Source organism: Nyctereutes procyonoides, unplaced genomic scaffold, assembly GCF_905146905.1.
Source record: "Nyctereutes procyonoides isolate TBG_1078 unplaced genomic scaffold, NYPRO_anot_genome, whole genome shotgun sequence".
NCBI classification, from domain to species: domain Eukaryota; kingdom Metazoa; phylum Chordata; class Mammalia; order Carnivora; family Canidae; genus Nyctereutes; species Nyctereutes procyonoides.
This window is the reverse complement of record NW_026575155.1, coordinates 4,806,327-4,878,103: the sequence shown is the minus strand read 5'-3', so window position 1 is coordinate 4,878,103 and position 71,777 is coordinate 4,806,327. Positions and strand designations below refer to the sequence as shown.

The 71,777-nt window shown below is 37.3% G+C and overlaps 8 protein-coding genes and 1 pseudogene across 8 annotated transcripts; all 9 read left to right on the top strand.

Annotated features, from left to right (window-relative positions):
• The first annotated feature begins 6,454 nt into the window (after nt 1-6,454).
• Nucleotides 6,455-7,198, top strand: LOC129502212 (60S ribosomal protein L7-like; annotated as a pseudogene).
• Nucleotides 7,199-28,779: 21,581 nt separating this feature from the next.
• LOC129502250 (keratin-associated protein 21-1-like) lies at nt 28,780-29,547 on the top strand. Its single transcript, XM_055313798.1, has one exon. It carries the CDS (start codon nt 28,847-28,849, stop codon nt 29,234-29,236), a length of 390 nt encoding a protein of 129 aa, XP_055169773.1. The 5' UTR covers nt 28,780-28,846; the 3' UTR covers nt 29,237-29,547.
• A 3,117-nt stretch (nt 29,548-32,664) lies between these two features.
• Nucleotides 32,665-33,272, top strand: LOC129502252 (keratin-associated protein 21-1-like). The gene has a single exon (XM_055313801.1). It carries the CDS (start codon nt 32,727-32,729, stop codon nt 32,958-32,960), a length of 234 nt encoding a protein of 77 aa, XP_055169776.1. The 5' UTR covers nt 32,665-32,726; the 3' UTR covers nt 32,961-33,272.
• Nucleotides 33,273-40,645: 7,373 nt separating this feature from the next.
• LOC129502251 (keratin-associated protein 6-2-like) lies at nt 40,646-41,305 on the top strand. The gene has a single exon (XM_055313800.1). It carries the CDS (start codon nt 40,690-40,692, stop codon nt 40,987-40,989), a length of 300 nt encoding a protein of 99 aa, XP_055169775.1. The 5' UTR covers nt 40,646-40,689; the 3' UTR covers nt 40,990-41,305.
• A 3,270-nt stretch (nt 41,306-44,575) lies between these two features.
• LOC129502135 (keratin-associated protein 21-1-like) lies at nt 44,576-45,306 on the top strand. The gene has a single exon (XM_055313594.1). It carries the CDS (start codon nt 44,630-44,632, stop codon nt 44,999-45,001), a length of 372 nt encoding a protein of 123 aa, XP_055169569.1. The 5' UTR covers nt 44,576-44,629; the 3' UTR covers nt 45,002-45,306.
• Nucleotides 45,307-49,151: 3,845 nt separating this feature from the next.
• On the top strand, nt 49,152-49,796 carry LOC129502111 (keratin-associated protein 6-2-like). The gene has a single exon (XM_055313550.1). The coding sequence runs from the start codon at nt 49,219-49,221 to the stop codon at nt 49,498-49,500; it is 282 nt and encodes a 93-aa protein (XP_055169525.1). The 5' UTR covers nt 49,152-49,218; the 3' UTR covers nt 49,501-49,796.
• Nucleotides 49,797-53,344: 3,548 nt separating this feature from the next.
• Nucleotides 53,345-54,000, top strand: LOC129502150 (keratin-associated protein 21-2-like). Its single transcript, XM_055313629.1, has one exon. The coding sequence runs from the start codon at nt 53,413-53,415 to the stop codon at nt 53,692-53,694; it is 282 nt and encodes a 93-aa protein (XP_055169604.1). The 5' UTR covers nt 53,345-53,412; the 3' UTR covers nt 53,695-54,000.
• Nucleotides 54,001-57,635: 3,635 nt separating this feature from the next.
• LOC129502159 (keratin-associated protein 21-1-like) lies at nt 57,636-58,347 on the top strand. Its single transcript, XM_055313640.1, has one exon. It carries the CDS (start codon nt 57,682-57,684, stop codon nt 58,033-58,035), a length of 354 nt encoding a protein of 117 aa, XP_055169615.1. The 5' UTR covers nt 57,636-57,681; the 3' UTR covers nt 58,036-58,347.
• Nucleotides 58,348-60,891: 2,544 nt separating this feature from the next.
• On the top strand, nt 60,892-61,519 carry LOC129502158 (keratin-associated protein 6-2-like). The gene has a single exon (XM_055313639.1). The coding sequence runs from the start codon at nt 60,952-60,954 to the stop codon at nt 61,201-61,203; it is 252 nt and encodes an 83-aa protein (XP_055169614.1). The 5' UTR covers nt 60,892-60,951; the 3' UTR covers nt 61,204-61,519.
• The last annotated feature ends 10,258 nt before the right edge of the window (nt 61,520-71,777 follow it).

The following is a 71,777-nucleotide window of genomic DNA, read 5'->3' as shown; positions in this document are numbered from 1 at the left end:
TTGAGAGATAAATTCATGTATGAATTCTTTATTATAATGATGCAAATTGTATTGTCTTCAATTTTTAATACAAAACACATTTGCAAAACACATTTCATTTTTTTCCTCATAATAATCTAATGACATAGGCAAGATTGGCCTTAACATCTCACATTTTAATTCCCCCACAATATGCTGTCCCCTTCCCCTCACTCATTTTAAAAATGGAGAGACTACATCTCAGTGAACTTGAATGACTTATTTAATGTCATATAAAAATGACTTTAGCTTCAGTGTGACTTTCTGATTTCCAAAGCCATGGTCACTTCACTATATGACTAATTATTATGGAATTCCAGGACATTATTTCATGTGTCTTAAAAATATTAAAATAATAATTTTTTGTGTGCTGATTCCCCCTGTACATTTTAATCTTAAAAATTTGTATGTTTTAACTTTAGTCCTCTGCATAAAATTGAGTATTAGTTGAATAAAAGAGAATGATTGAATAAATTAAAATAGTATCCTTAGATACTATAGAATCCTTATAAAACATGTTGCTATAAGTTGCATATTTTGTGACTGTCAGTATATCCTTTTCATAGTTATAAAAGAATACTTTATTCGACAAAGAATGCCAGAACAACTGGATGATCCTAGAACTAAAATATAGCAGTAAATAGAAGAAAATATAGCAGTAAATCTTTATGATATTTAGGCAAAACCTTAGTTAAGATCCTGAAAACACAAGTGACAAAAGAAACAAATAGATAAATTGGATTTTATCAAATTAAAAATTTCTCTTTTCAATGGACATGATCAAGATAACTCACAGAATGGGAGAAAATACTTCAGATCATAGATCTTATGAAGGAATTAATCTAGAATATATAAGGAACTTATAACTCAATAATAAAAGACAAATAACCCAATTAAAATATGGGCATAACATCTGATTACAAATAGCATCTGTTTATACAAATGACTAATAAACACATGAAAAGATGCTCAACATCATTAGTCATCATAGACCGGCAAACCAAAATCCCAATGAAACATTTATTTCATAGCCAGTAGGCTGACTATAATAAAAAAGTCAGGTAATAAGCTTTGGTGAGGATGTACAGAAATTGGAACCCTCATACAATGCTGGTGGGAATATAAAATGGTGCTGGTGTTTTGGAAAATATTCTAGAAGTTTCTTAAAAGTTTTAAACAGAAAGATACCACATGACCCAGCCAATTAACTCCTAGGTATATATTCAAGAGAAATGAAAACATATGTCCACACAACACATTTGTATACTTGAACAACATAGCCTTATTCATATTAGCCAAAAATTAGACAAAACAAAATGTCTTCCAACTTATGAATGGATAAATAGATGTGATATATCCATACAATGGAATATTATTTAGCAATAAAAAATGAAGTACTGATTGAAGAAAATATTGTGCCCCTACCCGCCATAGGAAGCGTTGTGTATATACCTGAGCATTAAGGGCTGTAAGACTCACAATAAGCTATTCTTCATAAGATAGGTAGAAAGAGGATTCATGATGGTTCTCTCTGCACTGTGATACTTGACACTGCATTGTGACACTTGATAAATAAGCCCTATTTTTTCTTTTTTAAGGTTAAATTAGCCTTGCTGCTAATACTAAAATCTCTATTTTATAGGAGTTATTTCTTCCTACATCTAAGGGAGAGATGCCCCACATCTCCATAAGTCCTTGGTATATCCTCCCCTTTTTTCTTTTGTCTATGTTCAAGTGTTTCTTGGGTCTCTGGCAATTCTTGCAGAAGTTTGTGTTATTCATCCACAAGGTGATATTGAAGAAATCAGAAAAGACTATTAAATAATATGGTGATTCCTAAGATAGCAAGAGAGATCTCATTTCATTAGTTATTGTTGGCACTATTATCATTTGATTTCCAAAGGAATTTATTGGGAAGCAGTTGACTTAACAGGCTGATGTTTCAGATCTTGTGTTTTTGTGGAAAATTTTCCCTTTCTGTATTCATTTTATGTATGCCTATATTTCAGTATGTCTGTCTCCATAGATCACCCTGTACTTAGTGTGGACTGAATACCAAACGAAGTTTTCCCTTCTGGAAAAAAAAAAGATATGAGATTTAATACTATTTTATTCCTCCTCAGCTTTAAGCTGGAGTTCTTAAATTGCCAATAAAATCAGGGAGTGCTTAATCAGATGTAATGGTGTGGTACTCAATTGATTGCTTTAATCAATGGCTGGAGGGGTTCCTTGGAAGTGGTATGTTACAGTACTCCATCACATGGTCTCACTGATTTTTTTGTGTGTGTGTGTGTGTTGGGGGGGTGGTGGGAAGCATGACAAATATTTGAAAATTAGAAATTTTAGCAAGTGTAGAAAGAAGTAAACATTCAGATGTTTGAAATAGCTATAATACTGTCTAACACATTTTTTTTGGATCTCAGATAAGAATTTGATCATGTAAAGACAGGGTCTGGGTATTTTCCTAGTTTGTTTGCTTATTTATTTATTTGAGAGAGAGAGAGAGAGGGATAGAAAGAGAGAGAGAACATGTACAAGCAGGGGGATGGGCAGAAGGGCAGAAGGAAAGGGAAAGAGAGAGAATTTCAAGCAGGCTCCATGTGCAGCACAGAACCCCATGCAAGGCTTGATCCCACCACTCTGAGATCATGACCTGAGCTGAAATCAAGAGTTGGATGTTCAATCCACTGAGCCCTGGTATTTTCCTAGTTTAAGTTGATGAAAGGCTCAAACCTTTCAATGAGTTGGATTATCTGAGCTGCTGATAATTATTTCAATTTATCTTATATTTAATCAAGCATTTATTTTGTAATATATATTACCTGAAGTAATAGTTCACAACTTAAAACCTAGGTAAGAAGATAAAATCTTGCTAGTGTCACAGGGAAGGAAACAAAGGTACTTACTGGTATTAAAAAATTCATCTGCCAAATTGTATCACATTCAGAAACTATTTTCCCTTTGGACAATGTTTATACTATTTTTCATCTAAAATAAATAAAACAAAAAAAAACAATAATCTCCACCTATCTCTGCTCCTTTTGTCTCACTCAACGATTCTCTCTTTTTTGACTTTCTAGTTTCTTTCTAACTATTTCTGTTTAACCATAGTGACTTTCTAACTATTTCTAATGATTCTTGATAGGAAGACATTTATAACATAATATAGAAAGGGCATCGTGCAAATTGATTTGTTGCTTTCTGCATGCAATTTTTAAATAGAAGGTAAATCAATTTGGTTCTTGTTAAGATGAAAGTTTAGGAAGAGTCAAATAAATTAAAGGTAGTCTTGCAATTTCTTCATGTGTTTCTGAATTCTGTGGACTTGCAAAAACAAAATTTGGTTTTGGGTGTAATTATTCCAATTACCTGTTAAAATATTAACAAAATACCCATAGACTTAAACAATAGGAATTTATTTTTCATAGTTCTGGAGGCTGAGAAGTCAAAGATCAAGTGTCTTTTTGGCTTGCTAGATGGCCTGCTTCTTCCCATGTCTTTTACATGGTAGGGAGAGAGAAAGTGAACTCTCTAGTATCTGTTCTTATAAGGACACTAATCTTTTCACAAGGGCCCTCCTCATGATGTTATCTAAACTTAATTAGCTCCCCCAAGCCCCATCTCTAAATACTATCACATGGGGGGGGTTAGGGTTTCAACATATGCACTTGGGGGTGGAAGAGACACAATTCAATTCATAGCAATAACCTTATGTTAAATGAAAAATCAGGCTAGTTTACCAAGTGTCATAGATAGTATAGAGAATCATGATCACTCTTACAGCCTGTTCTTTTTTTTTTTTTTTTTTTGTATTTTTTGACTATTTTGCAGCATTCCTAATTGGTGTGAAAAAAGGAAGAGAATCCTTTTATTTTTCTGAGTAATCTAAATTTTAGCATTTTATCATGGACATTGTAAAACATGGATAAACCCCGCTTTTGACCATTCCTCCTCCCTTCCCCATCAGCAGGGTTGGGTGCAGATTTGGGAATGTTCCACCTATCAGTGCCCTCTGGGGTGGAGGGGAGACCCAGGGGTAACTTCATGGCTTTAGAAAGCTCTGGAAGCCAGGCCTGAAATTGCCCCCTTCCCTCCACATTGGCCCTGAAAATGGCAGCTCCTGAAGGGTCATGTTTCCACGGTGTCAGTGGTTGCTGACAGCGTTACAGTGGCCTCAGTGGGTAAGCTAGGAACAAACTTGTCATCTGCCTTCCTCTCCAGACAGTGGAGATCTTTACGAATTTTCCATTTCTTACTTTGGATCATGTTTTCTAGGCATAATATTCCTACTGACTTCCTTATAGATTTTTGCTTATTTGTTTAAATTCAAGGTAATTAAATATAGTGTAGTATTGATTTCAAGAGTAGAATTCAGTTATTCATCACTTGCATATAACACCCAGTGCTTGTCACAACACGTGCCTTCCTTAATGCCCATCACCCAGATACCCTATACCTTATCCCTCCACCCATGTCCCTCTAGCAACCCTCAGTTTATTTCCTACAGTTAAGAGTCTCTTATGGTTTGCCTCCCCTTCTTTTTTTGTTTTTTAAATTCCACATATGAGTGAAATTGTGATACTTGCTTTTCTTTAACTGACTTATTTCACTTAGTATCATATCCTCTACTTCCGTCTACATCATTGCAACTGGCAAGATTTCATTCTTTTTTGATCACCAGGTAATATTCACACCACATCTTCTCTATCCATTAATCAGTCGATGGACATTTGGGCTCTTTCTATAATTTAGCTGTTGTTTATAGTGCTTACAGTCCGTTTTAAAGTCTAGTTTATTGTGAGTCTTTTCATGGATTTCAATTCTTGGCTATATACAGAACATTTCCTAGGATTATAAGGGCACAGTTGTATCTTCTTTGAGATAATTTGTTTTTCTTTCAGTATCACGTACAGTGTGTTGCCATAGTTTCCTCTTGAAAAAGCCAGCAAAATTATTTAATTGATAAAAAATATATTCTGGCTATAAAATTTCACATAGTTTGCCATTCAGTCCTAATTTTGGAGAGTTGTTGGTTGCAAACACAATGTTGGAGCTTGTGAAAAAAACATTTCTTGCTTTTCTGACATCAGTATCAGCACCATTTAGGCCACGAGACATGCCCTTCCTTGCATTTCTGTTCTGCACAATTTAGGAGCACGGTGCAACTGGCTTCCCTGGACTCTCCTATAATTTTTTTTAAAAGAAGTAATGACAAGTTATTGAAATTTATGGTCTTCCAGACATTTAACCAATTACAGTTTGTTGGTGATCTGAAGCTTCTGAGAAATAAATTGTCTGATATAAAACTGGTAGTGTCATTCCTAACAGGAATACTTAGAGAAGCCTAAATTATACTTTGTCATGATTACTCCACTTGCTGTTATACTAAAATGACAAAATAAATGATATAATGACTATAACTGTGTTTATAATAAGGAATTGTGGTGATTACAACAATAGCCAGAGGTGTAAAGTTAATAACTAGATCATTCTTTTTATGAGCATTTCCTGGGTGTGGAATACCTAGCGGAGATGAATTATCAGAGCTTTCATTACTCATTTTAATTATTGTTATTGCCAAGTAATATAATGTCTAGGCCATTTTCTCACCATGCTTTGTGGGAATCTTTCCTTGATACCAAAGAGCTTACACATAGAGTTGAAATTGTCTTTACTGTAAAGAAAAGTAAAAGAATAAATATTAAAATTGTTATCATTGCTAAGTTGCAAAGTTCTGAAAATTTAACACTGTCATTTATTTCTCCTTTTTCTTCACTACCAGGACCAATCTTTTGCCAAATTTGGTTTGTATTTTTTATAACTTCCTCTTCTTTGGAATGCCAGTTCAACTGTTCTTCACTAGAAATTTCTTGCCTTTTATTTTGTGCAATAACCTCATAAAGTTTCTCTGTGACTTCAGGTTTTCACCAATTTATACTAGACATTATGGCAAGAAATAATTTTTTTTTGTATCCAACCCAATTCCATTCTATTCCACAAATAATTAATGAACACACACACACATATACACACACAACCAATTGCTGCATTTGATAGGCAATGGGAGAATATTAGATAAACAGAAAAAAAACCACATTGTATCCATGGTATTCACAGACTTTGTAGGAAAAGAAACATAAAAATCAGTAAGATGAAGATTTTAACAAAGTTAAACACAGAATGCTATGTGGTTGTTTTATTTTTATTTTTTTACATTAAAAATTCATTTATGGGGGGGGCAGAGGAAGAGAGAAGAGTCTTAAGCAGACTCTATACTGAGTGTGGGCCCCATGTGGGGCTTGATCTCATTACTCTGGGATTGTGGCCTGAGCCCAAACCAAGAGTTGGATGCTTAACCTACTCAGCCACCCAGGTGCCCCAATGTAGTTGTTTTTAATTAAGACTACTCTATGGTTCCTCTTTTCTGGCTGGAACCATGGAGGATACAGAAGAGAAGAAAAAGAAGTTTCCTGCTGTGCCAGAAACCCTTAAGAAAAAGCGAAAGAATTTCACAGAGTTGAAGATCAAGTGTCTGAGAAAAATGCCCAAAAGATGCTTCGAAAGGCAGGGAGGAAGCTTATCTATGAAAAAGCTAAGCATTACCACAAGGAATACAGGCAGATGTACAGAACTGAGATTCGAATGGCGAGGATGGTGAGAAAAGCTGGCAACTTCTATGTGCCTGCAGAACCCAAATTGGCATTTGTCATCAGGATCAGAGGTATCAGTGGTGTGAGGCCAAAGGTTCGAAAGGTGTTGCAGCTACTTCGCCTTCGCCAGATCTTCAATGGCACCTTTGTTAAGCTCAACAAGGCTTCAGTTAACATACTAAGGATTGTGGAACCCTATATAGCATGGGGGTACCCAAACCTGAAACCAGTGAATGAATTGATCTACAAGCGTGGTTATGGCAAGATCAATAAGAAATGAAATGCCCTGACAGATAACACATTGATTGCCCAATCTCTTGGTAAATATGGCATCATCTGCATTGAGGATCTGATTCACAAGATCTATACCATTGGAAAACGTTTCAAAGAAGCAAACAGCTTTTTTATGGCCCTTCAAATTATCTTCTCCACGCAGTGGAATGAAGAAAACGATCACTCATTTTGTAGAAAGTGGAGATGCTGGCAACAGGGAAGACCAGATCAATAGGCTTATAAAAAGGATGAACTAAGGTATGTACCATGATTATTTTTGTAATCTGGTCAGTTAATAAATGACTGCTTTCAGGTGGAAAAAAAAAAAGACTTCTCTACTTCTCTATGAATCTTCACTCTGTATATTAGATTCAAAATGTAATAAAACAACAGATAAAAGTAATTCCTCTTCTTAATCCATGGGTTTACTCTTCTGAAAGTCATTAATATAATGTTGCAGGTGGACACTGCCTGGTATGAAAAAAGGAGGTCCTAAAAACTTCACCAAAGAGGTGAAGCCTGGGTTTGCCAGACAGCCACCTGATGGTGACATTCTAGGCAGGCAAAGTAGCTGGTGAAAAGGTATGCAAGTGTGGAAAAACTGGGGTTCTTCCTCCAACCAAGGTCAATGGTAATTTATTAAACTCCTGCAGTCTATGATTCACATCATTGTCCTGTGAGAAGTTTGGTAAGGTTAAGAATATACAGAGTATGTCATTTTAAGTTCAGAATTTGTGTTTCACTCTTACAGTGATGGGGAGTATTGAATTCATGAAAACACACCACCAAATTTATAGTTTGGAAAAATTATGGTGGTGGTTTATAGGATGGATTGGTGCCAGAATGATCAAATAATTTGTTTCAATAATGTGGGAAAGATGGGGCACTTAGGTGGCTCAGTCCTTTAAGCAGACAACTCTGGATTTCAGCTCAGATCATGATCTTGGGGTTGAGATCAAGCCCTGTTTAGGGCTCACACTGGGCATAGGGCCTGTTTGAGATTCTCTCTCTCTCTCTCTCTCTCTCTCTCCTTTTCTCTCTTCACCTCTCTCCACTCTGTCTCTCAAGTAAATAAATAGATCTTTAAAAAATAATGTAGAAAAGATGATAATGATGATATGTAAATAGACGATTGCCTGAGAAGGTGGTACAGATTTTAGAGATAAATGTAGGAGGTAGAGTCAGGGTTTGATGACTGCCTACTTGTTGGTAGTTGGTGGAAATATTGTGAAGCATGACTTGGAGGTTTGTGGCTTGAGTGACTGAGTGTTACTTTAACTCACACATAGTGATAAGCTTGTAGAGAATGAGAAATAACTGGAGAAGGCCGAGTTAAGGCAGCCCTTAATTAAATAGTTAAAGAGCAGAAGGTACATTAAAGTGAGACAATGAAAAATAATTTTTCAGATTAGTAAGATTGGAGCTAGAAAAGCCTGTTATCATGAAACCAAGGATTGCAAGTGTTTAAGACAAATCAGACAGATAAAAGAGGTACTGAAGATTGGAACATGGGTCATAATTAGCATTTTTACCAAGAGCAGTTGCAATGGATGATAGGATTGGAGTACAATTCTGGTGTGGAGACAATATGAGAAAGAAGCACCGCTGGGTCACAGATAGGTGGTGCGCAGGGTCAAAGGAGAGTTCCTGAAATACAAATTTAAACCTAGCAGCAGAGACACATACTTTTAAAATTCAAATCCTGATGCCTCTTATATTGTACGTGTTTAATACATGCTTACCAGTTGTCTGATGACCATAGGAAAGCAAGTAAGAAAATTAATGCAAATAAAGATTATTGTAATAAAATCTACTTTGTGGTAATGATAATGGAAAAATACATTTATATTAAATCCTGGAGTCTAGAAGGATTGATATTTCAGAAGATTATAGGAAAGAATAATCATAGCACCTATAATAATTAAACAAAGATGAGGAAGCTTTGAATAAAAGGTGTGTCTTTCAGAGGAAGGTTGTGGATTTATGACACTTTATATGTTTCAAAGTCAAAACTTCTAAAAACGTCAATGTTCTTTCTCCCTAACTCTTTGTTACACACCTCCTTGTCATAAAAATGGGCCCCCTTGCCTGCAGCCCAGGGCGTGATCCTAGAGACCCTGGATAGAGTCCCACGTCAGGCTCTCTGTATGATGCCTGCTTCTCCCTCTGCCTGTGTCTCTGCCTCTCTCTCTCTCTCTCTCTCTGTCTCTATGAATAAATAAAATCTTAAAGAAAAAAAAATGGGGCCCCTTCCTCCAAAACTAGAGAATAGCATAGTGTTACCACAAACACAGAATACCTTGAGTTTGAAGCGTTCACTTCGTAGCAAGTGTAAGAGTTAGTCAAGGTGGTCCAGATATGAAGTGTTAATGGTTCAACTATAGTGGTGAAGATCAAAAAAAGAGCTTAAAAAAAAAAGATTTGGGATATAAATGAAAAAAGTCATCAGTGTTTGTTACTTGTCAGTGACAGCGTTTGTGATCTTGTCAGTGACTTAATCTCTGAAACCAGTTTCTTCCTTTTTTTAAAAAAAAAATTCTTTACTTTTTAAAGATTTTATTTATTTATCTGAGAGAGTGCCCATGAGTGGAGGGAGGGGGAGAGGGACAGAGAGAAGCAGATTCCCTGCTGGGCAGGGAACCTATGACTCAGGCTGGATCCCAGGACGCTGAGATTATGAACTGAGCTGAAGGCAGGCACTTAACCGACAGAGCTACTCAGTCACCTTGTCAGTCTGTTCATTTATAAAATGAGAAGAACAAATTAGAAAACATTTCATACAGAACTCTGAAAATAACATGGGCTAACATGTATGGGAGTGTTTACTGATCAAATAAAATTGTTCATATTTGTGGTTATTTTAACTATTACTGTTGAAATTTGTGTTTTTGTCTCTATATTAAAATAACAAAATGGAATATTAGAATTGAAAGGATCTTCAATATTATCAAATCTAATGATTCCTGTCTTTCATTCATCAACTAATTCATTTTCTCACTCATTCTTTCATTTAAAACTTCATTGCTCAGTGCCTTCTTTGAATCACACATTGGGTTAGGTCTTAGGGATAAATAAAATAAAAGGTATTTCTGGTAAGCAAATGATATTTGGTAAGAAAAATTGATAAAGCAAAAATCATAATGTAATATGCAGGGATCATCATAGAGATAGTATTAGGCTATAACCTCAGAGAAGGGGTATGTGGATCGAATTGTGGGAATCAGAGAGGGCCTCCTGGAGAAGGTGAAGTCTGTTGAGACTCAAATGATGTTGGAATCTGCTAGAAATTACTCTGGTGGAAGAATGTCTTAGGCATTTGGAGCATCGTATAGGCATGTAGGAAATGCTGAAGTCAGTCTTTGGCATTCCTTAAAGTGCTGAGGAGGCTAATGAATGTTGATGTTTAAAACCAAGATTGTTGAATATGTTTTAATAGCACAGACATGGGTGATGTCGATGACCTTCAAGGCTGGTGACTGGCTTGACATACTTTTTCAATAACAGCATATTAAACTGAAACTTTACAACGAATTTGGAGTCTCCAAAATAATGAGATCATTTTATGCAAATTACTGTGGTGATGAAAAGCAGAGTCCTACTGAAGTAAGTCCCACCCATTTCTCATAGTATGGAAAGGTCCCAGGTGTGTGGGTGACATCCAGGTGTTAAGAAGTTCCTACTACAATTTACTAATCCTGAAACTGTGGGCTGTTACTGTTGTGGAAACTACTATAGAGGCTGTGGTTATGTACCTAGCTGGGGCCGTGGACGGAGCTACAGAGGAATGATTGTGGATATAGTTCAAGATATGGCCATGGATTTGGATCCAGATATGCCTGTGGATATGGTTCTGGCCATTTTGCTGCAGAAGATGGTATTTTTCTTGCTCTTAGATCAAGCACATCCTTTGCTTTTGAAGTGATTCTTCCAAATCAAATCTATATCAAGGTCCTTATCTGACAAAGCTATGTCCAGCTTAGAACTAGGTCACCACCTACTTGAACCCGCTTGGGCTTAAATAGTTGTCCTCATGAATAGAGTCTAAGTCACAGACTTTGAAGTCAGTGAAGACTGGAGATCTCAGTTGGATTATTTTTATTATTATTATAATAAATATAAACATAATGCTATTATTTTTCATTTTCCATTATGACAAAAATGACTCTGCATGTGATTTAAGGATTATTTTTTTAATAAATTATACTGGTCATTGAATATCCACATTTTTTAAAAAGAAACTAACACCTGTCATAAGCCATACACAAAAGTCCCTTAAAAAGAAGCATAGCACTGAGTACACTGAATATTGTATGTAAATGATGAATCACTAAATTCTATACCTGAAACTAATACAGTATATACTAATACTGTATATTAACTGGAATTTAAATAAAAATTTGGAGAAAAGGGAAGAAAGGATAGATTTTATTTATTTATTTATTTATTTGAAAGATAGAGAGAACATAAATGGGGGGAGGGGCAGACAAGAAGGGAGAGGGAAAAAATCCCTAGTAGATTGTGCACTGAGTGCAAAGCCCTATGGGGGCTCAATCTCATGACCCCAAGATCATGACCTGAACTGAAACCAAGAGTTGTATGCTTAGCCCATGGAGCCACTTAAGTGCCCCAGGAAGCATAGATTTAAAGTGCAAAAGGTAAAACGAGAGATTTTGATGAAAACATTGGAGAATATCTTCAGGATCTTGGAGTAGGCAAAGATTTCTTATAGATGCAAGAAGTGTAAAACATCAAGGAAAAGTAGATATATGGGACTATATTAGAATTGAGAATTTTTGTTTAATTAAAAACATCCATTAAAAGAATAAAAGGAAAGCCATAGGCTGGAAGAATGTATTTGCAATAATTTTTTATATTTGTGAAGGACGTGTCCAAAACACATAAAGAATTATAAATTTATCAGGAGAAAACACAATCTAGTAGAAAAATTAATGCAGAACTTATATACTTCATCAAAAAAGGATATCAAATAGCCAATATATGTTGTAAAATGTGTTTATCTTCACTAGTCATTAAGGGTATGCAAACTAAAACTACAGTGTGATACTATTACATATCAATCAGAATGGCAAAAGTGTAACAGACAATATCAAGTCTTATTGAAGATACGGATAAATGACCCTTCCACTTAACTACTAGAAGGCTCTATAGTGATCCAACAATTTTGGCAGTATCTTTTAAAATGAGTTTATCCCTATCTTATGATCAAATAATTCTATCCTTGATTATCCTGGAAAGAAATACATATTATGCTTATCAAAGGATGTACACAGGGATGCTCTTGGTGGCCTTATTTTTAGTAGCTAACACCTGAAGCCACTCACATGTTCATCAACAGTAAAATGCACAAATGAAATATGGTATTTTCATAAAGTGGTTCTGTGAGGAAAGGAGAACAAACTCATGGCTTTTATGTATGCAAAGTGGGAAAGAATTACACAAATATATAATGATGAACAAAGGAAGTCAGTCATAAAATAATGGATGGGTGTCATTCCATTTGTGTAATATTTAAAAACAGGCAAAACTAATTGATGGTATGAAGAGTTGGGATATTGGCTGTACTTTTGCTCTCTTTTTTGAGAAGAGAATTGGAGCATGTATGAGGGGGCTTTTGTGAAATTAATGTTGTTAATTTCTAGATCTGGGTAATGGTTACTCAACTGCGCTCACTTTGTGAGAGGTTATTGAGCAGTACACTTTGATTTTGTATCTTCTGCATGCATGTTATGCTGCAATGGAAGGTCTATAAATATTCTGTCATCTGTGTCACAGGGGATTTATCTCCAGCCATCTATCAACTCATTAACGACAATTCATTATGCCATTTCTGTCCTCTATTTCTAAACTTTCTCCCTTTCTCTGACCCTTTTAATACTCAGGGTAATTTAGTTCTCATTGTAGCCATCACCCAGGATGCTTTTAGGCTCTTACTTTTCTCCACTAAAAATAAAAATAGTCCACAAAATTGCACTTCTAAATTCAGAAATATTTATTTCCTGGAGATGAATTCTCTCCACTCCATCATCTCCTAGAGAGGTGGAATTAATTAATTATACCACCTTTTAAATTGTAGATCCCTTTGAGAAGTAGCATTCAGGATGGGCCTAGGGGAGATTTTCATTTTTACTTAGTAAGATTCACGATTGAATTAATTAAACTAAATAAGTATCGACATGGATTAAAACAAGATGCCATGGAGAGCAGTGAGGAGGGTATAAGGGAATGATATATTTATAATCATGTGATATTTGTAATACTCTAATTCATAAGGAACATTGATTACTACTAAAATCTCCTGTTACAAGAAATGATTTCAGTTTGTTAAAATGGGACATTTCTGAGCCTAAACTTAATGACATATAATGATTAAAATTCCAGAATCTATCTGGAATAAACATTCCTGATTTCAATGTTCAAATCTTCTATCGTTTACTTGATTTGTAATCTTGGAAAATTTATTTTCTTCTCTAAACTTATTTGAGGAAATAAATTACAGGGAATAATAATGGTTGTTTATGAGAATGTTGTGAAGATTAAGCATAGCTTTATAGAGTAGAGTTTATTATAGTCTAAGAGCTAATTATCAAAATGTCATCAAAATCATTTGATGGTAATAGAATTTCAAGGCAGAATTGTAACTACTCCCAATCAAACATATAGAAATATCTCCAAATAGAATGTTATATTAGAATAAAAGTCATTCATCCCTTAGTTACTGAACTCCAAAGTATCATATGATACCAGATTGCTTTCCTTATATTTTAAATCATAAATAATTATTAAAAGGTTTTCAGGAGAAAAAAGGCCACTAAATTAAGAGATTATATTTCCGTGGTTTGATCCTTTTCATTTTCTGCTTCTTCATAAAATAATATAGTAATTATTTCAAAATGTCCATTACAGAGCAGCCTGGGTGGCTCAGTGGTTTAGCGCTGCATTCAGTCCAGGGCATGATCCTGGAGACCTGGATCCAGTCCCATGCTGGGCTCCCTTCATGGAGCCTGCTTCTCCCTCTACCAGTGTCTCTGCCCCTCTCTCTCTCTCTCTCTCTCTCTCTCTCTCTCTGTGTGTGTGTGTGTGTGTGTCTCTCATGAATAAATAAATAAAATCTTAAAAAAAAGTTGATTGCATTTGGCAATTAGTTCAATTATGGTGATATTAATGAGAATGTTGAATACTTAAGCAGAGTGGTGAAATTGAATATGCTTCACCTAATTTGTGAGATAATGAATAGTAAAGAAGTGAACAAAATGAGTATAGGCTACTGTTTTAAGAAGCTTCATGGTTAAGAGAGAGAGTGACTAGTGGTCATTAATCATTTGGGTAAAGAGGAACTTCCAAAACATATCTGGAAACAGAAGACTAAAATACATATTCTTCAATGTTGCGACTCCCCAGGACTTTGCACGTGTACTAATAATCTATTGCTATATAGCAAATTACTACAGATTTAGTTGATTAAAACAATATATATTCACCAGCTGCCAGTTGGTCAGAAGTTTCAGAACAACTTGACTGGAATTATGATCAGGGTCTTACAAGGCTAAGAACAAGTTTTTGGTTAAGTTGTTTTGGTCAAGTTTTTGGTCTAGTTGTTTTGGTTCTCAACTAGAGGCTGAACTAGAAGGATCTACTTCAAGTTTCCTTGGGTTTGGGGCAAAATTCATTTTATTCATGCTGTAGAATTCATTCATGTAATTTGGTTCTTCAAAGCCAGGAATGGAGAGATGGAGAGAGAGGTGAAAGACAGAGAGATAGAGAGATAATAGAGAGATAGAGAGAGAGAGAGAGAAGAGAAAGAGAAAGAGAAAGAAAAAGAGAAAGAGAAAGAGAAAGAGAAAGAGAAAGAGAAAGAGAGAATGAATACTGCTTTAGATTAGTGAGGAATATTCAGTATGACCTCCCTTTTGATTAACTAAAAGTCAACTATTCAGAGATCTTAATTACTTCAGCAAAATCCCTTCACTTTTGCTATATGAGGTAACTCAACCCTGGGAATGATATTCCATCACTTTTATAATAATCTACTGGTTACAAGAATGTTACAGGTCCTGCCTATATTCAAGGTAGGAAGTTTATAAAAAAGCATAGATATTATCCGATGAGAATCATGAAGGCCATCTTAGAGTTTTGTCGGCCATGGGCTGCCACCTTATGTGTTATCTATGTTTAACAAGAGCTTGTTGCTTCTTGAGACATCCAACAAAATTAATTAAAAATACTGACATTGTAAAACTTTGGGAGAAAAGAAATGTGATAAACAAATGCAGAAAAATACTTGGGTTCAGGAAGAATGGAGGGAAGATGGCTACTTTGTAATGGTTAGAAATTATCAAAGTCTACCAATCATGATTCAATAATAAAGACTTTTGTTTACCAATCATGATTGAATAAAGAATTTTTACAAATATTTGAAAACTGGAAGCTTTGTCTTTTGCTTGAGTATTTTTGATCTTTGGTACTATACTATAAACAAACAACCAAAAAAGAAAAGAAAAGAAAAAACTCTTAGAGTGATCCCCCTTTTTCTCTCTATATATTCTACTTTAGTTTAATGTTTATAAGAGAACAAAATGATAATGTTCTTCTGTACCTCAGAGAAGATGTACAACAGGTTTATGAGCTAGTCATAGTGACCAACTTACAAAACAAACTATGATTAAATCCTTAAAAATAAAAATAGAAGACCATAATGTGGGAAATACAAGAAAAGAATTTAGTATTAAATTATCAGATATGTTGAGTATTGGCATTTGAAAATGAAAGCATGGACAATTGCTCAAGATTCTAGAATTTAAAAAGGCCTGTTTCATAGTATTTAAAATGGTTGGAATGAGGGGCCCCTGGGTGACTTAGTTGGTTAAGTGTCCGGCTCTTGATCTCAGTTCAGGTCTTGATCTCAAGGTTGTGAGTTCAAGCCCTAAGCTGGGCTCCATGTCCAGTGTGGAGCCTACTTAAAAAATAAAATAAAATAGAAATTAAAAAAAAAAGTAGGAATAGAAGCAGGAAACAGTGTCTGTGGTGATATATATCTGAAGACTATTAGGTACTGCATTTCATTTGCTTTATCTAACTCAAGAGACTATAATCATAATGAATATATGGATGATTCAAGGGACTGGACTTCTTGACATAAGGAATTCCTCTAAAAATTAGTTCTGTCTACAGAGTAGATTGGCAGCATGCCTGGTTCATGTTCCTGAAGGTATTAAAGCAGTCCACGGCACCAATCTTTAGACATGTTGTGAATGGAATTCCAGTGTCCAGGAGAGAGTCAGGACTCATTGCTCTCTTAAATGTCTTCTTACTAGAGCACTCTGGAATTCTGTATGCAAAGAGTGGCATTGAAATATAAAACCTTGAGAAGAATGATGATGCTGAATCTAGAAACAGAAAAAAATTAACACGATTTTGTACAAGTTTGTGTAATGGAGGGAGAGGTCAAATAGTTGTAGTTGGTTTTAGAAACCTTATCACATTGTGGAGAGATACCTTCTAGAATTGAATAATTTGAGATCCAAAGTAGGGAGCAGATGATGTGTGTGTGTGTGTGTGTGTGTGTGTGTGTGTGTGTGTGTCTGCTTTGAGGAAATCCAAAAATTCACCTTCAATGGGCCAATCTCTATTCCAGTTTCTGAACTATAAATATTCTTTTATCAATATTTATGAGGTATATATTGAACTTTAGGAGGGGCTGTGGATTTAATGGTAAAAGATAAAGTTTTAGACTCTGATGAGTTCTCAGTTTGGTGCCCTGTATAGGGGAGATAACAAGACCATACCTTTAATCTTATATCAAAAATAAAATCTCTTAAATAGCACTTACTAGAGTCTGGGTTTATAGATACTAACTCAAGTTCTCTTCCACAACCTTAAGAGGTAGATACTACCATTATAGTCCTTTCATAGATGAGAAAACTGAAGCACAGAGAGTAAATAGAATTGCCTAAGACACTAGCACTATTAAGTGCCAGAGCCAGAGTTTGAACAAGGATCCATCTTTTTTAAGTGCCACACCAAGAGACCTCTCTTTCAGAGGTGTGCCATGGCCAGCTTACACCAGCTCATGAGTAACTATGTGTGCCTCTTCCCAAACTCACACCAGGGACATCATGTTGATAGTTTGAAATTGGCTAGGATGGAAACATTTATTAAAATTTTTTTCCAGCTAGTCAGTTTGGCAGCACTCTATTGGCAGTTTATGGTACAAATGACATGATTGCTCTAAATGTTACACATGCAGTGTTTGAGGGGGGGAATCAAAAGATAGGCGTTGAAATCAGACATGATGGGGGATGAGAAGTTCAGGATACTTGAGTTCATTCATTTCTTTTCCCAAATTTTTATTAAAATTCCAGTTAGTGAACATACAGTGTGATATTAATTTTGGATATAGAATTTAGTAATTCATTCTTGAAGAATGAATGGGAGGCAGACTATCAGATGACTGGGGAAATGACCTCATAGACCAAAGAAAGGAAATAGAATCAGTAAGTTGTCACCTTATTGACAGATGTCTGGTCTCTCCTGGAAGGGCCAGATTAGGAGAGACAGTCCTAGGTTTCTCTACAAATATTCTCAGGGTCTGGGTATCTTGGAAGGCCTGGCCTACAAGATGTCACCTCAGCTGATCTGCGGCAGTCAGCAGGACCTGCCTTGTCAATATGCAAGTGGGAACAGAGAAAGATCACATTAGGCAAGAGTGTTGCATCAAAATCCATAAAAATAACTCTGAGAGGAACCTAGTAGACAATATTTCCATCAAGAATCTTAAGTACAGGGGCAGCTCTGGTGACCCAGCAGTTTAGCACCACCTTCAGCCTGGGGCCTGATCCTGAGGACCCAGGATCGAGTCCCATGTCGGGCTCCCTGCATGGAGCCCGCTTCTCCCTCTGCCTCTCTCTCCCCCTGTGTATCTCATGAATAAATAAATAAAATCTTTAAAAAAATCCTAAGTACACTGGGGACTATTCATTGTTGAATACTGAGAGACTCTGGGGAAGTTGGAACTGTTTCTCAATAAATGAATGGATATGCTTGGGAACTAATTATCTCTTTGTTATAACAAGTCTTTGGTAAGAGACTGGGAAATCATTTTGTAAGACATGGATCAAGAGAATGAGCTCTCGATCTGGAAACTATTGTGTAGCTACTTTTGAGCTGGGAAACTTTGGGAAAAATCCATTTTCCTTCAGTTTCCTTTTTATCATCTTTGTAAAACCGGGATCCAAGTAACTGCTGTATCTTTTACAATATATATATATTTTTTTACTGGGGTCATATAATTTTGTTTTTTATTTGTAAAGTTACTGCATGATTTAAGCATACACAGATATTTCTGTTGGAGGATATTTCTTTGTGTAAGATAATGACTCAATAGTTTCTTGACTTAACATTGATGGCATTTGGTGAGTTGCCATGAGGTAAAGAGTATAGTTAGTATCAATGCAGTACTTTGCTTCCTGTGTACTATATATAGTAATGTTCCTAAGTCAGAAGTATTTAGCAGGCAACAACTATTCACATCAAGGTTAATGAACTCTGAATTATGTTATGATGCCAAGCCTAGTAACATATTCTTTAGCATTTATTTTTGGTAATAAATTATTGTACAAAATGCTCATGCAATGTGTTATAAAACTTCTAAGGCTAGTTTATTACCTGAATGTTTGGTCTCATTCATTCTCAAAATATTAAGTAAGATACTTTTATAATAAAATGACAAGGCTTTAACATATCAATTTGAAAATATATTTAAGAATATATTAGGGTGTGAGGTGCCTGGGTGGCTCAGTAGGTTAAACATCTGACTCTTGTCAGCTCAGGTTATGATCTCACGGGTTGTAGGATCAGAGTCTGCCTCCTCCCCCACCCCTATGCACACCTCTCTCATTCTAAAAATAAATAAATCATAAAGAGAATATATTATGGTGAGATCAGTAGAGCTATTACCAGCAAATATCGGTTAGTTGTATTTTGGGGGGCTGAAAGTATTTTGAGGTGAAAATTGTTAAGTAAGGAATCAAAATGCAATAAGTAGGTGAAGGTTTATGTTAAATGCTCCAGGGAGGTTAAATAATATGGCCATCCTTGGTGACTTGCTGAGAGTAGTAGCTTTGGAGCTTCAATGGGTTGGAATGCAAATTGCAATGAATTGAAAAATTAATGGGTAATAGAAAGGCCACACACAGGGCACAGCCAACTCTTTGAAGAAGTTTCATTTTGAAGGAAAGCAGTGAGGTAGAGTGACCCTGGACCAGATTCAGGGTCAAGGACTAATTCCTAAAATATTTATGGAAACTTGAGAACACGTTTTTCCTACTTACATCCTTGTGGTCCTTAACTTTGTGTCTAGGGCCAGCTACATGAAACTCAGTGTAAACTGAACATGCAATACCCCTTGTTAAAAAAGCTGAAGGAAAATCTTTTTTCTGTATTCTGTGGTCTCTTTTGACATGTCATGATGATTTTTTGTTCACTCTTTAGTGTCATTTGCTCTTGGGCAGAGGGATGTCTCTTGAGTGAGCCTAGATTCTCACAGAACCTAGACCCCAACCTCTCCCATGCCTGTGCCCATGAGGGGCAGCAGGTGGCAGTAGTCACTGGTGGGGATGGGGCAGTGGACCCATTTGGGGAGGTAGTAGGTTGTGGGAGGTGGCACTGCCTATGAGAAGATACCTGAAGTCCCTAATACATGTCCCATGGTACCGAAGACTTCACTTACAAGCTGCAAATTCAAAGATAGAAGTATTAAGAACTTGTGCTTCATGTATAGTGCGCACCCAGTACATGTTTGAGAAACTGAATTGATTTGTCTACTGATTATCTAGGGAAGAATGTGATTACACTTGTGCAAGTTGACATCATTCGAGACTTGTCTGGGGAGAGGGCAGGCAAGACCTTTTGATCTGATGGCATCAGAAAATTTTAAAGGATTGTTGTGTGTATTGAGGATTTGGAGGTAGGGTGGGAATGACCACTGATAATCATGGTGGAAGTCTAAGCTTCAAGATGGTTTTTATCTTCTGGCTTAATTTTAGATGAACAGGATTAAAGTTAATGTATTTTTACACAGGCTTAGATTCAGAATTAAAGTGCTTGTAAAAAGCCATATTCATTCTCTCTTAAACCTAAGTTGTTTTTTTGTTTGTTTGTTTGTTTGTTTGTTTTTCCAGGTGAAGAAGAGTAATTCTGATTAGAATTACTGAAAATCAGAATTAAGCAATTCTGATTTCAAGATACAAAACCTGGAGGAATAGGTAATAATGGTAACTTGGTCATTTAGGGATACTTGGAATTCACAGAAGCATAGTTAAAAACAACTCACATTTGGTTTACATAAACCTGTGAAGGTCAAAACACAATGTATGAAATGGATCCATTAATATAAAAAAGCAAGTCATAGAGGCTGACAATTTATGAAATATAAATATTGGCATTTTGCTTTTTAATGAAAACTAATTTATTGGATTCTGCTTGTCTTTTGAGGTCAAACATAAAGAGTATTGAATTTGAAATCAAAAGACTAAGTTATATCTTATACAGGTGTGTGATTCTGGCCAAGTCCATCCCCCCCCTTTTAAAAAATATTTTATTTATTTATTTATTCATGAGAAATATATATAGAGAGAAGCAGAAACACAGGCAGAGGGAGAAGCAGGCTCCATGCAGGGAGCCCGACATGGGACTCGATACCGGGACTCCAGGATCACATCCTGGGCCGAAGGCAGGTGCCAAACCGCTGAGCCACCCAGGGATCCCCACATCCCCCCTTTAATGCTAGTACTGTAATATTGTTTGTATAAAATGAAACTAATGATGATAATACTAATATTGCCCAATAAGGATAAATGCACATACACGACATACATGAGCATATATATACATGCAGATGCAATTTCAAAGCCACTGAATTTTTTTTAAATCTTTTTTTTTTATTATTTCTTATTTATGATAGTCACACAGAGAGAGAGAGAGAGAGGCAGAGACACAGGCAGAGGGAGAAGCAGGCTCCATGCACCGGGAGCCCAACGTGGGATTCGATCCCGGGTCTCCAGGATCGCGCCCTGGGCCAAAGGCAGGCGCTAAATCGCTGCGCCACCCAGGGATCCCAAGCCACTGAATTTTGTTAGAGGATGAAACAACACATATTTTTGTCTATGTAAGGTCATGAGTTACATGAGAGATAGGTTTTTAGTAGAATTGGGGAGATGAAAAAGAAGTTATTTTTTTCCAGGCTCATTATTAACTAGAGATAAACCCTGGTTAAGAGCAAATTCATGACTTCCCAACAAAATTGGAATGCCTAGGAATATGAACTCATTTGAAACAAATTATTATGTGACTAAGTAGTCAGACTTTGTATTTCCAACCCAGCCCTGACAGTATGTAAAGGTCTGAGACTAACATTCAGACTTGCAGAACTATACTGCACCTGCTCCTCCTCCATATATTTACACCTCAATGACATTTTCACCCCCTAAACACCATGAGCTGCTACTGCTCTGGAGGTTCCTATAGAGGCTGTAGATGTAGCTCTGACTAGGGGCATGTCTGGGAGTGTGAGCACTCCCAAGAATTGGGATATGGATCTGGCTATGGCTGTGGTCAAATGGGTCAAGCTCTGGTTCTGACTACCGTTGCCATGACTACCATTCATTTTGCTATAGGAGATGCTTTTTCTCTTGCTGTTAGAAAATCACTACCAGAACATCCTTTGCTGCTGAAGTGGCAATAGGAAATCTGTTCCAAGGAGTAGTCCAATAACTAAAAATAGTTATTTCTTTTAACAGTTTTTGCCCCAGATGGGCTTTAAGGTCAATGGAAGAAAGAAGATAAAAATTCTAATTGTTTTCTGAAATTTAACCCTTCTGCCTCATGATTTTTTTCCATGCCGTAGCCTTAGCCATAAGCATTAATGCTCTACACTGGAGCAAATCAGCTACCCAGAGAAATGCTTCTTTGAATCTGTTAAGTCTGTCACTTTAAATCATCTCACTTTAAATCATCAGGGAGTACAGGTTTTGTAATTTCCCTATCTTTTTATCTTCCCCATGACTTTAGGAGGTTTTTCAAACATTTCTCAAAGTTTTTTTTTCAATAATTTACTGTTTAGTGACTAATCACACCTAAAATAACAAAGATCCCCCACACTTATATATACATATGCACAGAAATCAGTGTTGTGTTTATGGGAAATGAAACTGATAATGTCTTATAGAATAGAATGGACTGGAAGAGGGAATTATATGAGTCGGGAGAATGCAGGGAAGATGTCATGTGGGCCTGAATGGAGTATTGGCACCAATAAAGGGGAACCCCTTCTGAACCTCTCTGGAGGTCAAATCTCTGAATTCTGGGTATAATGAGGGGGAAGATAGAAGAGAAGAGAAACTTAGTGGAATTGTACACTTAGAATATTTAGACTCATGAGGAAAGAAGTGACATGGGTTACTTTAAATCATCTATTATATCTAAAGTCTTATGTAGCAAGAGGGTTTTATTTGCTTCTTGTACCCCAGAGATCACAATTAGAACCAAAAGATAATAGTTATAGGAAGAATAACTTCAAAATTTAAGACATCTTTCCAGTAACTGTAGATGTAAGAGTCAAATTATCTACTCTCTGGGAATTCACGTGATGGCAGCTGCCCAACTACAGGTATTGCAAGCAAGACTACCACAGCAAGAATTCCAGTTATGTGGTGGCCTAAGAGCCTGAGAACTGTTCATCAAGAATGACATGGAAAAAAAAAAAAAAGAATGACATGGAAATATAGAGCCTGGCTGGCAGAGAAAATGATGTTGGCACTTACAGAGACAAAAAAAAAAAAAAAAAAAAAAAAAAAGGAGGAATATTCTCTCTTTCTCTTTTTGATTTGCTGTCTCCTGTATTTGTAGTAGGGAGTATGTACAAATTGGGGAGTCAGCTCTTTACACTGCAAAGTATTGTAGAAAAATAGGAAGATTATCATGGCTGGTGTGAATTACAGTCATTTTTTCTTCAAATGAAATCAAGTCTTCTGGATACTCAGCAGTGTAAAAAGGAGTTGTTCTCCAATTTAGACACTTAGGAAAAAGAAGAAAAAGCTTGTATTATGGTAGATGTTGTGGATAATCTATCTATTTATCATGTATTATCTATCTAAATGGACCCAGTGTTCAATGAATTTGTAATCTCATCTAAGTAATATACTAAGATTGGCAGTAGAATGAAGTAATTATTTTTATAGTGGTATACTATCAGGGTTATACAATATAGGGTAGTTGTTCAGTAGTGTAAGAGTGAGAAGAGTTCCAAGCCAAGAGGACATGTGAGGCCTGAAGGATGAATAGGACTTGGCCAGTCAGACAGGAAAGCAGGATAATCAGTCTTCATGTGCATTTATGATCACTGCTCAGAGAACTATAATCACTAAGCAGATCTGGAGAGGAATTCCCAGGCTTTCCCTTCTCTCCTGAGTATCTAGAGAGGCAGCACATACTCTTCCGTGAATAGGAGAGGGCAGGCCAAGAAGCATAGGCTGATGAGCCCATCAGCAGAAGACTAAGACAATTTGGCTCTGACACTCATCTGCTGTGTGACTTCAGGCTAGTGACATAAGCACTATGCCTTAGCGTCCTTCTGTGAACACTTTTTGTCAAGTACCTGTTCTTTTCATTTCAGATGGTATGAGAATGAATTGAGATAACACGTGTAAAAACACTTTACAAACTGTAATATGGAAGCATTGTTTAGCGAGAATTTTCCATTGTTTAATGACTTTAGATAAGAACATTTTGGGGAGTTAGAAGCTAGAAAAAATTATACCATAAGAAGAAAATTAATGTACATCACAGATTATGGGGATCTGTAGAATATATTTCACACGGATATTAAGGATTTGCTGTTTAATAAATCTTTAATCTTGACAAAAATCTCTTATTATAAAATGATTCTTAATCAAGCTTACTAAAGAGACATAGTCCTAAAAATTAAGTGCATTTCTACTATGGACTGATCTTTTGACCTTTCTGGAATTTCAGAAAACCCACATCTACTTTTTATATGATGTGTACAGAAACATGTTCTCAAAGGATGTATTTTGTAAATACAACATAAAATCATTCTCTAATTGTTGAACTTGAAAATATGCAGGATACTATATCTAATGTCATTATGTTGACACTGTATTTTTAGTAACAAATTACTCTACGGGATGGCTATGTCAGGGTATAAACATGCCAATAGGAGAGTAATTTATTTTCTGAGGGATTTTGCTTCTTCATCATATAGATGTTTTTAATTAGAGTGTGTGTATATACATACATATATATATATATATATGCTCCAAACTACAAGTTATTACATTAAGTGCTGACAAAAATCAGTCTTTCAGTACAGATAAATATAGATATTTGAAAAAAAATTATTAGGTGAGAATTTAAAACTATGGTGTGAGAAAAATAACATGAAGGAAATAATATTGAGTACAATTCCTGCCCCCAAACACTGACTAGGCACAAAAAATATAGAAAACAATTGTGTAATATGCTTAGAACCAATTTTATAAAGAAGATACAGTGTTCAGAGGATTTAAGCATATATCCAAATTTTGTATAGCTTATAAGTTGCACATCAGTATTTGACCATGTGTTTGAATTAATCCATCTATTCATTCCCCCCCCAAAGATTTTATTATTAATTTATTTGAGAAAGAGTAAGAGAGAGCGATGAAGAGCACAAAGCGGGGGGAGAGGGAGAAGCACTTAAAATTTTTTCTTATTGGAGTTCAATTTGCCAACATATAGCATAACACCCAGTGCTCATCCCTCTAAGTGCCCCCCTCAGTGCCCATCACCCAGTCACCCCAACCCCCGCCCACCTCCCCTTCCACTACCTTTGTTCATTTTCCAGAGTTAGATGTCTCTCATGTTTTGTCACCCTCACTGATATTTTCACTCATTTTCTCTCTTTTCCCTTTATTCCCATTCACTAATTTTTATTTTCCCCAAATGAATGAGACCATATAATGTTTGTCCTTCTCTGATTGACTTATTTCACTCAGCATAATACCCTCCAGATCCATCCACATCGAAGCAAATGGTGGGTATTTGTCGTTTCTAATGGCTGAGGAATATTCCATTGTGTACATAGACCCCAGCTTCTTTATCCATTCATCTTTCGATGGACACCGAGGCTCCTTCCAGTTTGGCTATTATGGACATTGTTCCTATTAACATCGGGGTGCAGGTGTCCTGGCGTTTCTCTCCATCTGTATCTTTGGGGTAAATCCCCAGCAGTGCAATTGCTGGGTCGCAGGGCAGGTCTATTTTTAACTCTTTGGGGAACTTCCACACAGTTTTCCAGAGTGACTGTACCAGTTCACATTCCCACCAACAGTGCAAGAGGGTTCCCCTTTGGGAAAAGCACTTTTCCAACTTGGATTTCAGAGTTGTTACATTAAATTTAAATTTTGGATCGTGCTGGATTCTGAAAATGTTGATCCAAGTAAAACCTAGAGAAGTAAGATAAGCCAAAAAAATCTTCCGCAAACAAACAAACAAAACCCCACTTTTTTTTTTTATAACTGCATATTGTTGATGGAAAGGTCAGGTATTTGCTATAGACTGAGAAGGAAGGGTATATTTGGATTTATACTCTTGTAGGTATAGAAGCTTATTAGATGACTAGCTAGAAACTAGAGTTTCTAGATCTCAGCGCTATTGACATTTTGGACCAGATATTTCTTTGTTGTTGAGGGCTGTTCTGTGTCCTAAAAAATTAGCAGCATCCCTAGTTTCTACCCTACCACGACCAAGTCTTGACAGTTGACAGTATCTCCAGATATTGTCAATTGTTTCCAAGAGTCCAGGTGGCAAAATCACTCCAGGTTGAGAACTATTGATACAGATATGTTAATAGCATCATTGTTTCTGTTTCTCTTGTAGTGGGGAAAGCAGATGAGCACTAAGGTAAAGGTAGAGTGGCCCAGAGAGAAACACTGAATCTTCTTTGGAAGAGTCTCTTTATGTGTGCAGATGCTTAATCCTGGGACAAGAACAATGTGTGACCATCTTTGCAAATTTCTATTTCCCAAGACAGCGCCTCCGCTGTGGTGTGTGTTACTGAGTGTCCGTGGAATTCAGCTAAGTTGCTGACGGAATGCCTAGCAAGCAAAGCAATCAACCAAATTTGCAAGTTATCATTTAAAAACTATTATCATTTTAGAACTATGTGTGGAAATGAGAAAAACTCAATCAGGAAAATAATGGGATTCTGGGTAGGTCGAGTGAAAATTTAATATATTTCCCTTGGAAGAGGGGAAGCAGGTGAATAGATTTGTAGCCCTGTTCTTTGGATTAAATGCACTATTGGGATTTTAGGGCTACAGGCTTTTTGGGACTGAAAATCTCAGAGGCACTACATATTGCAGAGACCAAAGCACTGGGGGTCCTGATATTGTTTCTTTACTGCTCCACATCCAACAAGTAGAGTGTGTGGTCTTCCTAAGTTTGCTTCAAGAACCAGTTGTCTTTAGAGTTTATATTCAATTAAATGGAAGTTCATAGAGATTAAGTGTGAGTTCTTCTGAGATGGTGATTAAAGACAAGTGCAGAAGGAAGCAACAGGAGAGGACTTTTCCATTTACTTGATTTCCAACAGGACCTTATTGCATGAAAAGTGTCATTGACAGTAAAGTACCCTATGGAAAAAATAAGGTAAGAGGGAAAGGGCAAGGCAAGACACGATGCTGAGTTCTGCAGAGCACCTCATTTTCTACTAAGTTCTAAATCTTTCCTGAAATATCAAGAACTTGGAGCAGGTGTCTTACTGATCACTTCCCATTAACCTAAACCAACCTGATCATTGTAAGGAAAATCACACATAACAAGTCTAAGGAAGGGTCAGAGAGGGGAAAAACAGTCTGAGAAATTCTGAAAAACAATGTTGAACTCTAGTATTTACTGTATTATGGATGTGGGTAAATTTTCTGATTTTTTAGTGATAGGGATAAAGTTGAAGTTCATTGAAAAATTTATTTTCCCCATGAGTTCTTTGCTTATCTAAGTTGCTTTTAGTATATCTGAAGGACATTTTGCAGTAGAGTGCTGAGTGCTGTGGAATTTCGCAAATGTGGTAATAGATGGATGGTTTTATATGTATATATATAAAATCAGATCCAAGTGCTAATTACAGGTATCTTCCTGCCGAGTTATAATGGTTCAGCTGGGGCTGTAAATATCAATTAAGCAGATTAGAGAAAATAAGCAAGTCATACATATTCTACATTTTTGGAATGTGATAGAAATTTGAAGGTTAAAAACAAACAAATGTTCTACATCCTGGTCATGTTTTGGTCTTCAGTAGAAAAACCATTTATTTAATGTGGCATCAAAACACCTTGCTACAGTTCTTTCTCCCAGAAATGGCTTCAATTTGGATGTATACTTTAACTTCCACTATTCCTTAAATTTATCTTATATAAAATGTGGATCAAACACCGCTCTGCATAAAAGTTCTAACGTGGAAGGGAAAGTGCTTCCTTAAGAATGTTACGTGGTCATTAGTATTATCACAAATTAATCTGGGCAAGTGCTATGACATTTGTCTTCATATATGGCAAAGAGGAAGATCATTCAGTCCAGAAACTAGCAGTAAGGAAAGGCATCCTGTAGGAAGTGATCACAGATTTGAATATAAAGAAAAGTTTTATAACTGAAAATTAAGGATAGCAGGAAAAATATTACTGGCCTTAGAAATGACATTCACTTTCCACTTTTCTTTGTTGAAAAGGTAAATCACAATGAACGTTTTTGTCATAGATTGAGAACTTATGTTAAATGGCTAATTTGGAGAACTTTGAATACAGTAAAATGGACATATAAATAGGGGCTAAAGTTGATTTATGTGGTACTTTAAGTCATGATAGTGTCAGGAGTTGAGAGTGGGCTTTGCAGTAGATATCTTAAAATCATTCACTCACCTTCAGCTTCTGAACTAAAAATGCAATGAACAGTAGTGGTAGAAGAAGGAAATACTAGTGTGTTAAATTTAATAAATGTGCTAATAATATCTTATGATGTGAAACTTATAAGATGTGCATTGGAAAAAAAAGTTTAATTTTTGGCTTAATTGAGGTACTTTATTTTCTCATCAAAATAAAGTTGAAAAAGGCTCTGCATAATAACATTTATATAGCTACAAAAAATGGGACAATTAGGAGGCTGCCCCACTCCCAGGATCTTGTTTGGCCTCATTGGGTATATGGAAGAAGAAAATATGAGATAACATATGTTTCATGTTACTCTACACTTCTAAGTCGTCACTGTTCCAATGAAAGTGAGTGATTTATCAGATGCTGAGCTGCTTCTTGGAATTTGAGGAGAATTCAACAAGGGTGGTATGGGAGTCAGAGTATGTGGGAAAGCCTGGCAAAAAGTTGTATGAGCCAATAAAGGATATGGGAGAGATTACCTTTCCTACAGGCAGAGATAGATATTATAGGAAAGAAGAGAGATCAAGAGGGATAAAATTTCCCTAAATTCCCTCAACTTTGTTATATAAGGTATATTAAATGATAGGAGGTTGTGAAGTTGTGTCTTAGTGGTATGTAGACCACATGATACTACTGAGACAATTATTTGGCAGAGTGAATTAAAATGCTGCTCTTTAAATAAAATAAAATGGGAGTCTCCAAAATAATGAGCTCATTTGTTCCCAGGCATTCTTGATCATTGACATGGACAGGTACAGCACAGTTGCTTACATATTTGTTGGTTGTGTCAGGGAATGAATGGCATGCTCTGCCAATTACTGACAGTATATAAGGGTCCAAGGGAAGTAGAGACCGCACTTCACCACATCCACTTGCAAACCACCCGAATTCTCTTCTCCTGACAACATGTGTTGCAACTACGGGAACTCCTGTGGCTATGGCTGCGGATGTGGCTATGGCTATGGATGTGGACCCTATTCTGGCTGTGGTTATAGAACTGGCTACGGCTGTGGCTATGGCTCAGGTTATGGCTGTGGCTATGGCTCAGGCTATGGCTGTGGCTGTGGCTATGGCTCAGGCTATGGCTGTGGCTGTGGCTATGGCTCAGGTTATGGCTGTGGCTGTGGCTATGGCTCAGGTTATGGCTGTGGCTATGGCTCAGGCTATGGCTGTGGCTGTGGCTATGGCTCAGGCTGGGGCTGTGGAAGAGGCTCCAGCTATGGATGTGGATATGGCTCTGGCTGCTGGGGCTACCGGCCCCTTTGCTACAGAAGATGTTATTCTTCTTGCTGCTAGATCACCACTCTCCAAGCACCACTAGCTTCTGAAATGACACATCTAAAGAGACAACGATTCAAGGATCTATACCCCAGGATTTCTATGTCCAGGAAACTGCATGCTCGACAGAGTCTTTGAGCCCCAGTGAACATTTGTTACAATGGCTTCTTGTGTCTGGAGGCTGTGTGGCATCATCTGATTACTTCCCAAAAGTTGGTTTTTACTCCCTTAATCTGGATTCCGTGTTGTGACTGTGCCAGCAATCTTAACATCCTACAGTCGGGCAAAAAACTTATTCTCAATAAAAATGGGTCCTTGCTTCTAACAAATCTCTGTGTTCTTGCTTGTGAATTATTCCTTTGTTGAGGTGTGGTGACCCCTCTTGAAAACTGGACTGACAATACATTTCATCAACGTGGGGGCACTTCCTTGATATAATATGAGCATTTCTTGTCACAGGTACATCAGAGATAATGTTTTCCCGACTTATGTCTTGTACCCCACCCCCATTCTGAGGGACTCACAAATCATACAGTGTTTTAGTACTGTGCCCTAGAAAATCACATTGACTCTGGAATGGAGCTGGAGGGGGAAGAGGAGAACGAATGACACCTATTCATGAGGTTGTGACAGAAGCCCAAGGGAGAGGAGGTGTGGCCTGAGTGCTGAATGGATGGATGAATAGCATGGGAGAGAGTGTTTCCAGAATTAATGAGGAATTAGAAGCAGACTCAGGAGACTAATGAAGAACTAAGGGAAGGATATGTTAGAGAAAAATGTGGTATCATATCATGTGCATTTTGATGGAAATATATAGATGTATATATAAATATATATATATATCTTGCATATATTGAGTTTGAAGAAATTGATTTAAATCACTTGTTTGACAAATAGCTTTGACTGTGACTGAAAGGGAACTGTCCTACATACTGAAGATATAGGAAAATTTTAGGTGAGTTTCCTTGTCTCAGAATGTTTACATTCTAAAAAGTGATAACAATAACAACAAAATAATTAAGATAGACTTATAGATAATTCTATGGAGGGAATTAAACAGTTTCCCAGGGGAAAAGAGTGAAATATTAGAGAGATAATTCAGGGAGGTATTTTGACATTTTGAGTCACATGAACTGATGTCTTGTATAAGAAACACTAGAAAGGATGTAGTAGCGTAAAAGAAGAGAAATGGATTAAGTTTTGGGCATGATCAATGGTGCCACAATTTTTAATGGAAACCAGCAAAGACTAGTGCTTAATGGTATGCTCTAGTGCCTTAATCAGTGCAGATATAAGAATGGGATGAATAGCCGAGTCTACTTTCTGAGTTTGGGAGCCTACCATTTTGCTGGGTTCTAAATTCAGTGTCCTTTCCTCATGTGACTTTCCAGATCTTGAACACTATATCCTATCATACAAATGTCTTGTCAGTCTTAGTTTTCTTGGGCAGTGAAAAATGACTCACGATTTTGTCTTCATGACAAAGGTTACTGCACAAAATCTGAGTCTGAGGTCCTTGGAGCTTGGAGCCTCTACCCAATGGCCAATTGCAAGGAAAATGGCTCTGCCATCAATGTCAGCCCTGGAGTGAGGCTATGCCTAGGAAATAATGTGTCCTACTGATGAAGAAATAGGGTTTCTTTCAAGATTTGGACAGTTTTCATGGGTGGTATATCTGTAAGTCAGATCTGAGGACTGAAATTGTTCTGGGTGTATCTGAGGTTGGGAAATCCCACAAAGAGGGCAATGGAATTCTAAATATTACAGTTTGCTGAAAATCTACTCATTTCATTATTTTTCTTGTACTTGAATTCTTTGAAACTAAAGAATATCAACTGTTAGGCATCTGTATCATAATTTATATCCAGTAAAGGGTCAATCATTTATTAGGCATGTAAGGTAATTTGTACATCTGGGAAAAATGTGCAAACACATTTTTTAAAATGTGAAATTTGAGACTCATTTAGTCAAAGAACATTTGAGACTTTCAGCTTGAATGAAATGAGACATTGTGAGAATGTATCCAAATATCTTCTAAGGGGGCACACTGACATTAGAACATATATTTGTTTTAATACATATATTTTTTATTGGAAAATGTTGAGTTCAAATTATGTACTAGGCATGCTACTTAGAACTAAGTGGTAATTCAGGGATGCACAGAATAATATTTTTTTTCTGCCATATGGATCAGTATGCAGAGTTCTGAATGGAAAGGTACTAGAAATTATGCAATCAAGACAGAAAAATTTTCCAATAGTTACGAGTATTGTGACCAGAAGGTGGATGCTTGAAAAGTAATGTGTCTATTTTAGGGAACTTATGCATTAGAATTTATAGTTTTGAATTTCAAGAATGACAGAAAAGTAGAGAAAATAAAGGTCAAATGGTATGGGATATATTTTCTCCAAGCTTCTTATAAGGGATGGAACACAGGAGAGTGATCAGATAGACCAGTGAGCAATGGAAAAAAAAGTAGTCAGAAGTACTCTCACTAAAGAAAGAATATCTAGGCATAAAAGTTCTCAGAAAAGGAAATAAGCAGCTTTATGAAAATCTTTGTTGAAAGCATTCCCTAAAGGACCAAATGCCACGCATTTCATTGTTATTGATAATAGAGTATTGAGTACAAGGAATCATCTTCCTGAGTTTGTACTTCTTTCCATCTTGAGTTTCATAGCTGTTATAGCAAAAAGTAATTTAAATTTAGAATTTTTCTGATTTGTAAATGGTGATTTAACTAAAACCTAGAGAACTAAGATAAGCAAAATATCCCAACAAAAAACCAAGCAAACAAAAGAATAAACATATTTTTTTCGTTCTTTTTTTCCTCCCTTCACTTCATGTCTGGTGATGGAATGAGTAGATATTTGGTTTAGTTGGGAAGAACAGGAATATTTGGAATTAGACACCAGTAAAGAGAGAACCCAATTTATTGATGTAAAGCTACACACCAAAGTTTCTAGGTTTCAGAACATTGACATTTTATGTTAGAAGTTTCAATGTTGTTGGGGACCATGGTGCGCCCTGAGACTAGCATTTCCCCATGTTTCTAGCACAAGAAGCCAGTAAGTATCTGCAGTAAGTATCTGGGTAAAAGAAGCTTGGCAAAGAGTTGCAATGATTCCAGAAAGAAGATGGCAGTTTTTTCCCTTCCCTACAGGGAGAAGTAGATGCTTTAGGAAAGGGCCAAGAGGGACAAAATTTTTCTAAATTCCCCCAAACCTTGTTATATAAGGTCTATTAAATGATAGATGTTAAGAGTACACTAAGATGTTGCCCCTTATATAAAAAGGAGTCTCTAAATAATGAGCTCACTTTACTGAAGACATAAAGATTATTGACAGTTGACTATCACATGAAAGTTGCTTTCATATTTGTTGGGTAAGTCAGGGAATGAATGGCATGCTCTGCCAATTACTGGCAGTATATAAGGGTCTAAGGGAAGTAGAGACCACACTTGACCACATCCACTTGCAAACCACCCGAATTCTCTTTTCCTGACAACATGTGTTGCAACTACGGGAACTCCTGTGGCTATGGCTGCGGATGCGGCTATGGCTGTGGCTATGGCTCAGGTTATGGCTGTGGCTATGGCTCAGGGTATGGCTGTGGCTGTGGCTATGGCTATGGCTCAGGGTGGGGCTGTGGAAGAGGCTCCAGCTATGGATGTGGATATGGCTCTGGCTGCTGGGGCTACCGGCCCCTTTGCTACAGAAGATGTTATTCTTCTTGCTGCTAGATCACCACTCTCCAAGCACCACTAGCTTCTGAAATGACACATCTAAAGAGACAATTGATTCAAGGATCCATACCCCAGGATTTCTATGTCCAGGAAACTGCATGCTTGACAGAGTCTTTGAGCCCCAGTGAACACTTGTTAGGATGGCTTCGTGTGTCTGGAGGCTGTGTGGCATCATCTGACTATTTCCCAAAAGTTGGTTTTTACTCTCTTAATCTGGATTCTGTGTTGTGACTGTGCCAGCAATCTTAACATCCTACAGTTGGGCAAAAAACTTATTCTCAATAAAAATGTTTCCTTGTTTCTAACAAATCTCTGTGTTCTTGCTTGTGAATTATTCCTTTGTTGAGGTGTGGTGACCCCTCTTAAAAATCGGGCTGACAATACATTTCATCAATGTGGGGACACTTCCTTGATATAATATGAGCATTTCTTGTCACAGGTACATCAGAGAGAATGTTTTCCCGACCTATGTCTTGTACCCCACCCCCATTCTGAGGGACTCACAAATCATACAGTGTTTTAGTACTATGCCCTGGAAATCACATTGACTCTGGAATGGAGCTGGAGGGGAAGAGGAGAAGGAATGACACCTATTCATGAGGTTGTGACAGAAGCCCAAGGGAGAGGAGGTGTGGCCTGAGTGCTGAATGGATGGATGAATAGCATGGGAGAGAGTGTTTCCAGAATTAATGAGGAATTAGAAGCAGACTCAGAAGACTAATGAAGAACTAGGGGAAGGATAAATTAGAAGAAAAATGTGGTATCATATGTGCATTTTGATGAAAGTATAAACATTTGGATTTTTAAGTTTAAGAAATTGATTTAAGTCACTCACTTTACAAAAGTTTTGAATGTCTTTTTTTACAAAGATATATTTATTTTATTTGTCAGAGAGAGAGAGGTGGGGGATAGAGAGTGAACACGAGTAGGGGGGTCTGAGAGAGGGGGAGATAAGCAGACTCCTGCTGTGCAGGTATCCTGACACCTAGCTCCATCCCAGCATCCTTAGATCATGACCTGATTCTAAATCAAGAGTTGGATGCTTAAGTGACTGTACCACCCAGGTGCCCAAGTTATTATTATTTCTGAAAGGAAATGTCCTACATACTTAAGACATACTGTAGATGAATTTCCTGCTTTCAGAGTATTTATATTCTAGTAGGTGATAATAAGAAAAACTAAGAATTAATTGAGATAAATTTAGACAGATAATTGCTATGGAAGGAATAAAACAGCTTTCTGGAGAAGAGAGTGAAGATTGAAGTATTAGAGAGATAGTTCAAGGAGGTATTTTGATATTTTGTGTCAAATGAACTAATGTTTGTTACAAAAAAAAAACACTAGAAAAGGCTGTAATAAGTGTAAAGGATAAAGAGAAATGCATTGTTTTGGGGATGATCAGTGGTGCCACAATTTTTAATGGAAATGAGCAAGGACTAGTGTTTAATGGTGTACTCTAGTACCTTAATGGTTGCAGATCTAAGAATGAGATGAAAGTTGAGTCTGCTTTCTGAGTTTGAGAGCCTACCACTTTGTTGGGTTCTGAACTCAGTGTCCTTTCCTCACATGACTTTCCAAATCTCTAATACTGTATCCTATCACATAGAATTCTTGTCAGTTTCGTTGGGCCTGTTTTATTTCCATGACCAGGGTCACTGCAAGATCTGAGTCTGAGGTCCCTGGAGCCAAGAACCTCTACAAAATGGCCAGTTTCAAGGAAAATGGATCTGTCATCAAACTCAGCCTCAGAATGTGACGGTGTCCAGGATATAATGTCTCCTACTCTTGAAGAAATAGGGGTTCTTAAAGAGTTGGGCAGTTTTCATACATGGAATATTCGTATGTCTGATGTGAGGACTGTACTCTGGGTAACTCTGAGGTGGGGAAATCCTACAAAGAGGAGAATGAAATTTGTATAATTACAGTTTTTGAAAATCCACTCATTGTTTTCTTATGATCCCTGTCCTTGAAGGCTTTGTGAATGAGGGAAGAACATCATCCATTAAGCACCAATATTGTGAATTTATATATTCATTCATTTATTAGGCATATAAGATAATTAATGCACCTGGAAAAATACCTTCATAAAGTAACACACATCTTCAAAATGTGAAATTTGAGACTATTTTAGTCGAAGAACATTTGAGACTTTCTACTTCAATGAAATCAGAACATTGTGAGAATGTATCCAAATATCTTATAGCTTCCAAGGGGCACACTGATTCTTGAACATATATTTGTTTTAATGTATCTATTTTTATAGGGGAAATATTGATAGACATCAAACTATGTACTGGGTACTCAGAACTAAGTGGTGATTCAGGGATGCACAGAATAAGAGATTTTTTTGGGCCATCATGGTTCAATACCCAGAGATCTGAATGGAGAGGTACTACAAACAATTCAATAAAGGTAGAAAACATTTTCAATTGTTCAGGGCTATTTTGATTGGAAGGTGGATGCTTGAAAACTAATATGTCTATTCTGGAGAACTTACGCATTAGAATTTATAGTTTTGAATATCAAGAATGACAGAAAAAGAGAAAATAAGGAACAAATATAGTAGGATGTATTTTTTGAGCTTTTTTTAGAGATGAAACCTAACAATGATCAGATAGACCAGCATCCAAGTATAGAAAAATAGTCATAATACATTCAACTGAAGGAAAAATGTCTAATAATGAAAGTTCTCAAACAAGGATTTCAGTAGAATTATGAAAGTCCCTGTTGAAGGCTTTCAGAAAGGAATAGATGGCACTGAATTCATTGTTGAAATTTGAGTGTGGAGTAGAAGGAATGATCTTCCTGAGTTTGTACTTCTGGGTCAGATGTCATAGTTTTATGGTAAAAATTAATTTAAATTCTGGATCTGCCTGTTTCAGAAAATGGGCATAGGTAAAACCTAGACAAACAAGATAAGCAAAAAATCATAAAAAAAAAAAACAACGGGCATGTAATACCTTCCTTCTCCTCCTCTCCCCTCTTCATTGGCTACATGTCTGGTAATGGAATTTTTGGATATTTGGTTTAGATGAGAAAAAAGAAATATTTGGAATTAGACATCAGTAAAGAGAGAAACTAATTTATTTATACCAAGTACAAACTAAAGATTCTAATCTCATCACTTGACATTTTTTATCAAATGTTTCAATGTTGTTGAGGACTATCCTCTGTCCTGATACTAGCATTTTCCCTGGCTTGAACCACAAGGAGCTAGTAGGTGTCTGCAGTAGGTATCTGGGTGCAAGAAGCCTGGTAAAATGTTGCAATGATTCCAGAAAGGAGATGGGAGTTATTTTCTTCACTATGGGCAGAGGTAGATTTTTTTGGGCAAGAGGAGAGATCAAGAGGCACAAAATTGTCCTAAATTCCCCCAATCTTGTCATATCAGTTACATTAAATGATAGGAGGTTTGAAGTTGGGTCTCAGTGGTATGTAGAGCACATAATTCTGAGACAATTCTTTGGCAGAGGGAATTAAATTGCTGCTCTTTAAATAAAATGGGAGACTCCAAATAATGAGCTCACTTTTCCCAAGACATTATTGATTGTTGACAGTGACTGTCACATGAAAGTTGCTTTCATATTTGTTGGTTGTGTCAGGGAATGAATGGCATGCTCTGCCAATTACCAACAGTATATAAAGGTCCAAGGCAAGTAGGGACCATACTTCACCACATCCACTTGCAAACCACCCGAATTCTCTTCTCCTGACAACATGTGTTGCAACTACGGGAACTCCTGTGGCTATGGCTGCGGATGCGGCTATGGCTATGGATGTGGCCCCTATTCTGGCTGTGGTTATAGAACTGGCTAGGCTGTGGCTATGGCTCAGGTTATGGCTGTGGCTATGGCTCAGGTTATGGCTGTGGCTGTGGCTATGGCTATGCTCAGGATGGGGCTGTGGAAGAGGCTCCAGCTATGGATGTGGATATGGCTCTGGCTGCTGGGGCTACCGGCCCCTTTGCTACAGAAGATGTTATTCTTCTTGCTGCTAGACCACCACTCTCCAAGCACCATTAGCTTCTGAAATGACACATCTAAAGAGACAATTGATTCAAGGATCCATACCCCAGGATTTCTATGTCCAGGAAACTGCATGCTTGACAGAGTCTTTGAGCCCCAGTGAACATTTGTTAAGATGGCATATTGTGGCTCTGAGGCTGTGTGGTATCATCTGACTATTTCCCAAAAGTTGGTTTTTATTCCCTTAATCTGGATTCCGTGTTGTGACTGTGCCAGCAATCTTAACATCCTACAGTTGGGCAAAAAACTTATTCTCAATAAAAATGGTTCCTTGCTTCTAACAAATCTCTGTGTTCTTGCTTGTGAATTATTCCTTTCTTGAGGTGTGGTGACCCCTCTTAAAAATCGGGCTGACAATACATTTCATCAATGTGGGGACACTTCCTTGATATAATATGAGCATTTCTTGTCACAGGTACATCAGAGATAATGTTTTCCCGACCTATGTCTTGTACCCACCCCCATTCTGAGGAACTCACAAATCATACAGTGTTTTAGTACTGTGCCCTGGAAATCACATGGACTCTGGAATGGAGCTGGAGGGGAAAGAGGAGAAGGAATGACACCTATTCAGGAGGTTGTGACAGAAGCCCAAGGGAGAGGAGGTGTGGCCTGAGTGCTGAATGGATGGATGAATAGCATGGGAGAGAGTGTTTCCAGAATTAATGAGGAATTAGAAGCAGACTCAGAAGACTAATGAAGAACTAGGGGAAGGATTAATTAGAAGAAAAATGTGGTATCATATGTGCATTTTGATGAAAGTATAAACATTTGGATTTTTAAGTTTAAGAAATTGATTTAAGTCACTCACTTTACAAATAGTTTTGAATGTTTTTTTTTTACAAAGATATATTTATTTTATTTGTCAGAGAGGGATAGGTGGGGGAATAGAGAGTGAACACGAGTAGGGGGGTCTGAGAGAGGGGGAGATAAGCAGACTCCTGCTGTGCAGGTATCCTGACACCTAGCTCCATCCCAGCATCCTTAGATCATGACCTGATTCTAAATCAAGAGTTGGATGCTTAAGTGACTGTACCACCCAGGTGCCCAAGTTATTATTATTTCTGAAAGGAAATGTCCTACATACTTAAGACATACTGTAGATGAATTTCCTGCTTTCAGAGTATTTATATTCTAGTAGGTGATAATAAGAAAAACTAAGAATTAATTGAGATAAATTTAGACAGATAATTGCTATGGAAGGAATAAAACAGCTTTCTGGAGAAGAGAGTGAAGATTGAAGTATTAGAGAGATAGTTCAAGGAGGTATTTTGATATTTTGTGTCAAATGAACTAATGTTTGTTACAAAAAAAAAACACTAGAAAGGGCTGTAATAAGTGTAAAGGATAAAGAGAAATGCATTGTTTTGGGGATGATCAGTGGTGCCACAATTTTTAATGGAAATGAGCAAGGACTAGTGTTTAATGGTGTACTCTAGTACCTTAATGGTTGCAGATCTAAGAATGAGATGAAAGTTGAGTCTGCTTTCTGAGTTTGAGAGCCTACCACTTTGTTGGGTTCTGAACTCAGTGTCCTTTCCTCACATGACTTTCCAAATCTCTAATACTGTATCCTATCACATAGAATTCTTGTCAGGCTCAGTTTCGTTGGGCCTGTTTTATTTCCATGACCAGGGTCACTGCAAGATCTGAGTCTGAGGTCCCTGGAGCCAAGAACCTCTACAAAATGGCCAGTTTCAAGGAAAATGGATCTGTCATCAAACTCAGCCTCAGAATGTGACGGTGTCCAGGATATAATGTCTCCTACTCTTGAAGAAATAGGGGTTCTTAAAGAGTTGGGCAGTTTTCACACATGGAATATTTGTATGTCTGATGTGAGGACTGTACTCTGGGTAAATCTGAGGTGGGGAAATCCTACAAAGAGGAGAATGAAATTTGTATAATTACAGTTTTTGAATTCCACTCATTGTTTTCTTATGATCCCTGTCCTTGAAGGCTTTGTGAATGAGGGAAGAACATCATCCATTAAGCACCAATATTGTGAATTTATATATTCATTCATTTATTAGGCATATAAGATAATTAATGCACCTGGAAAAATACCTTCATAAAGTAACACACATCTTCAAAATGTGAAATTTGAGACTATTTTAGTCGAAGAACATTTGAGACTTTCTACTTCAATGAAATCAGAACATTGTGAGAATGTATCCAAATATCTTATAGCTTCCAAGGGGCACACTGATTCTTGAACATATATTTGTTTTAATGTATCTATTTTTATAGGGGAAATATTGATAGACATCAAACTATGTACTGGGTACTCAGAACTAAGTGGTGATTCAGGGATGCACAGAATAAGAGATTTTTTTGGGCCATCATGGTTCAATACCCAGAGATCTGAATGGAGAGGTACTACAAACAATTCAATAAAGGTAGAAAACATTTTCAATTGTTCAGGGCTATTTTGATTGGAAGGTGGATGCTTGAAAACTAATATGTCTATTCTGGAGAACTTACGCATTAGAATTTATAGTTTTGAATATCAAGAATGACAGAAAAAGAGAAAATAAGGCACAAATATAGTAGGATGTATTTTTTGAGCTTTTTTTAGAGATGAAACCTAACAATGATCAGATAGACCAGCATCCAAGTATAGAAAAATAGTCATAATACATTCAACTGAAGGAAAAATGTCTAATAATGAAAGTTCTCAAACAAGGATTTCAGTAGAATTATGAAAGTCCCTGTTGAAGGCTTTCAGAAAGGAATAGATGGCACTGAATTCATTGTTGAAATTTGAGTGTGGAGTAGAAGGAATGATCTTCCTGAGTTTGTACTTCTGGGTCAGATGTCATAGTTTTATGGTAAAAATTAATTTAAATTCTGGATCTGCCTGTTTCAGAAAATGGGCATAGGTAAAACCTAGACAAACAAGATAAGCAAAAAATCATAAAAAAAAAAAACAACGGGCATGTAATACCTTCCTTCTCCTCCTCTCCCCTCTTCATTGGCTACATGTCTGGTAATGGAATTTTTGGATATTTGGTTTAGATGAGAAAAAAGAAATATTTGGAATTAGACATCAGTAAAGAGAGAAACTAATTTATTTATACCAAGTACAAACTAAAGATTCTAATCTCATCACTTGACATTTTTTATCAAATGTTTCAATGTTGTTGAGGACTATCCTCTGTCCTGATACTAGCATTTTCCCTGGCTTGAACCACAAGGAGCTAGTAGGTGTCTGCAGTAGGTATCTGGGTGCAAGAAGCCTGGTAAAATGTTGCAATGATTCCAGAAAGGAGATGGGAGTTATTTTCTTCACTATGGGCAGAGGTAGATTTTTTTGGGCAAGAGGAGAGATCAAGAGGCACAAAATTGTCCTAAATTCCCCCAATCTTGTCATATCAGTTACATTACATGATAGGAGGTTTGACGTTGGGTCTCAGTGGTATGTAGAGCACATAATTCTGAGACAATTCTTTGGCAGAGGGAATTAAATTGCTGCTCTTTAAATAAAATGGGAGACTCCAAATAATGAGCTCACTTTTCCCAAGACATTATTGATTGTTGACAGTGACTGTCACATGAAAGTTGCTTTCATATTTGTTGGTTGTGTCAGGGAATGAATGGCATGCTCTGCCAATTACCAACAGTATATAAAGGTCCAAGGCAAGAAGGGACCATACTTCACCACATCCACTTGCAAACCACCCAAATTCTCTTCTCCTGACAACATGTGTTGCAACTACGGGAACTCCTGTGGCTATGGCTGCAGATGCAGCTATGGCTATGGATGTGGCCCCTATTCTGGCTGTGGTTATAGAACTGGCTACGGCTGTGGCTATGGCTCAGGTTATGGCTGTGGCTATGGCTCAGACTATGGCTGTGGCTATGGCTCAGGCTATGGCTGTGGCTGTGGCTATGCCTCAGGATGGGGCTGTGGAAGAGGCTCCTGCTATGGATGTGGATATGGCTCTGGCTGCTGGGGCTACCGGCCCCTTTGCTACAGAAGATGTTATTCTTCTTGCTGCTAGACCACCACTCTCCAAGCACCATTATCTTCTGAAATGACATATCTAAAGAGACAATTGACTTAAGGATCCATACCCCAAGATTTCTACGTTCAGGAAACTGCATACTTGACATAGCCTTTGCATCCAATGAAGATTTGTTAAGATGGAGTATTGTGGCTCTGGGCTGTGTGGTATCATCTGACTATTTCCCAGAAGTTGATCTATATTCCCTCAATCTGGATTCCGTGTTGTGACTGTGCCAGCAATCTTAACATCCTACAGTTGGGCAAAAAAAAAAACATATTCTCAATAAAAATGGTTCTTTGCTTCTAACAAATCTGTCTTTGCTTGTGATTTACTCCTTTTCTTTAGGTGTTAGGGACCATTTGACAATTGGGCTGACAATACATTTCATCAACCTGGGGTGTCTGCTGTGATGTAATATAAGCTTTTCTTCTGATACGTGCATCAGAGATAATGTCTCTACCTAATTCACAGATCCTTCATGCCTAGGCACTCAGAACCCAACATAAATCATACAGTGTTTTAAAACTGTGCCCTGGAAATCACACTGCCTTCAGAATTAAGCTAGGTCGTGATGGTGGGTTGGGTGAGAGGAGAAGGAATGATATTTATTCAGGAGGTTGTGACAGAAACCCAAGGTAGAGGAGGTGTGGCCTGAGTGCTGAAAGGGTGGATGAATGGCATGGAAGAGAGTTTCGAGGATCAATGAGAAATTAGAAGCAAACTCAGGTGACCCATGAAGAACTAAGGACAGATAAGTTAGAGGAAAGATGTGGTATCATCATGTGCATTATGATGAAAGTGCAAATATATTTTTTTGCATATGTTGAATTTAAGGAATTGATTTAAGTCAGTTAATTTACAAATAGTTTTAAAGGTTTTTGAAAAGGAGCTGTCTTACACACTTTCGACACAGGAGCAATATCATAGATGAGTTTCCTGCTCTCAGAAAATTTACATTATAAAAGGAGAAAGGAAAAATAAAGATTAATTACGATATATTTAGAGAGATAATTGCTATGGAAAGAATAAAACCTCATCCTGGGGAAGAGAGTAAATTTTGATATATTGGAGAGATAGTTCAGGGAGGTATTTTGACCATTTGTGTCAAATGAACTAATCTTTGTTACGAGAAACACCAGAAGGGGCAGTAGTAAATGTAAAGGAAGAGGAGAAATTTATTATGTTTTGGAGATGATCAGTGGTGCCACAATTTTTAGCAGAAAAGAGTAAGGACTAGTGCTTAATGGAGTTCTCTAGTGCTTTCCTCAGTGTAGACATAAGAATAGAATGGAAAGCCAAGTCTACTTTCTGAGTTTGAGAGCCTACCACCTTGTTGGGTTCTGAGGTCAGTGTCCTTTCCTCACGTGACTTTTCAGATCTCTAACACTATATCCTATCATATAGAATGCCTTGTCAGGCTCAGTTTCCATGGGCAGTGAAAAATGACTCATGGTTTTATTTCTAAGACAATGTCACTGGACAAATCTGAGTCTGAGGTCCCTGGAGCCAGGAGCCTCCCCATCCAATGGCCAATGGCAAGGAAGATGGCTCTGCCATTAAAGTCAACCCTGGAGTGAGGCTATGCCCAGGATATAATGTGTTCTTGTGATAAAGAAATAGGGGTTCTTTCAAGAATTGGATAGTTTTCACAGATGATATATCTATGAGTCTGATCTGACTACTGTCCATGCTCTGGGTAAATCTGAAGTGTGTAAATCAAAGGTGGTTAAATCCAACAAAGAGGGCAAGGGACCTCTAAGAATTACAGTTTTTTCACAGTCTACTCATGTTTCAATATGTTCCTGTGCTTGAGGGCTTTATAAAAGGGAAGAAAATCATTAATTAGGCTTGAATATGGTAACTTATAGATGCAGTAAAAGGCCAGTTATTTATTAGGCATATAAGGTAACTTGTACATCTGGAAAAATGTCTTCATAAACTATCACATATTTCAAAATGTGAAATTTGAGACTCAAAAACATTTGAGACTTTCAGCTTGAATGAAATGAGACATTGTGTGAATGTATCCAAATATCTTCTAGCTTCTAAGGGACACACTGACCTTTGAACATGTTTTTGTCTTCATGTATTTAATTTGTGTTGGGAAATATCGATTGAGTTCAGATTATGTACCAGGAACTCTACTTAGAATTAAATTGTGATTCAGAGATGCACAGAATAAGAGAGTTTTTCTGCTGCCATGAATCAATACCCAGATATCTGAATGGAAAGGTACTAGAAATAAATAAATTTATTTATTTAAAATAAAGATAGAATATTTTGCAATAATTTAGGGGTATTGTGAATGGAAGGTGAGTGTTTAAAAAATAAGATGTTGCTTCTAGGGAACATGTGCATTAGAATATAGAATTTTGAATTTTAAGAATGACAGAAAAGTAGAGAAAATAAAGAACAAGTATAGTGGGATGTTTTTTCTTTAAGCTTCTTGTAGGGATGAAACAGAGTGATCAGATAGGCCATTGGCCAATAGTAGAAAAAGTGAGATTAAGAAATAATCTCAATTGATGGAAAAATGTCTGATAATGAAAATTCTCAGAAAACAAATTCAGTAGACTTATGAAAATCTATGTTGAAGGCTTTCAATAAAGGACTGGATGGCACTCATTTCTGGCATTCATTTCATTGTTAAAATTCGAGTGTGGAGTAGAAGGGATGATCTTCTGAGTTTGTAATCCCTTGCAACTTGTATTTGTTAACTGTCACAGCAAAAATTAATTTAAATCTTAAATTCTGCTTGTGTCAGAAAATAATGATTTAGTTAAAACCTAGACAAGCATCATAAGCAAAAACATCATAAACAAATATATAACACCTTTCTTTCTTTTCTTTCTTTCTCTCTCTCTCTCTCTTTCTCTCTTTCTTTTTCTTTCTTTATGTTAAGTGACAGAAAGGTTGAATGTTTCCTTTAGTTGAGAAGAAAGGAAATATTTGGTATTAGAGACCAGCAAAGAGAGAACTTAATTTATTGATGTGAACCTGTACTCAAGGTTTCTAGATCTCATCACTATTGACATTTTATATCAGATGTTCCAATGTGGTTGCAGGCTGTTCTGTGCCCTGATATTAGCACCTTCCTTCATCTGTCCTACAAGGACCCAAAAGATATCTGCAATACTTATCTGGGTGCGAGAAGTCTGGCAGGAAGTTGCAATGATTACAGAAGGGAGTATTTCTTTCCCTATGTGCAGAGGTAGACGTTTTAGGAAGAGCAGGGATCAAGATTGGCAAAATTTTCCTATATTCCCCTCATCCTTTTTATATTAGGTATTATAAATGATAGTGGGTTGAGAAGTTCGGTATCAGGGGTGTATAGAGCACATGATTCACTGAGATAGTTTTATGGCAGAGTGAATTAAAATGTGGCTCCTTAAATGAAATGGGGGGAAAATAAATAAAAGAGGAGATTGCAATAAGTGAGCTGATTTTTCCCAAGACATTATTAATTGTTGACAGTGACTGTCACATGAAAGTTGCTTTCATATTTGTTGGTTGTGTCAGGGAATGAATGGCATGCTCTGCCAATTACCAACAGTATATAAAGGTCCAAGAGAAGCAGAGACCACACTTCACCACATCCACTTGCAAACCACCCAAATTCTCTTCTCCTGACAACATGTGTTGCAACTACGGGAACTCCTGTGGCTATGGCTGCGGATGTGGCTATGGCTATGGATGTGGCCCCTATTCTGGCTGTGGTTATAGAACTGGCTATGGCTGTGGCTATGGCTCAGGTTATGGCTGTGGCTATGGCTCAGGCTATGGCTGTGGCTGTGGCTATGGCTCAGGCTATGGCTGTGGCTGTGGCTATGGCTCAGGCTATGGCTGTGGCTGTGGCTATGGCTCAGGTTATGGCTGTGGCTGTGGCTGTGGCTATGGCTCAGGATGGGGCTGTGGAAGAGGCTCCTGCTATGGATGTGGATATGGCTCTGGCTGCTGGGGCTACCGGCCCCTTTGCTACAGAAGATGTTATTCTTCTTGCTGCTAGATCACCACTCTCCAAGCACCATTATCTTCTGAAATGACATCTGAAGAGACAATTGACTTAAGGATCCATACCCCAAGATTTCTACATCCAGGAAACTGCATACTTGACATAGCCTTTGTCATCCAATGAAGATTTGTTAAGATGGCATATTGTGGCTCTGGGCTGTGTGGCATCATCTGCCTATTTCCCAAATGTTGGTCTTTGTTCCCTTAATCTGGATTCTGTGTGGTGACTGTGCCAGTGATCCTAACATCCCACAGTTGGGCAAAAGCTTATTCTCAATAAAAATGCTTCTTTTCTTTTGACTAATCTGTGTTCTTATTTGTGAATTACTCCTTTTGAAGTGTTAGGACCACTCTTGAAAATTGGGCTGACAATATGTCATGACCCTGTGGTCTTCCTTGATGTAATACTAGCTTTTCTTCTCATCATGCTGCAGAGATAATGTCATCTTCACCTAATTCTTAAATCTCTCATGCTAGGCACTTACAACCCAACAGAAATCGCACAGTATTTTAGAATCAGGTCTTGGAAATCACACTGAGTCTACAATGGAGCTGAAGGGGAAGAAACGGAAGGAATGACACCTATTCAGGTGACAGAAGCCGAAAGGAGAGGAGGTGTGGCCTGACTACTGAATGGATGGAAGAATGGGATGGAAGAGAGTATTTCCAGAATCAATGAGAAATTAGAAGTAGACTCAGGTGACTAATGAAGAACTGAGGATAGATAAATTAGAGAGAAAATATGGTACCATCTCACATGCATTTTTGGAAGTGTGTATATAGAATTTGTATATATTGTGTTTGAGGAAATTGATTTAAGTCACTTGTTTGATAAATACCTTTGAATGTTTTTGAAAGAAAACTTCCCACACAGTGAAGATACAGTAACAAAATTTTAGAAGAGTTCCCTGCTCTCATAGTGTTTATATTCTAATAGGTGATAATAAAAAAGAACAATTAATTAAGATACATTTAGACAGATAATTGCCATGGAAGGAACAAAACAACTTCCTGGGGAAGAGAGTAAAGGTGGAAGTATTGGAGACACAGTTCAGGGAGATATTTTGACATTTTGTGTCAAATGAACTAATCTTTGTTACAAGAAACACTAGAAGGGACAGTAGTAAATGTAAGGGAAGAAGAGAAATGTATTATGTTTTGGGGATGATCAGTGGTGCCACAATTTTTAGTGGAAATGAGCAAGGAGTAGTGGTTAATGGTGTTCCCTAATGCCTTAATTGGTACAGATATAAGAATGGGATGGAGGGACACCTGGGTGGCTCAGGGGTTAAGTGTCTGCCTTGGGCTCAGAGTGTGATCCTGGGGTCTGGGGATCGAGTCCCACATTGGGCTTCCTGTGAAGAGCCTGCTTCTCCCTCTGTCTATGTCTCATGTGTCTCTAATGAGTATAATAAAAACAGTCTTAAAAAAAAAAGAATGGGATGAAAAGCCAGGTCTACTTTCTTGAGTTTGAGAGCCTACCACTTTGTTGGGTTTTGAGTTCAGTGTCCTTTCCTCATGTGACTTTCCAGATCTCTAACACTGTATCCTATCACATAGAATGTCTTGTCAGGCTCAGTTTCCATGGGCAGTGAAGAATGACTCACTGTTTTGTCTTCATGACAAAGGTTACTGAACAAAATCTGAGTCTGAGGTTCTGGAGCCAGGAGCCCACTATTTCTTCATCAGTAGGACACATTATATCCTAGGCATAGCCTCACTCCAGGGCTGACATGATGGCAGAGCCATCTTCCTTGCCATTGGCCATTGGGTGGAGGCTCCTGACTCATTTTTTCACTTTAGGGCTGACTTTGATGGCAGAGCAAACTGTACTACTTAGAATTCCATTGCCCTCTTTGTGGGATTTCCCAACCTCAGATATACCCAGAACAATTTCAGTCCTCAGATCTGACTTACAGATATACCACTCATGAAAACTGTCCAAATCTTGAAAGAACCCCTAAAGTATATAATGTGTCCTACTGATGCCCAGGATATAATGTGTCCTACTGATGAAAAAAAAAAAAAACCACAGGGATTCTTCAAGATTTGGACAGTTTCTGCAGGTGGAATATGTATAAGTCAGATCTGAGGACAGACTGTGCTCTGGATAAATCTGAGTTGGGAGAAATCCTAGAAACAAGGGAATGGGATTCTAAAAAAATACATTTTATTTAAAATTTACTTAACTAATTTATTATGATTCTTGTCCTTGAAGGCTTTCTGAAAGAGGGCAGAGTATCATCTATTAGGCATGAATATCATAATTTATATACCCAGTAAAGAGCTGATCACTTATTAGGACTATTGGATAGTTTATACAACTAGAAAAGTGCCTTTATAAACTAACACATAGGGATCCCTGGGTGGCGCAGCAGTTTGGCGCCTGCCTTTGGCCCAGGGCGCGATCCTGGAGACCCAGGATCGAATCCCACGTCGGGCTCCCGGTGCATGGAGCCTGCTTCTCCCTCTGCCTATTTCTCTGCCTCTCTCTCTCTCTCTGTGTGTGTGTGTGACTATCATAAACAAAAAAAATTAAAAAAAATAAACTAACACATAATCAAATTATGAAATTTGTGAACCTTTTACTCAACATTTGGGACTTTCAGCATAAATGAAATGAGAACATTGTGACAATGTATCCAAATACCCTATAGCTCCTAACTGGCACAACAGTGCTTGAACATGTTTTTGTTTTAATGTACCCTTTTTTTAGTGACAGAAGTATTGATAGAGGTCAAATTCTGCACTGGGTACTCTACTTTGAGTTAAGTGGTGATTCAGGATGCACAGAAGAGATTTTTTTTTTTCGGCCATCATAGTTCAATACCCAGAAATCTGAATGGAAAGGTACTACAAATAATGCCATAAAGACAGAAAACATTTTCAGTAGTTCAGGGGCATTTTGATCAGAAGGTAGGTGTTTGAAAAGCAAAGTATCTATTCTAGGGAACTTGTGCATTAGAATTTCAAGAGTTGACAGAAAAGTTGAGAAAATAAAGAACATGTGTAGTGGCATGTATTTTTCTTTAAGTTTCTTGTTAGAGATGAAACATAACAGAGTGATCAAGTAGACCAGTGTCCAACTGTAGAAAAATGAGTCATAATACTCTCAACTGAAGGAAAAATGTCTAATAGTGATAGTTCTCAGAAAAGGATTTCAGGAGAATTATGAACATTCCTGTTGAATATCTTTAATAAAGGACTGGATGGTGTTCAATTCCTTGTTAAAATTTGAGTGTGGAGAGGAAGGAATGATCTTCCTAGTTTGTACTCCCTTCCAATTTGGATTCCATAGCTGTTATAAAGAAAGTATTTTAAATATTGGATCCTTCTTGATTTGGAAAATGGACAATGAAGATAACAAAAAAAAAAAAAGAAATCAAACAAAAACAACAATAACAACAAATAGCCAAACAAATTACAGAAGAGTTTTTTCTTGGTTCATTTCTTTGTTTTTCTCTTTCTTTCTACATTTTTGATTAATTTATGTTGATGGAATGATTGGATATTTGGAAAATAAATATTTGATACTAGACACCAGTAAGAGAAAACCTAATTTATTGATGTGAAGCTATACACACCAAGGATTCTAGATCTCAGCAATATTGACATTTTATATTACATGTTTCACAGTTTGGGGTACTATTCTGTGTCCTGAGATTAGCGTCTTCTCTCCTTTCTACCATAAGGAGCCAACAGGTATCTGTAGTAGGTATCCAAGATGCAAGAAGCCTGAAAAAAAGTTACAGTAACTCCAGAAAGGAGATGGCAGTTATTCCCCCACCCCCACCCCATGGGCAGAGGTAGATGTTTTAGGATGAGCAGAGATCAAGACTGGCAAAATTTTCCTAAATTCCACCAACATTGTTAGTTATATAAGATATCGTAATGATAGGAAGTTGGGAAATAGGGTACCGGTTGTATGTAGAGCACATGATTCTACTGAGACAATTCTCTGGCAGAGGGAATTAAAATGCTGCTCTTTAAATAAAATGAGAGTCTTAAAATAATGAGCTTATTTTTCACAAAACATTGTTGATTGTTGACAGTGACTGTCACATGAAAGTTGCTTTCATATTTGTTGGGTAAGTCAAGGAATGAATGGTATGGTCTGCCAATTACTGACAGTATATAAGGGTCCAAGAGAAGTAGAGAAGGCACTTGACCACATCCACTTGCAAACCACCTGAATTCTCTTCTCCTGACAACATGTGTTGCAACTACGGGAACTCCTGTGGCTATGGCTGCAGATGTGGCTATGGCTATGGATGTGGCCCCTATTCTGGCTGTGGTTATAGAACTGGCTATGGCTGTGGCTATGGCTCAGGTTATGGCTGTGGCTATAGCTCAGGTTATGGCTGTGGCTGTGGCTGTGGCTATGGCTCAGGATGGGGCTGTGGAAGAGGCTCCAGCTGTGGGTGTGGATATGGCTCTGGCTGCTGGGGCTACCGGCCCCTTTGCTACAGAAGATGTTATTCTTCTTGCTGCTAGACCATTACTCTCCAAGCACCATTTGCTTCTGAAATGTCACATCTAAAGTGACAATTGATTCAGGGATCCAAACCCCACAATTTCTACCTCCAGGAAACTGCATGCTTGACAGAGGTTTTGATCTTCAGTAAACATTTTTGTGCCTGGAGGCTATGTAGCATCATCTGAGTGTTTCCCAAATGTTAGTCTTTATTCTCTTATCTGGATTCTGTGTTGTGACTATGCCAGAGATGCTAATGTCCCATAATTGGCCAAATTGCTATTCTCAATAAAAATGGTTCTTTGCTTCTAACAAATCTCTGTGTTCTTGTTTATAAATTATTCCTTTTTTGAGGTGTTATGACCCCTTTTGAAAATTGGGCTGGCAATATGTTTCCTAAACCTGGGGTTCCTCCTTGACATAGTACAAGCATTTCTTTTCATACATGAATTAGAGGTAATGTCTTCTTCTTCAATTTCTTATATCCCTCATGAACAGGCATTCAGAATCCAATAGAAATCATACAGTATTTCAGAACCATGCCTTGGAAACCACTATGTATGTAGAACTGAGATGATGGTGAAAGAAAAGGAATGGCACCTATTCAGGATGTTGTGACAGAAGTCCAAGGGTGAGGAGATGTGTCCTGAGTGCTGAACAGATGAATGGCATGGAAAAGAATTTCTGAGATTAATGAGAAATTGGAAGCAGACTCAGGTGACACATGAATAACTAAGGAAAGGATAAATTAGAAGAATAAGGTGGAATTATATCATGTGCATTTTGAGGAAAGGGCAAAAATATTTGTGTATATGAAGTTTAGGAATTTGATTTTAGTCACTTAATGATATGTAGCTTTGGAATTTTTTTAAAAATTTATTTATATAGAGAGGATGAGCAGGGCTAGTGGAAGCTGGAGAGTCAGAGAATCTCCTAAGTACTCCAAGTTGAGCACAGAGTTCAATGTGGGGCTCATTCTCATGACCCTGAGATCATGACCTGAGCTGAAATCAGGAGTCAGATGCTTAACTGACTGAGCCACCCTGACACCCATCTCTTTGTATGCTTATTTATTTTTGTTATTTTTAAAGATTTTATTTAATATTTGTGAGAGTGAGCAAGTGAGCAAGGGGCTAGGGAGAGGGAGAAGCAGACTCCCCAGTGAGAGGGGAGCCCTATGCTGGGCTCTAACCCAGGATCCAGGCATCATAACCTCAGTCAAAGGCAGTTGTTTAATTGATTGAGCCACCCAGGTGTCCCTTTCCATGTCTTTGAATGTTTTTGAAAGGGAACTATGCTATATACTATAAAGTTGCAGATGAGTTTTTTGTTCTCAGAGTGTTTATATTCTAACAGGTGATAATAAAAAAAAGGTAATAATTAAATTTAGATAGACAATTGCGTTGGAAGCAATAAAGCAGCTTCTTGGGGAAGAAATTGAAAGTTGGAATATTGGAGAGAGGGTTCAGGGAGGTATTTTGGCATTTTGCATCAAATGAACTGATGCCTGTTATAAGAAATACTAGCAAGGAAGGTAATAAGTACGAAGAGGGAAGAAAAATGCATCAACTTTTAGGGATGATGAGTGGTGCCACAATTTTTGTGGAAAAGAGGAGGCCTACTTCCTTAAATGGGCTCACTTTGTTCGGGGAATATATAAGAATGGGATGAAAATGTCTGGTTGGCTTTATGAGTTTGAGACTCAACTAGTTTGTTGGGTTCTGACTTCAGTGTCCTTTCCTCATGAGACTTTCCAGAACTCTCACATTTAGATCTTGTAATAGAAGATGACTTTTCAGACTCGATTTCCACCATGAAAGATAAATGAGTCTCTGTCTCATCTTCATGACAAGGGTCACTGCATAAAGTCTGAGTCTGAGGTCAGCTAGAAGTGAGGAGAGTCCACCAAACGGCCAATTCTAAGGAAGATGGCTCTGCCATTCAAGTCAGCCCTACAGTAAGGCTATTCCCAGGATATAATATGTCCTATTGATGAAGGAACAGGGGTTCTTCAACGTTTGGACAGTTCACAGATGGAATATCTGTTAGCGGGATCTAGGGAATGACTGTGCTTGAGGAAATCTGAGATGGGGAAATCCTACATAGAAGGGAAGGGAATTCTAATAATTACAGTTTGTTGAAAATATACTCGTGTTTCATTATGTTCCTTGTACTTGAAGGATTTGAAAGACAGAAGAGTATCATCAACTTGGTATCTGTGTTGTAATTTATATTCAGTAAAGGGTTGATCATTTATTAGGCATATAAGATAATTTGTACATCTAGATAAGTGTCTTCATAAGCTAACACATATCTTCAAAATGTGAAATTAGAGACTCAAAGAACATTTGAGACTTTCAGCTTGCATGAAATGAGAACATTGTGATAATGTATCCAAATATCTTCTAGTTTCTAAGGGCCACACTGACCTTAGAACATATATTTGTTTTAATGCATCTGTTTTTTATTGGGGAAGTGTTGGGTTCAAATTATGTACTGGCCATGCTACTTAGAACTAAGTGGTAATTCCGGATGCACAGAATAATAATTTTTTTCTGCCATCATGGATCAGTATCCTGACATCTGAATGGAAAGGTATTATTCATTATGCAATAGAGCTAGAAAAAATTTTCAGTAGTTTAGGGATATTGTGACCAGAAGATGGGGGTTTGGAAAGTAACATGTCTACTTGAGGGAATTCATGTACTAGAATTTATAGTTTTGAATTTCAAGAGTTGATGGAAAAGTAAAGAAAATAAGGGTAAAGAACAACTGGAATGGGGTATATTTTTTCTTAAACTTCTTAGGGATGAAACAGAGAGATAAGACAGACTAGTAACCAATGGTAGAAAAACTAGTCAAAAATATTTTCAACTGAAGGAAAAATGTGTAATAATGAAAGTGAGAAAAAGGATTCAGAAGCTTTATGAAAATCCCCATTGAAGGCCTTTTATAAAGAGCTGAATGGATTTCATTTTTGTTGTTGAAATTTGAGTGTTGAGTAGAAGATATGATCTTTCTGAGTTTGTATTGCCTTCCAACTTGGATTTCATAGTTATAGTAAAAAAAAATGATTTAACTTTTGGTTTCTTCCTATTTTGGAAATTGGTGATTTAGGTAAACCTAGACAACCAAGATAAACAAAAACATCACAAACAAACATATAACACCTTTCTATCTTTTTTGTGTGTGTGTGTGGTGCATGTTAAGGGACAGAAAGGTTAGATGTTTGGTTTAGTTGAGAAGAAAGGAATATTTGGAATTAGACACCAGTAAAGAGAAAACCTAATTTATTGTTGTGAAGCTACACATCAAGGTTTCTAGATCTCAGCACTACTAACATTTCATATCAGATGTTTCAATGTTTCAGTGTTGTTGGGGGCTGTTCTGTGCCCTAAGATTAGCATTTTCTTTCCTCTCTACTACAAGGAGATAGTAGGTATCTGAAGTAGGTATCTGGTTTTGAGAAGCCTGGTATGAGTTGCAAGGATTCCAGAAAAGAGATAGTAGTTACATCCTCCAGTATGGGCAGAAGTAGATTTTTGAGGAAAGATGAGAAATGAGGAGGGATATAATTATCCTAAATTCCCCCAACCCTATTATAAAAATTATATTAAATGATAGGTTGTGAAGTTGGGTCTCAGTGGTATGTAGAGCACATGATTCTGAGACAATTCTTTGGCAGAGGGAATTAAAATGCTGCTCTTTAAATAAAACAGGAGACTCCAAATAATGAACTAACTTTCCCAAAGACATAAATGATTGTTGACAGTGACTGTCACAGCACAGTTGCTTACATATTTATTGGGTAAGTCAAGGAATGAATGGCATGCTCTGCCAATTACTGACAGTATATAAAGGTCCAAGGCAGGTAGGGACCATACTTCACCACATCCACTTGCAAACCACCCGAATTCTCTTCTCCTGACAACATGTGTTGCAACTACGGGAACTCCTGTGGCTATGGCTGCGGATGTGGCTATGGCTATGGATGTGGCCCCTATTCTGGCTGTGGTTATAGAACTGGCTATGGCTGTGGCTATGGCTCAGGTTATGGCTGTGGCTGTGGCTATGGCTCAGGTTATGGCTGTGGCTGTGGCTATGGCTCAGGATGGGGCTGTGGAAGAGGCTCCTGCTATGGATGTGGATATGGCTCTGGCTGCTGGGGCTACCGGCCCCTTTGCTACAGAAGATGTTATTCTTCTTGCTGTTAGACCATCATTCTCCAAGCCCCATTTACTTCTGAAAGGATACATTTAGTGGGATAGCTGATTCAAGCCTCCAAATCCAAGATTTCTATGTGTAGGAAATTGCATACTTGACAGAGGCTTTGTCCTCCAGTGAACATTTTTTTAGGATGGCGACTTATGGCTTGAGTTTATGTGGTATCATCTGACCATTTCCAAAAGTTGCTCTATACTCCCTTAATCTGGATTCTGTGTTGTGACTGTGCCAGTAATCTTCACATCTCAGTTGGGCAAAAATTTATTCTCAATAAAAATAGTTTTTTCCTTTTAAAATTCTCTGTTTTTGTTTGTGATTTATGTATGTATGTGTGTATGTATGTATGTGTGTGTGTGTGTGTTTGTTATGGCCAGTCTTGAAAATTCACTCACAATATGTTTTATATACCTGGGGTTCTTCTTGATATAATACAAGCATTTCTTGTCATATGTACATCAGAGATAATGTCTTCTCTACCTATTTCTCATATCCCTCATGCTCAGGCACTCAACCCAACAGCAATCATACAGTATTTCAGAACTGTGCCCTGGAAATAACCCTATGTATAAAATGAAGCTGGAGGGGAAAGAGGAGAAAGAAAGACACCTATTTAAGGAGTTTGTGAGAGAAGCCCAAGGGAGAGGAGGTGTAGCCTGAGTGCTGCATGAATAGATGTCATGAAAGAGAGTTTCCAGGATCAAGGAGAAATTAGAAGCAGACTCAGGTGACACATGAACAATTAATGGAAAGGTAGGATGGAGGAAAAATGTGATATTATCACCTCTTCATTTTGTTGGAAGTGCAAATATATTTGTTTGCATACCTTAAGTATGAAGAATTTATTTAAGACACTTGTTAAGAAATGGCTTTGAATGTGTTGAAAGGGAACTGTCCTACATACTGAAGATACAGCAACAAATTTTTAGAGGAGTTTCCTGCTCTCAGAATGTTTGCATTCTAGTAAGTGAAAAAGAAAAAAAAAACAATTAAGATACTTTTAGGCTGCTAATTGCTATGGAAGGAATAAAACAACTTCCTGGGAAAAGTGTGAAGGTGGAAATATTGGAGAGACCGTTCAGGGAGTTATTTGGCATTTTGTGTCAAATGAACTAATGTTTGTCACAAGAAACACTAGAAATAGTAATAGCGAGTGTAATGATGAAGAGAAATTCATCATGTTTTGGCAATGATCGGTGATGCCACAATTTTTAGTGGAATAGTGTAAGGACTGGGACGCCTGGGTGGTTCAGTGTGAGTGTCTGCCTTTGGCTCAGGGTGTGACCCCAGGATCCCAGGATAGAGTCCCACATCGGGCTCCATGCTGGGAGCCCGTTTCTCCTTCTGCCTATGTCTCTGTCCCTCTCTTTCTGTGTCTCTCATAAATAAATAAAATAAATGTTTTTTAAAGATTGTAAGGACTAGTGCTTAACGGTGTTCTCTAGTGCCTTAATTGGTACAAATATAAGAATGTGTTGAAAAGCTGAGTCTACTTTCCGTGTTTGAGATCTTACCACTTTGCGGGTTCTGAGTTCAGTTTCCTTTCCTCATGTGACTTTCTAGATCTCTAACACTGTATCCTATAACATAGAATGTCCAGGGTAGCTGGGTTGGGGAATGGGGTAATTGGGTTAGAGGCATTAAGAAGGTATGTGATAAGCACTGGGTGTTATATGCAACTGATGAATTACTGAACTCTACATCTGAAAATAGTGATGTTCTACATGTTGGTTAATTGAATTTAAATTAAATAAACATAGGATGTCTTGTCATGCTCCTTTTCCATAGGCAGTGAAAAATGATTCACTGTTTTATCTCTATGACAAGGGTCACTGCACAAATCTGAGTCTGAGGTCCCTAGAGCTAGGAGACTCCACAAAATGACCAGTTGCAAGGAAAATGGCTCTTCCATCAAAGTCAGCCCTGGAGTGAGGCTATGCCCAGGATATAATGTGTCCTACTGATGAAAAAACAGGAATTCTTCAAGATTTGGACAGTTTCTACACATGGAATATATGTAAGGCAGGTCTGAGAATAGACTGTGCTCTGAATAAATTTGAGTTGGGGAAATCTTAGAAAATCTTAGAAACAAGGGAGTGGAATTCTAATAATTACTTTTTGTTGAAAGTCTATTCACGGTCCATTATGTTTCTTGTGCTTGAAGGCTTTTGAAAGACAGAAGAATATCATCAATTAGGCATCTATATCATAACATATATTTAATAAAGGGTCGATCATTTTAGGCATACAAGAATATACATCTGGAAAAATGTCTTTGTAATTTACACTATCTTCAAAAAGTGAAATGTGTGACTATATTAGTAAAGAACAAAATTTGAGACTTCCAGCTTGCATGAAATGAGAACATTGTCATAATGTATCCAAATATGTTATGGCTTGAACATATTTTTGTTTTAATCCGTATATTTTTTAATTGGGGAAATATTGAGTTCAGATTATATACCGGGCACTCTACTTTGAACTAAGTGGTGATTTAGAGAAATACAGAATGACAGATTTTTTTCCCCCTATAGATCAGTATCCTGACATCCCAATGAAAAGGTACTAGAAATTATGCAATAAAGATAGAAAAATTTTTGATTATTCAGGGGTATTGTGACCAGAAAGTTGGTGCTTAAAAATTAACTTGTCTATTCTAGGGAACTTGTATATTAGAATTTATAGTTTTGAAATTCAAGATTTGACAGAAAAGTAGAGAAAATAAAGGTAAAGAACAACTGGAATGGGATATACATATATATATGTATAGAATATGCACATTTTCTAAATATATATCATACATATTTTAAACTTCTCATTAGGGATGAAACATAGAGAGATGAGATATATCAGTAACAAATGGTAGAAAAACTAGTTGAAAATACTCTCAACTGAAGGAAAAATGTGTAATAATAAAAGTTCTCAGAAAAGGGATTCAGCAGCTTTATGAAAATCCCTTTTGAAGGCCTTTTATAAAGAACTGGATAAAAAAAAATAAAAAAATAAAAAAAAAGAACTGGATGGATTTAATTTTGTTGTTGAAATTTGAGTGTTGAGTAGAAGATATGATCTGAGTTTGTATTGCCTTTCAACTTGGATTTCATAGAGTAAAAAAATAATTTAAATTTTGGTTTCTTCCCATTTTGGAAATTGATGATTTAGGTAAACCTAGACAACCAAGATAAACAAAAACATCACAAACAAACATATAACACCTTTGTTGGTTGTTTGCCTGTTTGTCTTTTGGTCTGTATGTTAAGCGGTACAAGGGTTGGATGTTTGGTTTAGTGGAGAAGAAAGGAAATATTTGGTATTAAACACCAGTAAAAAGAGAATGTAATTTATCAATGTGAAGCTACATACCAAGGTTTCTAGATCTCAGCAGTATTCACATTTTATGTCAGATGTTTCAATGTTTTTGGTGGCTGTTCTGTGCCCTGAGATTAGCTTCTTCCCTGGTTTCTCACACAAGTAGCCAGAAGGTATCTGCAGTAAGAATCCAGGTACAAGAAGCCTGGTAAATATTTGCAAGGATCCCAGAAAGATGGCAGTTATTTCCTCTCCTAGGGGCAGAGGTAAATATTTTAGGAAGGAGGAGAAATCAAGAGGGACTTAGTTTTCTAAATTCTCTGGAATCTTGTTATAAATGCTATATTCAATGATAGGAGTTTATAAAGTTGGGTTTCAGTGGTATGTAGACCACATGATTCTACTGAGACAATTCTTTGGCAGAGGGAATTAAATTGCTGCTCTTTAAATAAAATGGGAGACTCCAAATAATGAGCTCACTTTTCCCAAGACATTATTGATTGTTGACAGTGACTGTCACATGAAAGTTGCTTTCATATTTGTTTGGGTAAGTCAGGGAATGAATGGCATGCTCTGCCAATTACCAACAGTATATAAAGGTACAAGGCAAGTAGGGACCATACCTCACCACATCCACTTGCAAACCACCTGAATTCTCTTCTCCTGACAACATGTGTTGCAACTACGGGAACTCCTGTGGCTATGGCTGCGGATGCGGCTATGGCTATGGATGTGGCCCCTATTCTGGCTGTGGTTATAGAACTGGCTATGGCTGTGGCTATGGCTCAGGTTATGGCTGTGGCTATGGCTCAGGCTATGGCTGTGGCTATGGCTCAGGTTATGGCTGTGGCTGTGGCTATGGCTCAGGTTATGGCTGTGGCTATGGCTCAGGTTATGGCTGTGGCTGTGGCTATGCCTCAGGATGGGGATGTGGAAGAGGCTCCAGCTATGGATGTGGATATGGCTCTGGCTGCTGGGGCTACCGACCCCTTTGCTACAGAAGATGTTATTCTTCTTGCTGCTAGATCACCACTCTCCAAGCACCATTAGCTTCTGAAATGACACATCTAAAGACACAATTGATTCAAGGATCCATACCCCAGGATTTCTATGTCCAGGAAACTGCATGCTTGACAGAGTCTTTGAGCCCCAGTGAACATTTGTTAAGATGGCATATTGTGGCTCTAGGCTGTGTGGTATCATCTGACTATTGCCCAAAAGTTGGTTTTTACTCCCTTAATCTGGATTCCGTGTTGTGACTGTGCCAGCAATCTTAACATCCTACAGTAGGGCAAAAAACTTATTCTCAATAAAAATGGTTCCTTGCTTCTAATAAATCTCTGTGTTCTTGCTTGTGAATTATTCCTTTCTTGAGGTGTGGTGACCCCTCTTAAAAATCGGGCTGACAATACATTTCATCAATGTGGGGACACTTCCTTGATATAATATGAGCATTTCTTGTCACAGGTACATCAGAGAGAATGTTTTCCCGACCTATGTCTTGTACCCCACCCCCATTCTGAGGGACTCACAAATCATACAGTGTTTTAGTACTATGCCCTGGAAATCACATTGACTCTGGAATGGAGCTGGAGGGGGAAGAGGAGAACGAATGACACCTATTCATGAGGTTGTGACAGAAGCCCAAGGGAGAGGAGGTGTGGCCTGAGTGCTGAATGGATGGATGAATAGCATGGGAGAGAGTGTTTCCAGAATTAATGAGGAATTAGAAGCAGACTCAGAAGACTAATGAAGAACTAGGGGAAGGATAAATTAGAAGAAAAATGTGGTATCATATGTGCATTTTGATGAAAGTATAGACATATTTGTTTGGATTTTTAAGTTTAAGAAATTGATTTAAGTCACTCACTTTACAAATAGTTTTGAATGTTTTTTTTTACAAAGATATATTTATTTTATTTTTCAGAGAGAGAGAGGTGGGGGGATAGAGAGTGAACACGAGTAGGGGGGTCTGAGAGAGGGGGAGATAAGCAGACTCCTGCTGTGCAGGTATCCTGACACCTAGCTCCATCCCAGCATCCTTAGATCATGACCTGATTCTAAATCAAGAGTTGGATGCTTAAGTGACTGTACCACCCAGGTGCCCAAGTTATTATTATTTCTGAAAGGAAATGTCCTACATACTTAAGACATACTGTAGATGAATTTCCTGCTTTCAGAGTATTTATATTCTAGTAGGTGATAATAAGAAAAACTAAGAATTAATTGAGATAAATTTAGACAGATAATTGCTATGGAAGGAATAAAACAGCTTTCTGGAGAAGAGAGTGAAGATTGAAGTATTAGAGAGATAGTTCAAGGAGGTATTTTGATATTTTGTGTTAAATGAACTAATGTTTGTTCCAAAAAAATACACTAGAAAGGGCTGTAATAAGTGTAAAGGATAAAGAGAAATGCATTGTTTTGGGGATGATCAGTGGTGCCACAATTTTTAATGGAGATGAGCAAGGACTAGTGTTTAATGGTGTACTCTAGTACCTTAATGGTTGCAGATCTAAGAATGAGATGAAAGTTGAGTCTGCTTTCTGAGTTTGAGAGCCTACCACTTTGTTGGGTTCTGAACTCAGTGTCCTTTCCTCACATGACTTTCCAAATCTCTACTACTGTATCCTCTCACATAGAATTCTTGTCAGTTTCGTTGGGCCTGTTTTATTTCCATGACCAGGGTCACTGCAAGATCTGAGTCTGAGGTCCCTGGAGCCAAGAACCACTACAAAATGGCCAGTTTCAAGGAAAATGGATCTGTCATCAAACTCAGCCTCAGAATGTGATGGTGTCCAGGATATAATGTCTCCTACTCTTGAAGAAATAGGGGTTCTTAAAGAGTTGGGCAGTTTTCATACATGGAATATTTGTATGTCTGATGTGAGGACTGTACTCTGGGTAAATCTGAGGTGGGGAAATCCTTCAAAGAAGAGAATGAAATTTGTATAATTACAGTTTTTGAATTCCACTCATTGTTTTATTATGATCCCTGTCCTTGAAGGCTTTGTGAATGAGGGAAGAACATCATCCATTAAGCACCAATACTGTAATTTATATATTCATTCATTTATTAGGCATATAAGATCTGCCTGTTTCAGAAACTGGGCATAGATAAAACCAAGACAAACATGATAAGCAAAAAACCTTTAAAAAAAAAAAGAGGTCATGTAATACCTTCCTTCTCCTCCTCCTCCCTCTTCATTGGCTGCATGTCTGGTAATGGAATGTTTGGATGCTTGGTTTAGATGAAAAGAAAGGAAATATTTGGAATTAGACATCAGTAAAGAGAGAAACTAATTTATTTCTACCAAGTTACAAACTAAAGATTCTAATCTCATCACTTGACATTTTTTATCAAATGTTTCAATGTTGTTGAGGACTATCCTCTGTCCTGATACTAGCATTTTCCCTGGCTTGAACCACAAGGAGCTAGTAGGTGTCTGCAGTAGGTATCTGGGTGCAAGAAGCCTGGTAAAATGTTGCAATGATTCCAGAAAGGATATGGGAGTTATTTTCTTCACTATGGGCAGAGGTAGATTTTTTTTGGGCAAGAGGAGAGATCAAGAGGCACAAAATTGTCCTAAATTCCCCCAATCTTGTCATATCAGTTACATTAAATGATAGGAGGTTTGAAGTTGGGTCTCAGTGGTATGTAGAGCACATAATTCTGAGACAATTCTTTGGCAGAGGGAATTAAATTGCTGTTCTTTAAATAAAATGGGAGACTCCAAATAATGAGCTCACTTTTCCCAAGACATTATTGATTGTTGACAGTGACTGTCACATGAAAGTTGCTTTCATATTTGTTTGGGTAAGTCAGGGAATGAACGGCATGCTCTGCCAATTACCAACAGTATATAAAGGTCCAAGGCAAGTAGGGACCATACTTCACCACATCCACTTGCAAACCACCTGAATTCTCTTCTCCTGACAACATGTGTTGCAACTACGGGAACTCCTGTGGCTATGGCTGTGGATGCGTCTATGGCTATGGATGTGGCCCCTATTCTGGCTGTGGTTATAGAACTGGCTATGGCTGTGGCTATGGCTCAGGCTATGGCTGTGGCTGTGGCTATGCCTCAGGATGGGGCTGTGGAAGAGGCTTCAGCTCTGGGTGTGGATATGGCTCTGGCTGCTGGGGCTACCGGCCCCTTTGCTACAGAAGATGTTATTCTTCTTGCTGTTAGACCATCCCTCTCCAAGCCCTGTTTGCTTCTGAAAGGATGCATTTAGTGAGATGGCTGATTCAAGCCTCCAAATCCAAGATTTCTAAGCCTAGGAAATTGCATACTTGACAGAGCCTTTTTCCTCCAGTGAACATTTTTTTTTTTTTTTTAGTATGGCATCTCATGGCTTGAATCTATGTGGTATCATCTGACCATTTCCAAATATTCTATACTCCCTTAATCTGGATTCTGTGTTGTGATGTGCCAGCAATCCTAACATCTCACAGTTGGGGAAATCACTTATTGTCAATAAAAATGGTTCTTTGCTTCTAACTGATCTCCGTGTCCTTGTTTATGAATTACTTTTTGTTTTTTGAGGTTATAGGACCTCTCTTGTAAATTGGCCTGACAACATATTTTATGAATTAGGAGGTTCTTCCTTGATATAATACAAGCATTTCTTGTCATAAGTGCATCAGAGATAAGGTCTTCTCCACCTATTTCTTGTATTCCCCCATTTTCAGGTACTTATAACCCTACAGCAATCACACAGTATTTCAGAACTGTGCCCTGGAATTACACTATGTCTAGAATGGAGCCGGAGGAGAAAGAGAAGAAGGAATGATACCTATTTGGGAGGTTGTGACAGAAGTCCAAGGGAGAGGAGGTGTGGCCTGAGTGCTAAATGGATAAATGAATAGCATGGAAGTGAAATTTTTCAGGATTAACGAGAAATTAGAAGAACACTCAGGTGACACATGAAGAACTAAGCAAAGGATAAATTAGAGGAAAAATATGGTAGCATATCATGCCTTTTGATGGAAGTATATATTTGTTTGCATATATTGAATTTGAGGTAATTGATTTAAGCCACTTGTTTGACAAATAGTTTTGGGTGTTTTTGTAAGGGTACTTCCTTACACACTGAAGACATAGTATCAAAGTTGTAGGCCATTTTCTTGCTCTCAGAATGTTTATATTCTAAAAGGTGATAATAAAAAAAGCATTAATTGAGATACATTTAGACATAATTGCTATGGAAGGAATATGGCAGCTTCCTTGGGAAGAGTAAATGTTGAAACATTGGAGATAGGGTTCAAATAGGTATTTTGACATTTTCAGTCAAATGAACTGGTGCTCATTGCAAGAAAAAATAGAAAAGACGGTAGGTAGTAAGGGTAAAGGAAGAAGAGAAATTCATTATGTTTTGGGGATGATCAGTGGTGCCACAATTTTTAGTGGAAATGAGAAAGGTGCTTATGCTTAATGGTGCTCCCTAGTGCCTTAATTGGTGCAGATATAAGAATGGGATGAAAGGCCAAGTCTACTTTCGGAGTTTGAGATCCCTACTGCCATGTGGGTTCTGAGTTCAGTGTCCTTTCCTCATGTGACTTTCCAGATCTCTAACATTGGATCAGACAACAGAGAATGTTTTCTCAGGATCAGTTTTCACGGGCAGTGAAAAATGATTTACTGTCTCATCTTCATGACGAAGGTCACTGCACCAAATCTGAGCCCTGAGATCTCTGGATCTCGGAGACTTCACAGACTGGCTGTTTTCAAGGAAGATGATTCTGCCATCAAAGTCCAGCTTGCAGCGAGGTTATACCCAGGATATAATGTGTCTTACTGATGATGAAATGGAAGCTCTTGCAAGAGTTGAACACTTTTCACAGATGGAACATTCCTTCTTAGAGATAAGGAATGACTGCTTCGGGTAAATCTCAGTTATTCTTACAGAGAAGGCAATTCTAATAATTATTGGCTGAAAATACACTCATTTTTTTCATGATGACCTTTGTTTTCAAAGGCATTTTTAACAATTCAAGACTACTATTTATTAAGCATGTAAAAGGTAATTTATATTCCAGAAAAGAATCTTCACAATCTAACATTTATGTTTAAACCTCCAATATCATTACTGCCTTAGAAAACAATTGTGACTGTCAGCCAAGTGAAATGAGGAAATGATAATGTTAAAAGAGAGTTCATTATGATAAAATTAGAGAAAATATGTGTGTGTTATGTATGTCTCATTGGTGGATGAAGGCTGGGAAAAGTGAAAATACGGTTTCACATATGGATCACAATAAAACTGAATACTTTCTGTAGTCAGGAAATGATTTAAGTTTTTAAAATTCTTCATGAAGGAACACAAAATCTTTTTCTTTGAAGAGCTATTGCATATTATCAAGGTACTAAGTTTTAAAATCATTCATTTGTTCTTACGGTCATTTAAAAAAACCTTAACATCCATGTTCCAGCTTCATGTTATGTTTGGCATTGCAGATAGAAGCCCAAAACACGTAATTCTTTCAACAATTAAAAATGTTCCTTTGGGTACAAAATAGTAAATCACACATTCCCATTATAGTATATATGTTTATAGGTGTTATATGGCTCCTGAGAAAGAATTCAAGGGGGAAACCAAAATGCGTCATGACATAGAAAGAGAAGACTCGAAAAGAGTTAGAAATAGCTTCTGAAGGAGAAGGACATATAAGAAGAGCCATAAGGGATGACTGAAAATTGGTCTGTTACATGAGCAAGAAAATAAAATTCAAGGAAGAGGTATTAAAGAAATAGTAACTGCCAACTTATTTACGTTTTAAGTGGCAACCTCTGTTGGAGAACTTATAATCAGCATGACTCCCCTATGGTAATTCTGAAATTCTCTTTTAGTTGCATTGTTTAACATGGTAGCCACTAGACAGATATGGCACTGAGCACTTGAAATGTGGCTAGTCCAAAATGAAACACATCGTAAGTATAAAATACACACTAGATTTCAAAAACTTAGTATAAAAAAGAATGAAAACTATCACATAATTAAAAATATTGATTATATATTGTAATATTTTGGATATATTAGGTTAAATAGAATATGCTATAAAGTCGGTTCATCTGTTTTATCTTTTCCAAATGTGACTACTGGAAAATTCTAAATTTTATGTGTTTCATGATACATTTCTATTGTACAGTTTAGTTTTATAAAGGTCACAATCATCTGTTATCCAGGTATAAGGAATAGATTATTCTGAGACACATAGAATATAAGAACACAATAGCCAGTGCTAAAAATTTCAGAGGCTGCCTAATAATAAAGTTTTCATCTGAGATAGCAAATTAATTATCTTAAACAGTTTATTCAATAAATGGGATTAAAGAAAAGATAGATACCTACTTTATACCATACACAAAAGAAATGCCATATTGGTTGAAGTTGTAAACATGAAAGTTAACTTAAAGTATTAAAAGATTTTATAAACTTTCAGGAATTTTGTAAGCCAGTTAATTTGAAATTAGTCATCCTAAGAATATTTACACCATGGAAATTGGCAATTCTGACTCCCTACCTTCAGCAGAGGTCATTAAACAAATAACATCAGACCACTGTCCACATCCCTCTTGTTATTGAGAATATATTTTTTGAAAATTTTACAATATGGATGTATTATTTATGAGCCTTAAAAGAAACCATAGAAATTGATAAAGCAATATTGTAACCTGTCTTATGTCCAAAAATCTTTAGAGCCTATGTTAAATTGACCTATGTTTCCCTGTACATGACCCATTTTATTTAACTACACTCTCCTGCAAGATGTCATTCCCTCCAGGTCATCCCAATGACTCCACTCTAGGAAGAAAATTATGAAGATAGTGTTTAAAAGTCTAGGTTCCAGAGTCACACTACTTGTCCTCTGGTGTAGTCCTCATCAGCTAATAGCTGTGTGATCATGGTACATTAGTTAACTCATTTAACTCCACTGAGTCTCAGGATATTCAGAGGTAAAATGATAAAAATAGTGCTAGACCAGGATTGTTGAGAGTACAAAACAAATAAAATATGCAAAACTCTACACTGTGAGAACTCAGTAGATTTTTGTTATTTATTATTAGGTTGCTCCATATGAATTGCTGACACAATCATCTTAACATAAAAAATTTTATGGCTCAGCCTTACATATTATTTTCATTATACTGGCAATATTTTGATAATTCCAGAATTTCATAATCATTCATCTTAATTTTCTCATGCCAAATACATAGGTACACTCCCAAGTTAGATGTTTTGTACATTTATCATACATGTAATGTATTCCATAGTTATGAACCCTAACAAATGCTCTGATACCAAGTAAATTAACTTAGTGTTTGTCAATGTATTTTTCATAATAAATTAATGAGTTTTAGTGAAGTAGTTTATTTTCTGATAATTGGGTCCTGCTTTTTATTTTATCACCAAATTCTATTAATTACTAGAGAAGTTTCCATTAGATTTGGCAGATAGTATGGGATCTATCATGAAAAAAAAACTTTTTTTAAGGGGGAAGTGATAATAGTAGGTATTGGCTGCAGTATATTGAAAAGTGAATGGGTAAGGAAGAGCAAAATTGAAAATAGTCTAATCTTTCATGTAGCATGAGGTGGTAGGATAGGGAGTGGTCCAATGGAAATGATGATTCAGGCTCCCCAGATTTTTTTTTAAGATTTTGTTTATTTATTAATAAGAGACACAGAGAGAGAGGCAGAGACATAGCAGAGGGAGAAGCAGGCTCCCTACGGGGAGCCTCATGTGGGACTGGATCCCAGGACCCTGGGATCACACCCTGAGCCAAAGGCAGATGCTCAACCACTGAACCACCCATACATATGTCCCTCCCCAGAGTTTTTAAAGCACAGAGCTCATGCTTGAGCTTTAGATATCTACTTTTTATTCAATATTCTCTGCTCTGGAATATGCATGAAGTAGGTTTTCAAAAATTCTTGTAAAATTTAGTTGCACTGTTCAGTCACTGTCAGGAAAAAGACTCAATGGAACAATGAAGGCAAAAAACAGTCATGCCAAAGATATCTTAGAAAGAAAGCAGGTGATGTGAAATTTGGAGGGGTCACGGAGTTTGTAGGAATGGAGCCAATATTGAATATAGTTTAGTGGAAAGATTTGTGAAATTAGGACAGTCATAATTAGAAGGCAATCTAGAATCTGAGGTTTTAATTGTGACACGGATTTGTAGGTCCAGGTGCTTTTACACTATAGACTAAAATTGGAGATGTCTAGAAAAGCTATCATCATTTCTACTTAAATTCTAATTTACAGAATGTTACAAAGATTGTACTCTCAGTAGACAGATTGCAGATTCTGAGAGGCAGCTCTAGTACTACAGTGTTATGCTTAAGAGGGGTCATGGAGCAGGTTTGAGAGAGGACTGAGTTGTCTGCTGTGGCTGCGAGGTGAAGATTACAAAGAAAGAAAATCCAGATGATGGAAGTGTAAAATATTGGTAATTTTAGCCAGAAATTGTGAATATTTTACATTTGAGAAACTACTGGAAAAAATAATTCATGAAAAATAATTCACAGGTCCTGCCTTAGCTTATATGTTATAAGGGGAGATTGAAAAAATTCAACTTTACCCCTAAAAACTCATAGTTCTTGGGCAAGACTTAACTATCCTCAGCCTCCCTTTTCCCATTTGTAATGTATATGAAAATACACAGCACAATGTCCTACTTTATGTTGTTTTAGTCAGAATCAGATGAAGTGATAAATGTGAGTATATCTCAAAAGCTGTGGAAGGAAATATAAATGTTAATAATAATTGTTATTCTTATTATTTTTTTCTTATATGACATCCTATACATTAAAAGAACCATTTTTACAGGTGGATGAAATCTCATAGACCGTCATTCAACAGTTAGTGAATCTGACCCCATGAGAAGTGGCCCGGCACCTCCCCCAGCCACCATGACTGTGCCCCCCTGCAAGGGTATGGCCAGGCACTAGGGGCTGCAGTCCCTCTGCTGTGGCCCTTTGGATGCTAGGGATGTGGAAAAAAGCAGGAAGGAGGGAAGGAACTTTGATCTCCTTGCCTAGTTCTTTATGTTCACATAAAATAAAGACAAAGTTATTGGCCTTAAATAACTCACAGTTGACTGAGGGAATCAGATAATTAAAACAGTGTGTGCTAATATAACATATTCAGTATCATAGTACAGATAAGCTATGGAAAACCAGAGGAATAATGCCTAATACTTGTTTTCAATGTCCAGGAATGCTTCCTATATAAGGTATAGTCTAAGCTGTGCTTTGAAGAATCCGTAGGATTTGGAGGAGATAAAACTTTGGTGATGTAAGTCGCAGGTGTTTCAAAGAAAGTATCATTCTGAAAAATGTCCTAAATAGAGTAGATTATGTTGCATTGGTGAAAATCATGGTTGCTTTTATTTTAGCATATTGCATCAGACTCCTAATTTGCACCAATTTAGATCTTCTCATCACCGCAGTGGGCTTCATCCACTTTCTCGTAGATATAACATGAGAACGTTTCACCTTATACACCTGCTGTTTGCCTCTCACCTCCAGCCAGGGTGTTTTCCTGTCGAACCCAAGGAGATGCTAGAGCATCTCTCAGTGACTGACTATTTACCTGGAATTGCAGGAGGGTTAGTGCCCCTTAGAGTGAAAAATTTAGATTGGGTTTGATTACATTCCACAAACAAACTTATTCAATATGTAGGTTACATCTGTTTTCTTATAATTCTCATGACTAGTGAGGAACAAATCCTGGACATAACTGCCTGAAAAAAAATTGCCCTTAGAATGATGAGCTTTTTAAAAATGAAAATTGCTGTGGTAAGAAGACAACGTGTTCTACTCATTTCTATCAGTATATAAAGGTCTCAGAGCAAGAAATGATATTCAGGCTTCAGAAACCACCATCTGCTATTCTAAAGAGCTGCTGAACCTCCATTTCTTGCCACCATGTGTTGCAACTATTCTAGAAACTCATGTGATAGCTGTGGCTGTGGCTGTGGCTGTGGCTACGGCTCTGGCTCTGGCTGTGGATATGGCTCTACCTGCTGTGGATGCAGGCCATTTTCCTACAGAAGGTGTTATTCTATTCATCTTTCTGCTAGAGCATAACTGAAATACACCTTTTCTTCTAAGAGGATTATTCCAAGGCTCTTTTTGTTTCAGTGTCCCATCAGATCCAATTAAAAAGAGTAGTCAGAGTCTGCAGAAAACTGATTATCTTCTTGAAAGTCTTCTTTGTAGTCAGGGCTCCTGAGTTACTCTATGATGTTTCTGGAAGGAGGAAGACCTCATCGTGGCCATAGTCCAAGGTTAAACCCATTACTTTCTTATTCTATGTTTCTATATTGTGGTGATTTCCAAATAAACCTATTTAACTGCTCCTTACAAGTTTGTGTACCTTTTGTGCCAGACATGCTATTAATGTACATTTTGTCTATTATTTCTCTGACCTCTTCAGAGATTGACAGGCTCATGCTCAAGTGTGCATTCCAATTATATATGTCTGGTTTCCATTCTGATTTACGACTATATATATTCATGAACATATTCTGATTTCTTAACACAAGGGTTCTTTTTATGTGACACTATGTGAAGCAAGAGTGATTTCCACATTAGGTGCTCTGTCACTGGATGTATCTAAAATCCAGCAGAATCACCTGTTACTAGGGTTACTTTAGGGAAGGTGTGGAATTAACCAGTTTTACATATCCATTTCCTCTTCTATTCTAGGATGCTATAGATTAGGAATGGATTTGAGCTTTGAAGCCCAATTGTGAAAATGGTGATGCTGATACCAGGAAAATATAAAACCAGAAACTTTTTTGTTGCTATGTCTAGGAGGAGAAGTCAGGTATAATATGTTTTGGATTGAGAAATCCTATCGTCATTGGGAATGTAGAAAGACTGTTAGAATTGGAGCCAAAATTCAACCATCCATGATTAAATAAATTTAATGTTCCTAGTATCCCTTAAATCTTGAAAGAAATTGCAGGCTTGGAAAGAGGAAGGACCCAAGAGGATGAATGGACAGATTATTCTCCTTGAAGAAATGGAATCACTTCTTATGAATTAGAGGAATGAGTATTTTTAATCATCAAACATTTGTTGAGCTCCTAAGAAGGGACATTTCACCATGTGCTGTGAACAGAGAACTAAAATATTTATCCCTGTTTTCTAAAAGTGTGGTGAAGGCACACATACACACACACACGCGCAAACACACAAGCTTCAAAGATCAGAATATTGCTATAATACAATTATAACAGGGTGTTTCAGAAACACAGAGTAAAAAACCAGAAGAGAGGCTAAGACTAATAACAAGAGTCAGGCATATTTATGAAAGACAGATAAACTTCTAGCTGAAATATGAAAGATGGATAGAAGTTGGTCCATTATAAGGGGAAATAGCCTTTGGACAGGGGGAAAAGATGTAATACATTTCAGAAAGTGTCCATATCTTGGAACCTTATTGTAATAGATATCATCAAGCCTGGAAGAAATGTAATCACTAGTTGGGCTAAAGGAATAAATTCACAGGCGTGGGTAGGCTGAATTCTAAGGTGACCTCTGATGACATGCATCCTTGTATGCTCCCCCCTTTTCAATGTGAGCAGGACTTGTAACTTGACTCTTACCTTGGCAAAGATGAATGGAATATCCTTCCTGTGGTTATGTTGTTTGAGATTGGTGGCTAAAACTCAAGATAGATAAATTTGAATTTAGATGAAAACCAGATAACTTTGTAGTATAAATATGTTTCATTCAACATTTGGGGCATACCTGCTAAACCTGACAGCTCTAGTTACATTATACAGAAAGGATGGCTGATACCTTTATATCAACCATATCATGATGCCCTGAACAAAGATCCCAGTTAGGCTGGGCTCAGATTCCTGACCCACTCAGACTGGAAACAGTAAGTGGATGTTTTCCTAAGATGCTATTTTTTGTGATAATTTACAACAGGCTTCCTCTACTGCTCTCTAAATTATCTGGTAAGAGATGTGGTTGATTTGGGTGAACTATATATCATTTCTGTCTATCAATAAAGATTAGAAAGAAGTCCTAACAATGGGTATCAAAGACAGACCCCTCTGGAGAGAAGGTGAACGAAAGGGTGAGCGGCAACAGCAGACACACTCAATGAACATAACATTGAAATAAAATTTTATCTAGGACCCAAAGCGATACAGGAAATAATGAGAGACTCTGAAGCATGTGGGGATTGTATAACGGAGTAATTTCACAATGAAATGGGTCACTGTAAGAAACAGTAAACTCCTTGCTTGTTACAGCAAGTATTCAAGCCTCCAATGATTGGGAAGGGACACTTTATGTAGTGTAACAAAGAGCAGACACTTGATCTTCATAATGTATCAGCTAGGAGACTTTTAGTAAGTTTCCTAACTTCATTATATTATAAGCTATCTACATCTTTCACATTTTTATTGGAATAAAATAGATTAAAATTTCTGAAGGAAATTTGAGATTTGCAAAAATTTCAACAATCTTATCAGAAAGGATATCTGTATGTATGTGTATGGTTCTGGCTTGAACTAAATGAACACTTAAAGTTGATAAAAATTTATTGAGGAATGCCTCCTGAGGTAAAAATATGCCATCAGGACGTCATTCATAGGTATTTGGATTCATAGGAATTCTATAACATAAAATAAGTTTCTGTATAGGGCAGAATTGGGTTCTAATGAAATCCCCTATGCAGTAATTATTAATTAGTAAGTGAAGGAAATTAGTCAAGCTCATTTTAATAGTTGCATTTCCAAACAAACTTGTCTACCCTCCACAGACTCTTGCTATATAAAATATGTCTTTGGAATCATGTGCTGAGGTGATTGAGTAATTTGGAAACTTTCTTTACAAATTTGTCATTGGCTCAAGACAAGGCCTGGGTGACAAAAACGAATATGGTTTCTCAATAAAACTGGAGAGTATAATAATTGGCTCATTTAAAATACCTGTGTGTAGATAAGAAGCTTTTGCACAGCAAAAGATACCGTCAACAAAAGTAAAAGACAACCTACAGAATGGGAGAAGATATTTGCAAATGACGTATCAGATAAAGGGCTAGTATCCAAGATCTATAAAGAACTTATTAAACTCAACACCAAAGAAACAAACAATCCAATCATGAAATGGGCAAAAGACATGAACAGAAATCTCACAGAGGAAGACATAGACATGGCCAACAAGCACTTGAGAAAACGCTCCGCATCACTTGCCATCAGGGAAATACAAATCAAAACCACAATGAGACACCACCTCACACCAGTGAGAATGGGGAAAATTAACAAAGCAGGAAACCACAAATGTTGGAGAGGATGTGGAAAAAGGGGAACCCTCCTGCACTGTTGGTGGGAATGTGAACTGGTGCAGCCACTCTGGAAAACTGTGTGGAGGTCCCTCAAAGAGTTAACAATAGATCCGCCCTACGACCCAGCAATTGCACTGTTAGGGATTTACCCCAAAGATACAGATGCAATGAACCACCGGGACACCTGCACCCCGATGTTTCTAGCAGCAATGTCCACAATAGCCAAACTGTGGAAGGAGCCTCTTTGTCCATCGAAAGATGAATGGATAAAGAAGATGTGGTTTATGTATACAATGGAATATTCCTCAGCCATTAGAAACGACAAATACCACCATTTGCTTCAACGTGTATGGAACTGGAGGGTATTATGCTGAGTGAAGTAAGTCAATCGGAGAAGGACAAACATTATATGGTCTCATTCATTTGGGGAATATAAAGAATAGTG

Coding starts and splice junctions, on each gene's coding strand:
- LOC129502135 (XM_055313594.1), top strand. CDS start 44,630: ATGTGTTGCAACTACGGGAACTCCTGTGGCTATGGCTGCGGATGTGGC.
- LOC129502158 (XM_055313639.1), top strand. CDS start 60,952: ATGTGTTGCAACTACGGGAACTCCTGTGGCTATGGCTGTGGATGCGTC.
- LOC129502250 (XM_055313798.1), top strand. CDS start 28,847: ATGTGTTGCAACTACGGGAACTCCTGTGGCTATGGCTGCGGATGTGGC.
- LOC129502251 (XM_055313800.1), top strand. CDS start 40,690: ATGTGTTGCAACTACGGGAACTCCTGTGGCTATGGCTGCAGATGCAGC.
- LOC129502159 (XM_055313640.1), top strand. CDS start 57,682: ATGTGTTGCAACTACGGGAACTCCTGTGGCTATGGCTGCGGATGCGGC.
- LOC129502111 (XM_055313550.1), top strand. CDS start 49,219: ATGTGTTGCAACTACGGGAACTCCTGTGGCTATGGCTGCAGATGTGGC.
- LOC129502150 (XM_055313629.1), top strand. CDS start 53,413: ATGTGTTGCAACTACGGGAACTCCTGTGGCTATGGCTGCGGATGTGGC.
- LOC129502252 (XM_055313801.1), top strand. CDS start 32,727: ATGTGTTGCAACTACGGGAACTCCTGTGGCTATGGCTGCGGATGCGGC.